Below are 72,089 nucleotides of genomic sequence, written 5' to 3' on the forward strand. Positions count from 1 at the left end.
CACGATGTTTTACCTAGGTTCGGGCCCTCTTGATGGAGGTAAAACCCTACGTCCTGCTTGATTAATATTGATGATATGGGTAGTACAAGAGTAGATCTACCACGAGATCAAGGAGGCTAAACCCTAGAAGCTAGCCTATGGTATGATTGTTGTATATGGAGTTGATTGCCTACGGACTACAACCCTCCGGTTTATATAGACACTGGATAGGGTTAGGGTTACATAGAGTCGGTTACAATGGTAGGAGATCTTGGATATCCGCATCGCCAAGCTTGCCTTCCACGCCAAGGAAAGTCCCATCCGGACACGGGACGAAGTCTTCAATCTTGTATCTTCATAGTCCAGGAGTCCGGCTGAAGGTATAGTCCGGCTACCCGAACACCCCCTAATCCAGGACTCCCTCAGTCTTGTAACAACTTGGTAAGGTGGTCATACCACGCATGTGGGGCTTGTTTATGGCCATAGAGTGCCTTATCGAGTTGATACACATGATCGGGAAAGTAGGGATCCTCGAACCCGAGGGGTTGCTTGACATAAACGAACTCATTAATGGAACCATTAAGAAAAGCACTCTTCACATCCATTCGTTGTAACTTAAAGTTATGATGAGAAGCATATGCAATCAACATGCGAATGGATTCAAGACGAGCAACGGGGGCAAAGGTTTCACCGTAGTCGATACCCTCTACTTGGGAGTATCCTTGTGCAACCAACCGAGTCTTGTTGCGAATGATAATCCCATGAGCATCTTGCTTGTTCTTGAATATCCACTTGGTTCCAATGACATTGTGGTTCTCCGTTGGCCTTGTCACCAATCTCCACATCTTGTTGCGCTCGAAGTTGTTGAGTTCTTCATGCATGGCATTGAGCCAATCCGGATCTTCAAGCGCCTCATAGACCTTTTGGGGTTCAACACAAGAGACAAACGTGTGATGTTCACAATAGTTTGCTAATTGTCTACGAGTGCTTACCCCCTTTCTTAATCTTCCAAGCACATTTTTCATGAGATGATCCTTGGTGGAGAGCTTGGAAGCAATCTTGGCGGCACGACGCTCCAATTCCTCCTCGGGGGTGAGACGAGGAGTGGTCACTTGATCATCTTGAGCACCGTCTTGAGATTGTTCTTGATCTCGAAGAAGCTCTTGATCTTGAACTTGCTCGGAGGAGAGAACTTGACCTTGGGCATCACTTGATGTTACAACACCATCTTGAGATTGACCTTGCCCTTGGTCTTGTTCTTGAGGTTGAGGGCCTTCACTTTGTTTTTCAGAAGCGTGTGGGCCTTGGGTTGGTGATGGCTCCACAAGAGTGGAGCATTGTCCTTCTCCTTCGGCCACAAGGGGTTCCTCAATGGGTAGGATAAAACCAACACCCATTCTTCTTATGGCTTGGGGAGGAATTTCATCACCTACATCACAAGTGCCACTTTGCTCCACTTGGGAGCCGTTATTCTCATCAAACTCCACGTTACATGTCTCCTCAATAAGTCCCGTGGACTTATTGAGGACACGGTAAGCATGGGAGTTTGTAGCATAACCAACAAATATTCCCTCATGAGCTCTAGCCTCAAATTTAGACAAACGAACACATTTCTTGAGAATGAAACACTTACACCCAAACACCCGGAAGTACTTGAGATTGGGCTTGTTCCCGGTGAGTATCTCATATGGAGTCTTGTTCAAGCCTTTGCGGAGGTAGAGCCGATTTGATGCATGACACGCGGTGTTAATGGCTTCGGCCCAAAAGTTGTATGGAGACTTGAACTCCGCCATCATGGTCCTTGCCGCATCCATCAACGTCTGGTTCTTCCTCTCTGCTACACCATTTTGTTGAGGGGTGTATGGTGCGGAATATTGATGCTTGATCCCCTCATCACTAAGAAACTCATCCAAGGTGTAGTTCTTGAACTCGGTGCCGTTGTCACTTCTTATTGTCAAGATCTTTGCATTGTGTTGACGTTGAGCCTCATTTGCAAAGTCGATGACGGTTTGTTGGGTCTCACTCTTCCTCTTGAAGAAGTATACCCAAGTGTATCTTGAATAATCATCCACAATCACCAAGCAATACTTCCTACCCCCAAGACTATCAAAATATGGAGGCCCAAAGAGATCCATGTGAAGGAGCTCCAAAGGCCTCTTCGAGAAAATGATAATCGTGGGAGGGTGAGCCTTTTCATGTAGCTTTCCTTCGATACAAGCACTGCAAGCATGATCTTTGGCAAAACTAACATTTGTTAGTCCACGGACATGGTCCCCCTTGAGAAGACTTTGCAAAGATATCATATTGACATGGGCTAGACGGCGATGCCAAAGCCATACCACGTCAACTTTAGCCATTAGGCATGTCGCGGTCTTAGTGAGTCGCTCCGAAAAGTTGATCACATAGAGACCATTTTCGACATGCCCAACAAAGGCTACTTTAAGAGTCTTGCTCCACAAGAGGGCTACGGTATCAACATAAAAGAAGGTGGCAAAACCCATGAGTGCTAGTTGACGAACGGAAAGTAAATTATATGCAAGGGACTCAACAAGCATGACCTTCTCGATCGTAAGATCGTGAGAAATGACAACCTTGCCGAGTCCCAATACCTTAGAGGATGAGGCGTCACCCCACTCGACGTTGGTGGGCATGGATGGAATCTTTTGCACGTCCACCACCAAGTCCTTGCTTCCGGTCATATGATTAGTAGCTCCACTATCGAGCAACCATGAACTCCCACCGGAAGCAAACACCTACAAGAGATCAATGCTTGGTTTTAGGTACCCATTTTGTAATGGGTCCTTTAATGTTAGTAACAAGGGTCTTAGGAACCCAAATAGACCATTCAATGTACTCATAAGGAGAACCAACAAATTTGGCATAAACATGCCCATCTCTAGCACAGCACAACACATAGGAAGGGTAAAGTCACCGGCTTTGTTGGGAAGGGAAGCGTTGCCCTTCTTGGAATCACTACCCCTCACAGTGTTCTTCTACTTCTCCTTAGTAGCACCCTCTCCCTCCTTCACAAAGGTTTGCTTGAGAGGAGGAGGTCGTTTGGCCTTGTCATTCTTCTTGTTCTTGGACTTGGGCATGTACCCAATTCCTTCCTTGGCCACAACTCCCTTTTGGTTGGTCAAAAGATCGTTGAGGTTCTTCTCGCCTTATATGCAAGACACAAGACCTTTCTCAAGTTGCACCTTTAACTTAGCGTTCTCCTCAACAAGATGCACATGCTCACAACATGGGTTAGTAGCATTTGCATTATCAATTAACATCATACGAGGAAAAGTGGCTTTCTCCTTGGTTAGCTTTACTTGAAGTTGATCATGAGACTCTTTGAGGCTAGCATGAGCACCCTTCAAGACCTTGTGAGCCTTGTCAAGTAGGTCAAACTCCTCTTTGACTCTAGCAAGATCAACCCCAAGCTTGGCCTTCTCGGAGTTTAGCACACGAGAAACAACAAGAGCATGATCAAAATCTTTCTTTAACTTAGCGTGATCAACGTTGTGTGACTCCTCAAGAGCCAAACTAAGACCACGCTCTTCCTCAAGAGCATTGGAAAGATCCGAAATCTCATCCGCATAGTCATGACTATGCCCCTCCATCTTGGAGATAGTATCTTCGTGAGCCTCGATCATGTCATTGGCTTCACCAAGTTGTTCCAAGAAAGCAACGAAATGCTTCTTGGATTTACCCTTGAGTTTACCCATAAAGGACTCAAACTCATTTTTCTCCACACTAGATCCCTCATATTCATCAATGCAATCCGTCAAGGAAGGATTATTAATGACGGTAGTTTTGATGTTGGGGGTTACCTTGTTGGTGGCTTTAGCCATGAGGCACTTGGCGGTGATGTTCTCATTGGGTGAGTCGAAGAGAGACACTCGTAGAGTTGTTGCAATGGCAACGGAGGCCATGTCAACCGACTCACCATCTTCATCATCCTCGTGGTATTCTTCTTGAACCACCAACGCCTTGTGAGGAGTCTTCTTGGTGAAGTTGCTCTTGTTTGGGAAAGACTTGGCTTTGTCCTTTCGGATGAGCTTGCCACCATTGTCTTCCCTCTTCTCATACGGGCACTCCGCAACAAAATGGCTCATATTGCCACAATTATAGCAAGTCCTCACACGTTGCTTGTTCTTCGTGCCACTTGAGATGTTCTTGTTGAAGTTTGGCCTTGAGTTTTTCTTGCTCCAAAATTTCCTCGAAGCAAGTGCCATGTGTTCATGATAGGCATACTTTGTATCTTCGGGGTTGCTTTCCTCTTCTTCCTCTTCTTCTTCTTCTTCTTCTTCTTCTTCTTCTTCTTCAACACAAACCTTGGCCTTCAATGCAAGGTTGGGCTTCTTTGCCCTTTGAGAGTGAAGCACCGCATTGTCAGCAGTCTTGTCCAAGATGCTCATAGCCACAAACTCATCCAACACTTACTTGAGGACAAGGTGTGGAAGTCCGGCCTTTGACGAATGACAGAGGACATAGCCTTGTGGTAAGGCATCATTGCCTTAAGGAATTTGCGCTTGATCCAATTGTCATCCGTGTCCTTGCTCCCATGATCTCGGAGTGAAACCGCGAGTTTGGTTACTCTTCGATAAAGCTCACGAGGTTCTTCATCTTCCTTCATAGCAAACTCATCATCTTCATCTTGCACCACTTCAAGGTTGGAGCGTTGAATGCTTGCGCTTCCCTGGTAGAGAGAAACAACTTGGTGCCATGCATCTTTGGCTATGGCGTAGGGCCGGAGGTGAGGAAGATCTTCGGGTGGAATTGCATCTTGGATGATGAAGAGAGCATTCTCATTGAATTGATTATCCACGGCTTCTCTTGGAGTGAAGTTGCTTCGGTCATGTGGATAGAAACCTTCTTCAATGATTCTCCAAAGATTAGTATTCACATGATTTAAATGACGCTTAAACCGATAGACCCAAGAATCAAAGTCCTCATTTTTCACAATCTTAGGGGGAGGACCGGCATGATTCAAATGAGTGGAAGGAATCGGTCCACCATAAACAAGTAGAGGTTCCACATGGGCAAAGATGTCGGTGCCATTTTTATCACTAGAGGAAGGAGCCTTTTCACTAGTAGCTTCCCCCTTGTCAGAGTTAGCATCTGTCACCTTGTTAGTGGGATCACCCACTTTCAACGGTGCGGTGGATAATTTAAGACCTTCAATGAATTTAGTAAACATGCTTTCAACCTCGGTTGTCATGGAGGTTTTCAATGTCTCCAAGGCCACATTGAATTCCTCATGAGAGACCGAGGTTCCCCATCGCCCGTAGACGAGATCGAATTCACACCGGAGTGCTCCTCCACACCGTATACAGTGCCAACCATACTCTTCGGACGACAAAGTCCTTAGTAAAGAGACGAGGCTATGATACCAATTGAAAGGACCGATATGGTTGACTAGAGGGGGTGAATAGGCAACTAACAATTTTTAACTTTTCTTTACCAAATTAAACTTTGCATCAAAGTGGGTTGTCTAGACATGCAACTATGTGAGCAACCTATCTGATGCAACAACAACAAGCACACAAGCAAGCAAGGGAGATAACACAAATAAGCTTGCACAAGTAAAGGTACGAGATAACCAAGAGTGGAGCCGGTGAGACAAGGATGTGTTACCGAAGTTCCTTCCTTTTGAGGGGAAGTACGTCTCCATTGGAGCGGTGTGGAGGCACAATGCTCCCCAAGAAGCCACTAGGGCCACCGTATTCTCCTCACGCCCTCACATAATGCGAGATGCCGTGATTCCACTATTGGTGCCCTTGAAGGCGGCTTATAAACAAGGTTGGGGCAATCTCCACAACTTAATCGGAGGCTCCCAACAACACCACGAAGCTTCACCACAATGGAATATGGCTCCGCGGTGACCTCAACCGTCTAGGGTGCTCAAACACCCAAGAGTAACAAGATCCGCAAGGGATTAGTGGGGGGAATCGAATTTCTCTTGGTGGAAGTGTAGATCGAGGCCTTCTCAACCAATCCCTAGAAAATCAACAAGTTTGAGTGGCTACGGAGAGAGATCGGGCGAAAATGGAGCTTGGAGCAACAATGGAGCTTAGGGTTGGAAGAGGTGATCAACTCGGAGAAGAAGATACCCCTTACATAGTGGAGAGAGAAATCCAACTGTTATCCACTTAACCAGCCCACGATAAGTGGTACTACCGCAAGGCCTTACAGTACTACCGCACACCCTTGCGGTACTACCGCAAGGCAGGGTTGGACCAGCCTGGGAAGGCCGTGGACAGATAAACGTCCGTGGCTAGTTCCGCTCATTACAAAATAGTGCAAAAATCCGACACGGTACTACCGCTGAAGGCAAGCGGTACTACCGTGCGGGGAGTGGATGTCAAAAATTACATCCGCTCCTACTTCCGCTACTGGTGTTGTGCCGGACCAGGGCTAACGGTACTACGGCTCCCAAAGAGCGGTACTACCGCAAAGGCATGCGGTACTACCGCTCCGAAGAGCAGTACTACCGCAAGCCTCAGAACAGCAACATATAGGAAGACTTTTTTTGCACAGACAAGAAGAAACGAAGGATGCTCCAAGGTGCTAAAGGAAAGGCGGTGCAAAGAGGAGTAAACGTGTACGTGACGATTCCACCCAAACCTTTCCAAAGCGTACCCCCTCTTAATAGTACGGCTTTCCTACGACTCAAATCCACCGAAAAAGGAACGTAGAAAAACGCCGTCTTCAATAATCTTTGAGGGGCTCCTAACCGTCTCGTGCCTAGTCATGAAATATCTGAAATACTCGAGACACACGATTAGTCCGCAAATGCATTGTCATCAATCACCAAAACACCTTAGGGATAAATATGCCCTTACAATCACTCAATCACATTAATTAGAAAGCAAATATTTGATTTTTAGAAAAACTGCTCAATCACATTAACCTTACCTTAACTCACGGATGGTAATCAATCTCCAAACAAAGGAAACAATACATAGAGGGAGCAGTAAATAAACTCCCTTTCTTATGACATATATATGATCTTCCCTTCCCTCTCCGTTGTCGAGCGTTCTTGATTCTCGAGACCGTTGCTTGGGATGCGTCACTGGGCCGCGACGGTGCCGGAGGACGAGGACGGCGAGGCCGGGTGCTGCGGCACCGCGTTGGCCGCGGCCGGTGAAGGGGGCAAAGAAGGGCGGCTTCCCACCTCCCATAGTTTTTTTGGTACCTCCTCCCACCTTCGCTAGTTTTTTCATAGATTTTTTTGTCCCCTCCCTCCACCTCATTGGTTTACTTTCGCGTCACCCTCTCACACAACGAAAAAAAATTGAACAGATCGGAACTTTCCATACTAGCGCAAGTTATTTAGTAATGTAGAATCAATCACGAATAATCTCTAAAATAAAATCTAAATTAATTAACCTTACCTTAAATCACTCAATCACATTAATTAGAAAGCAAATATTTGATTTTCAGAAAAATTGCTCAATCACGTTAACCTTACCTTAACTCACGGATGGTAATCAATCTCCAAACAAAGGAAACAATACATAGAGGGAGCAGTAAATAAACTCCCTTTCTTATGGCATGTATATGATCTTCCCTTCCCTCTTTGTTGTCGAGCGTTCCTGATTCTCGAGACCGATGCTTGGGCTACGTCACTGGGTCGCGACGGTGCCGGAGGACTAGGACGGTGAGGCCGGGTGTCGCGGCACCACGTTGGCCGCGGCCGGTGAAGGGGGCGAAGAAGGGCGGCTTCCCACCTCCCATGGTTTTTTTTGGTACCTCCTCCCACCTTCGCTGGTTTTTTTCGTAGATTTTTTTGTCCCCTTCCTCCACCTCATTGGTTTATTTTTGCGTCACCCTCTCATACAACGAAAGAAATCTGAATAGATCAGAACTTTCCATACTGGCGCAAGTTATTTAGTAATATAGAATCAATCACAAACAATCTCTAAAAATAAAATCTAAATTAATTAACCTTACATTAAATCACTCAATCACATTAATTAGAAAGAAAATATTTGATTTTCAGAAGAAAAAAAATCGCTCAATCACATTAACCTTACCTTAACTCACGGATGGTAATCAATCTCCAAACAAAAGAAACAATACATAGAGGGAGCAGTAAATAAACTCCCTTTCTTATGACATGTATATGATCTTTCCTTTCCTCTCCGTTGTCGAGCGTTCTTGATTCTCGAGACCGATGCTTGGGCTGCGTCACTGGGTCGCAACGGTGCCGGAGGACGAGGACGGCGAGGCCGGGTGCCGCGGCACCGCGTTGGCCGTGGCCGGTGAAGGGGCGGAAGAAGGGCGGCTTCCCTGGACCTGGCTGTGGTCGTGGCCCTGTGAGTTGGTGCGGTGGAAGCGGCACTTGAAGGACCCGGCGTGAGTGGCCGACGTGCAGACGCACTTGGAAGCGGGCCTGTGGCCCGTGCCGGACGGCACCGACGCCGACCAGGGCCACCTCCTCCGCGTATTCTTGGAGCTGTGGCTGGCCGAATTACATGAAATTAATTCCCTCAGTTGTGGTGGCAAATATAATACACATAATCCATATTGTTATGCACTAGCGTGTGTGTGAAATAGATGGATTATGATCCCGTACCCAATAAGATGGATATGTGTGTGTGTGTGTGTTAGAGAGAGAGAGGGAGAGGGGTGAGAGAGTGAGGAAGAAGGAGGGAGAGAGTGTGTGTGTGAGGATTTGATGGTAAAAAAGATCGCCAATGTAACTTGATATGTATGAGAATATTAATATTGAACTCTTTAAGTTAATGTGGCCCCGTTACAACGTACATGTGTTCTTCTAGTTAGAATTAGAAACACAACCGAAGAGAGAGGAGGCACGATGCAGTGCAGCTCAATAATCCTACATCTACGTACAAGTTACTTAATCATATGTAACTTTTCTAACCAATACTCTTCCCCCCCCCCTTGATTTTGAAGGGGGTGGGCCCTTCCTCCCCCATCGATTCAATCCCATGTCTACGCGTTAACTTTTACGTAAAAACTCTATGTAAGTTTAAGTAGGTGTAGCATTACTCCAATGCAGCTTATGTGTGACTCTCATCTATACCTGGCCATTCTTTGGGCCGGGCCGGGCCAACCAAAGCCCGACACAAAAAACCCAGGCCCGAGCCCGGCCTGGTCCGGCCGTCGGGCCTAAAAATCGGGCCCGAGCCCGGCCCATCACACTAAAAGCCCGTCGGGCCTTGGACCACGGGCCGGGCCTCTTCCTTAAATGGTGAAATCAACGGGCTCGGCCCGGCCTGGGCTTCGGGCTCAAAACCTAGGCCCGAGGCCAGCCCATGGACAAGGTTGGGCCAGGCCGGGTCGGGCTTTTTCGGACCGGGTCGGGCTGCCCATGGCCAGGTATACTCCCATCTCTCTTCGTGTGCTCTTACACAAACCCGTCCACAAATTGCTGCCAGACGGAAATGGAGCGGAAGTGCAACCAGACGGAACAGGGGTAGTAACAAGGATGTCAAAAAACCGGAGGGAATCCAGAGTAGTAGTAGAACCACACAAAAATCCATTCAATAAATAATCCACCATCTGGACACCGGTCCACCATTTTACTGGTTGCTAGGCCACCGATCGACTTCAACCGGACCACACCTCCTCCACGGACCTCCAAATCAAACGCGCATCAACAGTAGCGACTAGCAAGCGAGCTACTTCGCCGGGGCCGGCGCCGGCGCTCTGCGCAGGATGCTCCCGGCGTACACGGCGGCCTCGAGGATGGAGGTGATCTCGTCGGCGACGTCCGTGGCGTTGCAGCTGTTCCCCTCGAACGTCGTCAGCACGGCCTCCACGCCGCCGCCCGCCGCCGCGGCCGCCGTCCTCACGGCGGCCACGCAGTCCAGCAGGCTCTGGTTGCACCACATGTTGAGGTAGTCGTCGGTGGCCTGGACGCAGGCGTCGTGGAGCATGCAGCAGGCGTCGAGGGCGTCGCAGGGGGGCTCGCCGGGGCACCCCGTGTAGGACACGCCGCAGTACTTGCCGTACCGCATCAGCGGAGCCTCTGGTACAAGCATGCGTACCCTCCGGTATGAGCGAGAGATACAGAGAGATGGCGGTGCATATCGCAACCGGTCGGCGGCAGGCACGGACGGCGTACGTACCTAAGGTGCCCGTGCAGTACGCGGACTCGCACGTCCGGCTGCACTTCTGGTCGCCGTCGGGGCTGGACGGCGGCGACGCTGCCCCGAAGATGCCGCCACGGGCCAGCGAGCGGCCGGCGGCGGCGAGCAGCAGGAGGAGAGGGAGGAGGCGACCGGTGTGCATTTTTCACCGTGTGTTTATGATTTGGCCGGGCTGCCAGAAGGAGGATGGCGGTGAGCTAAGAGCTACCTCTAAGCCTCCAACTGTTGGCCGTGTATGAGTGTGCCAGTGTGGTGGTGGTTTTGGAGGTTCAGCGAAGTGGTGTTTGTTGGTATGGTAGTAGCTCTGGTGGCAGTTTGGTGGCGCCGTTGGGAAATTGGATGGGTTAGTTTAAGTGTTCAACGGTGACTTTCCCCGCAAAAGGAAAGAAAAAACAGTTACTTCAAAGGGCCAGGGGATAACGAGCTATTGAATAGAAGTGTCTTCTTCTGATTGCCTGCTACAGCCTACAAGCAAAAGGCCAGGGGATTAGGCTCAGGCATCCTCTGAATAAAGATATACCGTTGTTCGGATTGGTTGTTTTGGTAGTTGAACGTACTCAACGGCATGGTTGGTTCGTACTCAACGGCATGGTACTCCCTGGCTCCGTTACGCAAATGAAACCTGCGGTCAGGTCCAAGTAGCAAGTTATTTTCCTTCCTTTGTGGGTAGGTCCAAGCACAAAGTTTAACCACTACAAAGGTTCGGAGATATCTCGGCTAGCTAAGCAACCTACCGTCCTTGCGCATATTTAATAAAGATCTACAATAACATACTCCCTCCGTCCCATAATGTAAGACGTTAACGTCTTACATTATGGGACGGAGGGAGTACCATTTTCTACTATTTCACATATATACTCAGGCAGCTTCTATCTTTCTTCAAATAAGTGGAAGGTACTTTAGTTCTTCGAAACGCATTGGGAGTTTAATAGCAGCAACAAACAATGCACACGTTACATTATGGGAGTTGCGACCGTTATCAGCAGCTGTACTGGCAAACTATCTCCGCTATCGAATAACTCAGAAATTGATTACATTAATCGACTTGCTCAAGGTTTACCAGCAAGTGCAGTCCCAGGTCTAATTAATAACCTAGAGGGGGCAGTAAAGAGATAAAAAAAATGTAAAGAAGAGAAAATCGGAGGGGAACAAAAAAAAGACACTACAGAAAATTACAGTATTATACACAAAATAACCTAGGAGGACCACCCAGCCTTTTTCTGTTGCTTAACGCCTCTACACAAATCTTTAGAATGCATGGTATAATCAAGAACGCCTTCCACCTTCTGGCAAAAAAATGTTGAACACTGCACAAACCAATAAGAACTCCTCTAGACGGGAATCTCTGGTTCGACACGTCTAAGCCTTGCCTTTCCTTTTAGCATCTAATGCCTGCATTGAATTCAGTTTCAGTCAGTCATAATAAAGTAACAATAAGATTTAAGGAGCCATACATCGTACACAGGAAGTCAAAATATCCTACAGAAGAGATACCTTATTCTGGAAAGTTCGCATGACCAATACGATTAGATCGCGTAGCCTGCAGAAGTATCACTCAGTCAGATATATGATTTTTTTCACCCTTTGTAGAAAAAAACATTAAACAAAAGGTTAGAAGTTTGAGAAGGTAAGGTAACAGTTGGCACCTAACGTCGTTATCCTCATTATTGGGCTCCGTTATTCCCTGTGTATTAAATGGTAGATTTACACCACCAGAACTTACTAAAACAAATTGAGTAGTTCGTCCATTGGGAATTTTCGTCTGCAAAGAAAAATCATATAATATCTCTCAGGAGCAAACATAAATACTGAGTGAATAAATGTGCCTGTCAAACAATGTACCTGTAGATTTGGTGAATATTTCTCGTCAATTACAACTTCATCCTTGTGGCTGAAGTTTATTTGATATCCAGTTCGTCTAAGGACCAACGTGGCATGTTCCCATTCTTCAGGAGAATACCCCTGCTGTGAAAGGAACGCAGATGTAAGCCCCCACTAATAGTTTAGGAGCAATTTTGCTATCGAACTAACGAGAGCCTATTTTGAGCACAACCATCTTGGTAAACTAGATGCATCGTCAACAAGCTAACAAACCGAGAATATTCTGAGCTTAATGCTGTCAGTTTTGAACAAATCACATTAACAATCATTTCTGCCAGCCCTACTCGTGACCCTTCTATTGTACAGAATACCCTTAATCAAATCGAGCAACTGTTTTAAGTCTATGGTTCTAATTAAAAAAAATAGCTAGAAAGATGCCATCCATTTCTTCAATTTGAAGTGCTAACTCTGTAGTTTATCAGACACAAAATGTAACAGAAGAATATTGTAAGCATATGGAGGGTCACAAGTTTAAGCTACATCAACAACAACACATAACTTGTAAAATATGATTGATGGCATCATCAAGAAGCCTTCCAAGTGAACATTCTGTTTACTTCAAAGGGTATCGAATTTTACTTCAGGCAGAATAATAAATACTTCGTGGCATACCAGGACATAAACATCAAAGTCGGCTCTCCCCCTTGAAATACATATATTGATGTCATTCTGCATTTCTTGATCTGCATAATATAGAACAGAACTTGGATAATTCTAAGAAAATGAAGTGTAAATCAACTGCAGAGCTATTCTAAGAATAGTCCACAAAACTTGAAAATGTATGTACACTATACCTCATCTTTTTCGAGAAAACGCAAAGAACTAAACCCTATATTATCATGTGTGACAAGGTATGGAAAATTACCAAAAAAAACCTACATTAACCAAAGAACTAAACCCTATATTATCATGTGCGATAAGGTATGGAAAATTACCACAAAACCCTATATTACGCATAGAACCAAATCCCAATCCCTAATACCCTATATTACCACAAAACTTGAAAATGTAAGTTCACTAACTTTGGTGGTCTTCAGGAGTATGTGTAAGTAAGCATTGCCATCCCCTTCAAGTTCTTTCAGATGAGCAAAATAATGACACAAACATACATGTTTCCTATCCATAAGTTGAGTACAAGTCTGTAACTCATTTTCTACAAAATGCACTTTCCCACAAGCATGTACCATCATTACGAGCATTCAGTTTTTGTTTTCAAGAAAAGAAATGCAAAGAATTTTAATTATGTCTAGAGTAATAGTGTTATTCAAAAAATTAGCACTCCCTCCTATTCATATTACTTGCCGCTCAAACGGATGTATCTAGCACTGAAATACATCTAGATACATCCGTTTCAGCGACAACTAATATGGATGGGAGGGAGTATCAGTGTATCACGACCCTGCCATGGAAGATGGTATGTACAGTGGCAAGCACGCAACAGCAGGAAAGGCTAAAATATAGTCTATGGTTAATTTAAATTAAATTAATATTAAGGGGTTGATTTATCAAACATGATAAAACATAGAAAAAGGCATTTCATGTAGATGAACTTCCACTTTACCAACAGGATACAATGGACTACTAATTAATAGTAGTGTCTCGAGATCCCGCAAAAAAAGAGTAGTGTCTCGACATTTTCTATATTCAAAATATGGAAGTGAGAATACATCAATTGCAAACGTTGATCCAATAATATTAGAGCACAGCATGACAATATAACAATACATTCTATCAGGGATGCAAAAGAGGCAACGGTATATACATCATAAACTTACCACAAGTTATCTTGTTCTCATTGTTAGCAAACTCCCTCACCAAATCACCCTACAATCAAGCGGAGCAACTCATCAAACTCAAATCGCAAAAAAGTGCACTGTGAGTAAAACAAATTCAGAACTATCAGCTTAAAGATTCATGTGTCAGTGTTGTACAAAATTTTATTTCAGACCAAAGCATTTAGAAACAATTTGCAACTACATTCTATCACCTACATAATAAATATGATAGTCTGCAAGCTAAAAGAACTACAAATGGAAATTAAGATGGGAACTTCCTGTGCAAACTATCAGTTTTAGAAAAAAGAATCAAGAAACACTCGGATAAACAGGTTTTGTAAAAAAAGCCAGATGGTCATAGGCTTATGCCTATATCAAATCAAGAAATAGCACTTAATTGATAGGGTTGTGCTTTACAGGCTGTTCAGTAGGCAAATAGTTCACACACTGATGCATCAAATGGTGAAACAAAAATAACAAAACAAAATCAGCACATCAGGACACCAAGAGTGTCAAAAATACCAAAACTAGTTTATAACAATGGATGGGGGAGACTTAGCAAGTATATTTATAATAAGAGAAGCCACAAAATGCTTCAAAACCTGAGGGTAGCAAATCAGGTTCAAATCAAATATAGTGGTAAAAAGTTGAACATTTCAAATCGCAAGACCAGCATTTTAGTAAATCAAGGAAGAACTGGTCCTCCATAGTCAGTTTGGTCAATCTTTTAGTAAATCACAATTTACCAAAGTTGCAAAAACTGTGTAGCTTTAGGTTTTTTCAATGTACTGCAAAAAAAAACCCTTTAATAACTTTCCTAGTTTCAACAGAATAGCCAAGTTGCCGCTGGGAGAAATAGCATCTTCCTAAGTGGGTCCTTGGACAAACTTTTTCTATCAAACGTTGTGTCTTTGGTTCCTCCATTTGCAAACAACTGTTGTTCTATAATGTGTCTGGTATCTTCGAGACTTGAGTACTACATCACATGAGCTTGTAGTCTACAATACAAAATTACCCTAAATTAATACTTGTTAACAACCTGGCGGCCACTATCATCCATAGGAGTGCAGTCTACAGCAAGAAGAGTGCCAACATCATCTGCAGTAACCACATAGTCATACATCGTAGCACCTGAATTGCAGAAAATATAGAACTAGTCAGTGTAGCTACTTTTTCTCTGAACATTATCACATGGCTTGTAGGACAAATTTCCTTCTTTACCTTCAATAGAATACCTGGTGCCATCTTCATGACAGCGAACCCACTGAAAACAACATTTCCAAGAGAGAAGTTTTATTGCAGCATTTCGAAATTCCCAGCAAAGATAAAAGAATCAGAATCCAGAGTCAGAACACAACATACCTGGAAATTACAAAGTGTAGTACCATTTGTAGGGAAACCACATGCTCTTAAAGTAGATCCTGGCCTAGGATCGCCGACAATTTGAAATCCCTCAATACCAGGTAATGGATCACCTAGGTTAAAAGTATGTATATATCAAAGGATATGATCTAGAATCTTTTTTGGTTAAAATATTAGCTATTAATTTACCATCAGCTGAGTACTCTTGAGTATCATTCCTATAGAACTGTGAGTCATCATCTAATCTTGCTTCTCTAGGACCAGGATTTTCTTCAAAATAATTAGAGTGAGTAGGAGCTACCATATCCCTGAAAGGCAGTGCCAGAAACAGAGGTCAACATTCTTCCATGTCGATGACATATTTGACTGGATAGTCAGTAACACTATTTCAAAATCTAAACTAAGCATACTGATTAAAAGTGGATCCATTGTACATTTGCTCAGCATGTCGATCATTTGGATCTTGAGCATACTGAGGGAAATTGTTCCTGTTCGCAACCTGTAAATAGGAAACAATTATATGTCAAGCTACAATGTTAAACAAGCTATTTGCAGGTTCATGTTATCATACCATATTGTAAGATGAGGAAGTGTCGTTTCTCAACGGAGTTGCTTGTTGAGGATTGGGATTATATATGTTTCCAGGTTGACTTATATCGCCTAAACTGTCCTGAATCAGTATAATCAATCAACTGAGTGCCTTAAAAAACAAATATTTTAGTAGATACTAAAATTACTATTAATAGGCTTCAGTAACATAGAAGGTAAAAAGGCTCGTAATCAGCAATTAAAGACAACAACAACAAAGCCTTTAGTCCCAAACAAGTTGGGGTAGGCTAGAGGTGAAACCCATAAGATCTCGCAACCAACTCATGGCTCTGGCACATGGATAGCAAGCTTCCACACACCCCTGTCCATAGCTAGTTCTTTGGTGATAATCAGCAATTAAAGACACAACTACATATTCAGTCATGCAGAGTCATACACAAAGCTATTCAGCAAACCAAAATACTTCAATAAGCATTTGTTCAAATGTAAGTAGTATTGACTATAATCTGGTTTTTTTGTGCCAACTTATCCAAACTTGAGAAGTTTTAGCAATCTTGGTGACACACACACACACAATCCATATGTGCCAACACGGGACTTCGAATAGTCAAAATAATTCAGAGTTGAATACTTCACCGGCTTGAAGATGCATAGCTGAGCTGAGGTCACTTACATTTAACGATCTGATCTTCCATTGCATCTGTTGGTACAAGCGCTGAAAATTGTGGTCAAAAGAAAGATGTTACATATCCATGTTAACCACTGGGCACAGAGTTTAAAAAAGACACTGGTAAATGACTCCATCATAAATACTAGACTAGGCATTCTGCATCAAGCAATTGAACAATAACTGAGCAAACCAGAAAAACATGGTAGTATAACAGATATCTTAACTAAGATAGCAAAATAAAACTCCAGTCCCATAGAGCTATTATGATGGCAGTTAAAATCGCATACATATCAAAGATGCAGAATATGTTTCACTTGACGCTTAACAGATAGAACTGAATTCTTCACCAACAAACAGGCCTTTAAAGTCAAACCTTGTAATGAAAATATTTTTTGTAAATAATATAGCACGCAGCCACTAACTACCCTGTTGTGTCTCAAGTCGACAGTACATTATACTCAATAAAAGGGATAAAACTTGGATAAAGTTTATGTAAAGATGTGAAGGTATCTATCAGACAATTTGGGGGAATCTATTGTCGAGCCTTTGATAAGGAGTGGATCCGTTATGTCCATATTAAGTCTGCATTGACATCAATAATATTTCCTACCATGTCCAGTAAACATCATACATTATACTGGGCATTAGCAAAACATAGCTAATACAGCTCTAGCTCATACAAGTAAATCAATCCTTATGAACCAAATCATTATTATTACCATCCAAGTAATAAAGAAACTAATTTGGGCAAATACAAAAGTATGTATGTACTTCCTGGCAAGAACAATTTAAAAGTAACTGACCAAATAAGAGTTACCTTTGTAACCGTTGTAATGGTTGAAGGATATATTTGAGGTGGGCGAACATCGTATTCTGCTAACATACCAAGCAATGAAGAAGTGAACAAGTAAAGCTCTTCTTCCTCACCCTACAAGGTTTCAACCGTATGTTTCTGAATTCTTAGTGACAATAAAAAATCATGTACTACATAATCTAGTTCATATTAAATGGTAGATAACAATGAACTGAAGTTGCCTCATGCAACAAACTAGGACTACCACTGCATATGCCACTGTAAAGTCAGTTGCATAGAATAAATGCCACTCAACAACTCCCTGAAATGCAGGCCAGGGAATCAGGACCCACTTAGCATTTATCTAGATCACAAAATATTTTGGTCGGATGCAATGCAACTAAAGATATGCAATCATGCAACAGCAACAGTAAAGGGGCTACAGCATCTAAAGAAAGTAATGCACGCATTTGTATAATTTTGCCACATTATTTATATGTTTATAATGCTGTATTTAATACAGTAATAAATAGTCAATTACACGCAACACCCAACCCTTTATAAAAAGGGCCACCTGGATGACTAAGCATATTGGTGGTAGTAGTGGCAAAAATGGATATATCATAAAGAGGCTTGAGCATACATTCTTGAAATGTACAATAGCACCATACTTTTAGTTCATTTGCCAATCTCATATTTTCTTCAATGTGGTTTTTTTTCTCATTCAGTTGCTTCAAAGCACCAGATATAGCATCTTCCTGCCTCTCGTCAACAGCCTGTCATAGTAATATACTTTTATTAGCACAAGACTTTACAAATTGGTCGTGCAGCAAATGTAAATCGTATCATTCATATAGACCATCCTCAAGTCTGAAAGCTTCCTCTCCAGAATATGTTTTTCGCTCAGCAGCTGCAGCTCCTACCAACACAGAAAATAATAACTGCAGTTATGGGTTACACAGAGGTGGTAAATCAAAAGGGAAGGACAGGGCACTTTTGCTTACAAATATGGTTAACTGATTCATAACCTTTAACATCATACCTTGAGAGATGCATCAGCAATTTGTTTGCGAAGCAACAGGATCTCTTCTTCCTGTGTCCGTGATCTAATGTAAAGCTCCTGCAAGAAAACATCATCGGGTTGAGAAATTGGAGCAAGTTCAGAAGATGCGGTAAATAGAAGGATCCCACACAGTTACCTTAGTTTCAGGATCCATCAAACGAGTATTAGGATCTTCTGCAATTAAGTCATTGCGGAGGGATGCGCCCTGGAGCGGATGCCTGCCAGCACACGACATAGCCTCATTTCTCAGAAAATGGAATACAATCTAATAATGCACCTAGAATAGTTAACTTTCCCACGAGTGAAGGACCTGACTAGAGTGTCGGAGTTCGGAATGAAGGGTTTAGCATCACCATTTTGCAAGCCATAGTCCCTAACAGACAAGCTGGTAAGCTCATTCCCTGGACGATGACCTGCGCCAATGAAATCAACAGGGGCATCGAATGGATCTCGCATATTCTCCTCCCGTGATCCTCCTATAGAAGATGAGATCACCATGTTAACCTAACGAAACCAAACTGGATGTTCCTTAAGAGTCTAACCTAAAAAAAAAATCACATGCACAGCTACACAGACAACCAAGCAACGTTTGAACTTCTACATGGGTATCAAACAATCAAATAGTCTTTCGCTCCCAATGGACCGGTAAAGCAAGGCATTAAACCTCCCATGATTTCTTCCTCTATTCCCAAGCACCTGTTTCTGGAATACAAATTTTCAAACTCCAAACAGCACTCACTTGATGATCATGAACCAACAATATTGCATACAATCTCAAGTTGACCAGAGAAAAAATTGAGCTCCAAAACTAACATATAATTTCTTCCTCGATTCCCAAGCACCTGTTTCTAGAATCATTTATCCAAACTCCAGACAATGTTCACGCGACTATCACGGCCCAACAAACATCGAGCTCCAAAACCAACATTTCTCAGCCAAGCAATGCATCACAGCACCAGCACGGCCCCATGACTAACCTCCCTACCAAGTACTCGCGCACGAACCAAATCTGTAGGGCAAGCGGAAAGAAAAGCACACAACCCTTCCATGAAGCGGGAAATCAAAGCTGCGCTGGCACCCGTGCAAAGCCGAATCACAGCTACGGCGCACCCAAATCAGGGGAGGCGGCTCCTTTAGAAGATGAGAGCACCAGCCTTGACAATCACACGACACAAACACATGTGGAAATTGCGCGCTTACAAGGTCGCAAAGACATTAACCTGACCAAACCTAACTGGACGATCCCTAAATACTCCAACCTGAACAAAAATCACATGCACAGACTACCAGACAACCAATCGTTTTTTGAACTTCTACATGGGTGTCAAACAACCAAATATCCCTTCGCGTCCAATGACCGGCAAAGCAAGGCATTAAACCTCCCATAATTTCTTCCTCTATTCCCAGGCACCTGCTTATGGAATCCAAAATTTCAAACTCCAAACGAAGTTCACCCTGGACGATCACGGCCCAACGAACATCACATACCATCTAACACAGGCCAGAGATAACATTGAGCCTTACAACCACCATATAATTTCTTCCTCAATTCCCAGGCACCTGTTTCTAGAATCAATTTCGTTTCCAAACCCCAAACGACGTCCACCCGACGATCAAGAGCCAGCAAACATCGCATACCACCTAACACAGGACATAAAAAAAAATCTAGCTCCAAAACTGGCATTTCTCAGCCAAGCAATGCGTCACGGCACCAGCACGGCCCCATGACTAACCTGCCTACCACTTGCGCACGAATCCAATCCGCAGGGCGAGCAGGAATAAAAATATAAAAAGCACAGGGCCCTTCCGCGAAGCGAGGGAATCACGGCGGCAGCGGCGGCGGCGCTGGTGCGAGGCCCGAATCGCGGCTACGGCGCGGCGCCCGAATCGGGGGGAGGAGGGAGGGGGGTTCCGAGCGCGCACCTGCGTCGGGGTAGGGTTGGACGGGGAGGAGACGGGCGCGGCGCAGCGGGGTCCTTCGAGGCGGGTTCCGGGAGGGGACGGGGAGGGAGGCCCCGTCGTCGCCGCCCGCGCTGTCGCGCTCTGCTTCCGCCGAGGAAGCGACGAGGAAGGGACGGGGGGAGGGGCCGGGGGTGGAAGGACGGCCAGCGAGTGAGAGAGAGAGAGGAATGGCAGCGAAGGGGAGAGACGGGTACGTGCGCCGTGGAGAGTACGCGTGGTTTGGGCCGGGTCGACCCGGGTGGCGCGGGTTCCACTGGGCCAGGTTTTATGGCCACGTCCGCCGTAGCTTCGACTCAAGCGAACGTACAGTTGGCCGGCCCAAGTACGTTCGATTTTCCTTCTTTTCCTCTTGTTTTTTTACTTTTGTTTACATTTCGGAAATATTATATATTTCAAAAAATAATTTACTTTAAACGTTCGTCACACGTTTAAGAAACTTTTATAGTGTGGTGTGCAAAAACTTTTGATAGCATTAAAAAATGTATGTCACATTGAAAAAATATGTTCATGGCGTTTAAAAAAAACATTTATACAACCTAAAGAACTGTTTGTGTAGTCTTAGACAATATTTTGAACCATTCAAAGAAAACTTGACATTTAAAAAATCATGCATTTCATAAAACATGTTTGTGATATTTATTATTTTTAAATATAATATAATATATATATATATATGTGTAGTTTAAGACATATTTAATGCCATTCAAAAATGGTCAAACTGTATTTGATAGTTCTTTTAACATGCATTTGAAAAAAAGTGTTTGAAACATGTATTTGGAAAATGTTCAACGTGTATCAAAAAATGCTCCACAAGTATATGAAATTGTACAATGTGTGGTAGACATGTGTTGGAAAGAGAAAAAGAAAGAAAAAACGAAGTAAACCGGTAAAGAGATGCTGAAAAGCCAAAGAAAACTGATGACACAGCCGAAGAAACAAACTGAAAACCAAAAGGAAAAAAACTAGAAAGAAAAAGGGAAGAAAACTAAAAGAAAACTGGAACAAAACCATGAGACTAGGCCGGCCCACTAAAGGAACACCATTGGGCCGACGCTATCTTTCATGTTGTAGTAAGTGATTTATAGCTCCGGCGGTGCGTAACGGAAGAACACCGAGCAAATGCGGCTGCGCTGGCAATTTGGCCTAGCACATTAGCACCCCGTGCGGCTCCTTTGCTCGATTAATAAGAACACTTTGCCCAGTAAGCAAGGAAAATTGGCTCCGCTCGATCATAATTTGGTCGGTTTCCTAGAATAAAAACATTCTTGAATTTTTTTATTTTTTTATGATTTATAAAAATGTTTGTGAATTTCTAAATATTCATGAGTTTCTTTTAAAAAGTTGGTAAATTTTAAATATTGTCTTCAATTTAAAATGTTTTCTAAGTTAAAAATGTGCATGGATTTTATTTACAAATTCCAAAAATATTCATGGCTTTCAAAAAAAATCATGAAATTTAAAAATATTCCTGAATTTTAGAAAAAATACATATGAAATGATGAAAAAATATTCACACATTTAAAAATGAGGAAATGAAACATAAATGGAAAGGAAATGAAAAATAAATGGTAATGAAGTGAAATTTATTTAAAAAGAAAAAACAGAAGAAAACGGGACAAACTAGCAAAGAGGACAAAGAAAAAAAAGGAAAAACGGTTGGGGGAGGTTCTAAAACCTTCCCAAAATCAGTGGGAACAACAGTCGCACTGGGCGACCCTGTAAGTGCATCTAGTGTCACCCCTAGTTGGTTTTGGAGTATTGACGACAAACCTAGTTGAGGGACTAATGTGTTTGTGAGAATTACAGGATAACACAAGTAGAAGTTCTTCATTGATTCGGTTTTCCTATCAGAGATGACACCTAAAAATGTATGAAGACATTGATGTCAAAGGTGGTATGTGAAGATACTCACATTGAAGACTATGACAAGAGAAGACACCGCATGAAGCCTATGGAGCTCGAAGACTTAGATCTTTTGTAGTTCTGTTTCTTCTTTGTTGAGTCATAGGAACCACCGTACTATTAAGTGGGGTCCAGGTGAACCAGTCAGAATGACTGAAGTGATGCTTAACCAAAACCTATGTCTTCGAGTGAAGACTATGAGAGCGAAACTTGTCCAGAGTCGGACAAGTCAGCTTTGCTTGTAGCCCAAGTAAAGCTGCCGCGTGAGTTTGAAATCTGACCATTGAAACACGTGTCAGTTCCTTAATGACACAGGGTCATTTCGGACAAATCAGGTTGGATTGCCTAGTGGCTATAAATAGCCCACCCCCTACAACCATAAATGGTTGGCTGCTCAGAGTTAGAGTACGGCTTTTGTCGTTTGAGAGCAACCCACATTGAAGCCTTTGAGAGAGAATTCCTTACGAGGATAAAGCCCTAACCACCCAGAGCCAAAGAGTGTTAGGCATCACTTATGTCTTCTTGTCTGTGTGATCTGAAAACTTATTACACTTGAGGACTGTGAATCCTCCAGCCGGTTAGGCGTCGCGTTCTGAGCATCCAAGAGACATTGTGGATTGCCGATGAACGAAGTCTGTGAAGGTTTGGGAGTCTACCTTGAAGACTTACCAGAGTGATTGGGTGAGGTCTGTGTGACCTTAGCTCAAGGGGAGTACGGTGAGGACTGGGTGTCCTGAGCTGCGTGTTCAGGACTGGGTGTCCGGGACTGTGTGTCCTCAGGTTTAAATACCTAGCCGCCCTAACCAGACATACAGTTGTCACAGCAACTGGAACTGGTCCAACAAATCATTGTCTTCAATGAGTCACTGGCTTCATCCTTCCCTTCCCTTTACTTACTGTTGGTCCTTATGAAGTCATTGTATGATTGCACTATCTTTTGTCTTCACTGAGTGACTGCGTGTTCTGTTTGGTTTCATAATATCTTCCTACCTGATCCTTACTACATTGCTGCTATTAGTTATTGTGCTTTCACTCCATTGAATACTTGACTATGGTTTGCTTAGTGTAGTCTACCTTCCGCTGCATGGTAATAGGTTTATTTCTATTGTTTGTCTTCATAACTTCCACGTTTTGAAGACTTTCATAAAAATCGCCTATTCACCCCCCTCTAGTCGATATAACGCATTTTCAGACCCATCTAACTACGCTAGGGGGGCATGATTTCTCGACTCCCATCGTGCTGCCCGACAACTAGTAGCCCATAACAGATGAGTTTATTGGGCATGGCTTCAGCTCTCTGATTCCAATTCGGCATCATGTACATTCTTTGAACACAAATTGTACATAACCAATGAGCAAGTACTAATGCTTATATACACACTAAACACAAATAAAACACAAGAATGTAATTGGATAACCCAAATAACCACTAACGAGCATCTATCTTATCTCGTATATACACATATTGTTATTTGATACTTAAAATTTCACCCATAATTTGGATAACCACAAAAGGTCGAAATATCATGCTAGAAAAAAAGTAGATTATCATATATACTCATATATAGCAATATTGTATCCTATAAACCGGATTTGGATTTGAACTGGATAGTGTTTGAATGTCAAAAGTCTCTTATCATATCTTATAATTTCTAATTCAGAAATGGTCCAAGTAAAAAAATCTTAATTCATCCTTACTTGTAAATTTATCAAAACTAACTAATTGCCCATGTGTTGCAACGAGGCATACATATTCTACCGGTTCAACACCAATTGTGCCCGACATATACCTTACACTTGCCATATTATAGATTCTTATAAGATTTGATTTGATTTGTGTATGGGTATGGCAAGACAAGTAAAGTTTTGTTTTAGTCGAGGTTTCGATAAGATATGATTTGATTGAATTAATGCAGGATGTAGTTTTGGGAGGAGGGATGACGGACAAGCGCACAAACACCAAACCTATCATCACAACTGCAGACTCCCTTGTAATAGTAAAGACTATTTTTGAACATTCTGGGAAAGAAGGCAATGTAGTTGCACCCACATTAGCTAGCTTGGCTTGGGGTTTTGACCCTAGGCCCCGGTTGAAGGGTAAATATTAGGTGATACCACATCTCACATGCTCCAATGCTCAAAATTTTAGAAAGCCACAATTAAATATTCTGAAAAAATTATGAATTTTTGTGAATTTTCACAAGACATGTATCTATAACCCCTAATAAATTCAGATCTGAATTAAAAGATACACACTGAGAAATAAAAAAGACAAATCTATCATGAATAGTGTCAAAAGAAGACAAATATGAGTAGTATAAAAAATGACACTATTCACATCTGGATTCGTCTTTTTACTTCTCAATGTGTATTTTGAATTTGGATCTAGACTTTTTTGGAGTTTGTAAGCACATGTCTTATAGAACACTCATCATCACACCCCATCAACACAAAGCCAGAGCCACCTATAAATTAGGCTTTTCATAGAAATGTAAACATAATAATGCATGTGTATATCCCTAAAATATTTAAAATAGTATTGGTTTTTTTGTGAAACACGATATAGACACTCGCTTACCACTGAAAGAATAAAGGCGTGAAATCCTAAAATATATCTAGGAAAATGCGAGCGTCTATGCAAAGTCTAGAACATGAAATCACGTATGTAGGTTCCACCACAAGAAACGTGACCAGCCGAGCTAGGCTCAATTGACATAACAATAATCCAAAGAAGAAAAATATTATTGTTTGTATTTTTAGGCCGGCCTCAGGTTTGGGACTTTAGGGTTGGGATTTTCCAATCCTGAACCGAGGGGTGCGGGTGTAAACATGGCAATTAATCATGGCTAATTTGGTCAGTTAGCATATCTGATTTGATATTTGCATATAACATGGAAAGGAGTACCATATCACAAATATCTTTACACTGCCCTCTTCTATGACTCCACCATTGCCTCCATTGGTGGCTCACCTGAAAGACATGATCTCCGCATCAAGATGTTCATCTTTAGCGCTCTCCAGAACTTGATGTTGGACAGTTGACCACTTCGATCGTCATGGTTACTCCCTACTAATTGATGCCTCTTCTGCGACATGCTCCTTTTATGGACAAACCCGACACAAGATATTGTCATGGTGTTGATCCACCACCTTGTTGTTGCAACCATATCAGTCATTTCGGTTCCTCGTGACACGGAAATGTTTGTCTTCTCTCACCATTTTGATTGCATGGTGGCTTTGGCGGCACAAAAATGGCTGTGTGTCCGATGGGCAGTGGCCCTCTATGCCCCTCCTTGTCCAGATCATCAAGGTATTGAAATATGAGATGGGCCTAGAGCCCATATGACAATTTCAGATTTGATCTCTAAGGGCCCATGTAGGTGGCATGACAAGGTGGTGGGAAGTTTAGTCCCACCCCGGAAGTGGAAGGAGAGTTGGAGTGGTTTATAAGGGATTCTCTTCCTCATGCTATTGGAGCTTGAGAAGAGATGAGGCCCTCGCGCACTCCTCCTTCTCCGCTCGCCTCACCGCGCCTCGCCGCGCCGCGCTGCGCCGCGGGTTGCGGGGTTGAGCCGAGCCGAGCTCACTCCTATGCGCTGGTTGACGCATATTTGCATGTGCGGTCTGCCAAGGACTTGTGGGAGGCGCTCGAATCTAAGTTCGGGGCTGCCGATGTAGGGAGCGAGATGTATATTATAGAGCAGTTCCATGATTACAAGATGGTTGAAAACCGTCCTGTATTGGAGCAGGCTCATGAGATAATATGCATTGTTAAGGAGCTTGAGCTTCTTAAGTGCGAGTTACCGGGCAAGTTTGTCGCGGGCTGCATAATCGCTAAGCTTCCCAATTCCCGGAGGAACTTTGCCACCACTCTGAAACATCAGAGGCGTGAATTCTCTGTGGAGGATGTCATTGGCCATCTGAGTGTTGAGCAGAATTCAAGGGCAAAGGACTCGCACGGAAAAGGGGTCGAAGGAACTTCTGTGGCCAACATGGTGCATCAGAAGAACTCCAATTCCCACAAGCCCAAGGGAAAGAACGGTGTCCAACAGAGTGCCGACTTTAAGAAGAAGGGTAAGAAGACCTTCAAGAAGAACAAGAAGGATGAGGGCTGCTTTACTTGTGGTTCGCTTGAACATTGCCCAAACAAGTATAAGAAGCAAGGGCAGGACTCCAAGTCTGTCAATATGATTGTGAGCAACAATGAGGGTGGTGCATCTGGGTACGGTAATTTATTTGTTGTATTTTCAGTTTGGCCGTCCACCGATTGGTGGGTCGACACAGGTGCAGGTGTTCATGTGTGTGCTGACATTTCATTGTTTTCTTCTTACCAGGCCACAGGTCACGGGTCCGTACTGATGGGGAATGGCGCGAGTGCTTCTGTTCTTGGTGTTGGCACGGTCGATCTGAAGTTTACTTCGGGAAGGATCGTGCAGCTGAAGAACGTGCAGCATGTCCCCGCCATCAAGAAGAACCTCGTTAGTGGCTCCCTTCTATGTAGAGAAGGGTTTAAGTTGGTATTCGAGTCTAATAAATTAGTTGTTACGAAATATGGACTATTTGTTGGAAAGGGTTATGAATGCGGAGGCATGTTCCGCCTTTCTCTTGCAGATCTATGTAATAAAGTCGTGAACAATATTCATTTGAGTGTTAATGAATCTGAAGTATGGCATTCACGTCTTTGTCACATTAGTTTTGGTGTTATGACACGGCTAGCAAAATCGAATTTAATCCCGAGTTTCACTTTAGCCAAAGGTTCTAAGTGCCGTTCGTGTGTGCAATCTAAGCAACCTCGCAAGCCTCACAAGGCAGCAGAGGAGAGACACTTGGCGCCACTGGAACTCATACATTCTAATCTTTGTGAGATGAATGGTGTGTTGACTAAAGGTGGAAAGAAATATTTCATGACTTTGATAGATGATTCCACTAGATATTGCTATGTGTATCTGTTAAATACTAAAGATGAGGCTCTACACTACTTCAAAATCTATAAGGCAGAAGTTGAGAATCAACTTGAAAAGAAAATTAAACGAGTCCGGTCAGATCATGGTGGAGAGTACTTCTCGAAAGAGTTTGATGCCTTTTGTGCGGAACACGGCATTATTCACGAGAGGATGCCTCCTTACTCACCCCAGTCAAACGGGGTTGCCGAGCAGAAAAACCGTACTCTAATTGATTTGGTTAACGCCATGTTAGATACGTCGGGTTTATCCAAGGCATGGTGAGGGGAGGCTATAATGACATCCTGTCATGTCCTGAATAAAGTTCCGACAAAGGATAACAAGATCACTCCTTACGAGAAGTGGACCAAGAGAAGGACAACACTCTCGTACTTGCGTACCTGGGGCTGCTTGGCGAAAGTTAATGTGCCGATCCCCAAAAAGCGTAAGCTTGGACCAAAGACTGTGGACTGTGTTAATTTGGGCTACGCTATGAATAGTGTTGGCTATAGATTTCTAGTAGTGAAATCTGAGGTACCTGACATGAAAGTCGGTACAATTATGGAGTCTAAAGATGCTACATTTTTTGAGGACATTTTTCCCATGAGAGATGTACAAAGCACTTCTAGACAGGAATCTGAGGAGACTCCTGAACCTGCCATTCCGATGGAATATTATAATCAAACACATGATGAAAATCCTGAGGAGGATAATGAGGAATCCCTTGGTAGGGGCAAGAGACAAAGGACTGTAAAGACCTTTGGTGATGATTTCTTCATATACCTCGTGGAGGATAATCCCACTTCTATTTCAGAAGCGTATGCATCTCCAGAAGCTGACTACTGGAAGGATGCGGTCCGTAGCGAGATGGATTCCATCATGGCTAACGGGACTTGGGAGCTTACTGAACGTCCTTATGGTTGCAAACCATTGGGATGCAAGTGGGTGTTCAAGAAGAAGCTTAGGCCCGATGGTACGATAGAAAAGTACAAGGCTAGGCTTGTGGCCAAGGGCTACGCCCAGAAAGAAGAAGAAGATTTCTTCGACACTTATTCACCTGTGGCCAGACTAACCACCATTCGAGTATTACTCTCGTTGGCGGTCTCGCATGGTCTTCTCATTCATCAGATGTATGTTAAGACGGCTTTCCTGAACGGAGAGCTAAAGGAGGAAATCTATATGCAACAGCCTGATGGCTTTGTGATGGATGGTCAGGAAGGAAAGGTGTGTAAGTTGGTGAAATCTTTGTATGGCCTGAGACAAGCGCCTAAGCAATGGCATGACAAGTTTAATGAAACATTGACATCTGTTGGCTTTGTTGTTAATGAGGCTGACAAATGTGTATACTATCGCTATGGTGGGGGCGAAGGAGTTATACTGTGTTTGTATGTTGATGACATACTGATATTTGGGACTAATCTCAAGTTGATCGAGGAGGTTAAGTCTTTCCTATCTCAGAACTTTGAGATGAAGGACCTTGGAGTGGCTGATGTTATCTTGAACATCAAGCTATTGAGAGATGATGAGGGTGGGATTACACTTTTGCAATCCCATTATGTTGAGAAGGTGTTGAGTCGTTTTGGATATTCAGACTGCAAACCATCTCAAACACCATATGATTCTAGTGTGCTGATTCGAAAGTCTAAAGGCACAGCTATAGATCAATTGAGATACTCTCAGATTGTTGGTTCAGTACAGTATCTAGCGAGCGCAACGAGGCCTGACATCGCATTTGCTATTAGCAAACTGAGCCGATTTGTTTCCAAACCGGGTGATGTACATTGGCGTGCTCTTGAGAGAGTTATGCGCTATCTGAAAGGTACTATGAACTATGGACTTCACTATATCGGATACCCGTCGGTACTTTAAGGGTATAGTGATGCGAATTGGATCTCTGATGCTGATGAGATGAAGGCCACAACTGGGTATATATTTACTCTTGGAGGTGGTGCTGTTTCCTGGAAGTCTTGCAAGCAAACGATCTTAACAAGATCGACAATGGAAGCAGAATTAACAGCATTAGACACATCGGGTGGCGAAGCAGAATGGCTTCGAGATCTGTTGATGAACTTGCCGGTGGTTGAGAAGCCAGTTCTGTCCATCCTTATGAACTGTGACAATCAAACATTTATTGTCAAGGTGAAGAGTTCAAAGGACAACATGAAGTCCAACAAACACATAAGAATGAGATTAAAAGCTGTCAGAAAATTGAGGAACTCCGGAGTGATAGCGTTGGATTATATTCAAACGGCTAAGAATCTGGCAGATCCCTTTACTAAAGGGCTATCACGTGTTGTGATAGATAACGCATCAAGGGAGATGGGTATGAGACCCACGTGAGTTGCCATGGTAGTAACCCAACCTATGTGATCGGAGATCCCGTAAGTAGGACCTGGGAAAACAAGCCAGTGGTGAACTGAGGAGAGTAACTTTACTAACCCACTCCGTTGGAGATGCAATACTCTCGGAAACTGTATGGAAGGATGACTACTGTCTTAATGTGTTCCAAGTCTTATATGCATAAGCAAGATGCTATCCTATAGAGAGATCTTTGGAGGAACACACCTATATGAGCCCGACTGCTGGTCACAGTCTATGAGATTGGGATGATCTCTAGCAAGCTCATGAACAGGCCAGGAATGTGACTAATATGCTCCACCCGAGGGGTCGGCCTTCGGCAGCCTCGTATCAGTGAGACTTGTGGTGAAACTTCTTGACGCCAAACTGACAATTCAAGGCATAGTCCATTGTTCAGTTGTGAAGGAGTGTAACTACTTGGTCTAGGTGGAGCTCAACCTTAATCGGTCTCCACTGAGATGCTGGTATATCAAAACAGCGTTTGGAACAAAGGACAAACTGGGCCCCTGAGATCTGGTGGGGGATTGTTGAAATATGAGATGGGCCTAGAGCCCATATGATAATTTTAGATTTGATCTCTAAGGGCCCATGTAGGTGGCATGACAAGGTGGTGGGAAGTTTAGTCCCACCCCGGAAGTGGAAGGAGAGTTGGAGTGTTTTATAAGGGATTCTCTTCCTCGTTCTATTGGAGCTTGAGAAGAGATGAGGCCCTCGCGCACTCCTCCTCCTCCGCTCACCTCGCCACGCCACGCCTCGTCACGACGCGCCGCGCCGCGCCGCGCCGCGGGTTGCGGGATTGAGCCGAGCCAAGCTCACTCCTATGCGCTTCTTTTTGCCGGTCAGGAACGAAGAGTCTTTGGCAAGTGGGGCCACGATCTGAGACGTCGGATCGTGGGCTACTGACTTGGACGTGGGTTCAGCCCACGTCTCTCCACGCGCAGCCGCACATATATATGTGGGGCGCTGCCAACCCTAGCCGCCACGAAACAGAATGCATCTCCGCCTCCACGCCCGCGTCGTTCCTTTGCTGCTGCTGCCGCCGGCGACTCCGTCCCGTTCACCACGTACACGGTTGACGGGAGAGCAGGCCTCCGAACCCCCGCCTCTCCGGATCCTATACGGGAGAGGGCGATTAGGTTTTTGGGTAGCGACTACGCGACTGCTCGCTTCTGTTCATCTACGTCCACATCACCTTCGTCATCACCATGTCGACTGACGCCGACCGTGCCGCCGCTGAGAAGGCCGAGGCCGACAAGAAGGCCGCCGAGGATGCCGCGGCTACTGCCGCCGCCACCGCCGCTGCATGGCCGATTGGAGGGTATACATCGTTTATCCCTCTCATGTTTCTTTCTGTTGTAGCAGTACTAGCGATATGCGTAGATGTTTCTACTATATGCGTAGTACATGCTCTGTTAGATCGTAACCAGTGTGTTATCAATACTGTCAATGTCATGCTCATGATTTATTCATGGATTAATTTAATCGGAAAACTGCCTATTTTCTTATCACAAGGAGGAGTCACACCTATGGCCTCGTGCTGGTGTCAAGGGTGTCATGATGCTATCACTTAAGACTTTTTTTTTGCGAAAGAACTTTCCAATCTACTCATTATCAATCATGGCAATACAAAGAAGACTAGAGGTAATAAAAATTACAACCAGGTTCATGGACCACCTAGCGACAACTACAAGCACTGGAGCGAGGCGAAGGCGCGCCGACGTCAGCACCCCTCCCTCTTCGAAGCCGGGCAAACCTGATTGTAGCACAGTCGGGAAGTCATCGTGCTAAGGCCACAAAGGACCAGCGCACCAGAGCAACAACCATCTTCGGTGAAGAGTCATAGATGATCAAACTATAGCCACACGAACAAATATGAACGAAAATTGGATCCAAATATATCCATCGAAGACTAGCACCAATCAAATCCCATGAGATCCAACGAAGACACACCTCCACACACCCTCCGACGACGCCAGACGCACTACCGGGGCGGGGATCGGGCGTGGGAGACATTATTTTTACTGAGAGAGATCGCCACCCATCGCCACACAACCTCAAACAAGACGTTGAACCTAACAAAATGACCCCGCCAGTGGGGAGCCGAGATCCTCTGCACCTTCATGGCCCAAAGGCCATCGGAGGCGGGGTGGACCGCTCGAGGCGCCAACGGAAGAAGACTTTCTTTTTTATAAAAGCATCAACTTTATTAATTGGAAATAACAGCTTCATCATTAATAAGAAAAGGTACAATATCATTCATAGGCTCCTCAAACCAATCCGGCGGAAGAAGACTTTTCTGAAGGAGGAGGAAAGAAGCCTTAGATCTATCAAGTTGACTATCACTTGAGAGTTAATCACATGTGATGAGGGCTAAGCATCCTTCTTGTTCTGCTCGTGCATTATGAACCCTCGCTGGCCCACGTACGTGGTCATGTTTGTCATGTCATTCTTATGACTGTTACTAGGTAATTGCTCGTGCGTTGCAACGGGAGCATAAACATTTCACCTGTTCAACACAAATCCAGTGAAAAATATATGTTCAAATATACGATTAGTATCCTCATGCACATCAAGAAGAATTGTTGGCCTATTATTGGTTTATTACCTGTATAAATCACTCTTCTTATTCTTTTGCTTCTTTTTCTTGGTCGACCGATTATCTTCGTCTCACTGAAACATGCTCCACGTGCCCGTTAATGGTACATCCAAGCTCACAATCGACCAACCTAAGTGTCAAATTAACATGTAAATTACTATACCAAATTATGCATCCGATCGATATTCTGAAATTTTGGCATCAAAAAAAATTGTAGATAAATTCGTTGGTGCATAGCTAGTGTAATAGTAGAAAAAATAGACCTTTGAAAATGTGTGATCTACAAATCAATGGTTCAGTGCCATGTCAAACAATAATGTTTAGTATAAGTATGACCCTAACATGAAAATATCCACAAAATATAGATGATAATTCTTGGAAGGCTTTATTTCATTCAACTAACCATGAATATTGTTCAGTGCCATGTCAAACAATAATGTTCAGTGCCTGTTTTATTCATAGAATCTGAATGATTTCTTCACAAAGCACATTTTTCAAGTGCAGTTTTGGTACATCTGCATGGCACCACTTCTATTCAGTTTTTCATTTCATTCAGCTAACCATGAATATGTTTGATCGAAATTGATGTCTACAATTAGAAATAAAGAGCATATAGGGTTTTACCGTTGTGTTTAGAGCTAAATATAGATAGTGCCATCTCTTTTTTTTGTAAGCAGTGTGTTGTTAGGCCAACTCCAGCGCACGACCACAAACAGACGTCCGTTTTGTCCGGATTCTGTCTGTTTGGGTAGGGCAATGGGGTCGTGTCCGGACCTATCCTGGGATGCGGTGGCCATGCACCCAACGTGCAGACTCATCCTTTGGCCCCATCCTCTCCGCCTCCATTTTCAAACAACAAGTTTCGAAATACCATGCCCTAGTTCAGGTCAGCGGCCCTAGTTCACCCTGGCAACAGAGCCAACGGCTTACACGTCCTCGCCGGCAACACAACCAGTCTCCAAAATGAATAGTTTTGATCGCCGGCAACACAGCAACGGCCGGCAACACAACCAACCTCCAAAATGAATGCGTTTCTCGCCGGCACACAGCCAGTGGCCGACACCCATGCCAGCCTCCAAAAAAGAACGGCCACGGCCAATCAGACGACCTAATTCAGGCCGTCGGCGTCGAACAGCTCCTTCTGCCTGGCCTCGAACCAGCTCCTCGTCTTATAGCTCATCTTGGTCAAGTCCACGCTCATGATCGCAAGGGGCACCTCCTTTGCTTTGGTTGGGGCATTGGTGGCCTCGATGTCAAGCTGCCTCTGCCTGGCCGTGACATTGGCGGCCTCGACGTCGAGCTGCCTTTGCCGAGACGCCTCCTCCAGGTCGATCTTCCTCTTCTTGGCCGCCTCCTCCATCTCAAGTTTCTTCCTTTGAAGCTCTAGATATCGCTTCATTTGCTCATCATTGCTTTGTCGCTTCTTCTCGTCCCTTACATCCTTTTGAGACATCATGCCATGCAAAGTCTCATGCAAGGCCATGTATGAGGCATCACGTATGTCGTCCACCTTGGAGTTGGTCTTGCCCCTCAGCCTCTTCAACGCCTCGTCATCTCCACCTCCGGCCAACACAACCATCTTCTTGCCTCTCTTCCTTTAAAGTTCATGTATTGATCCTTGAACTGAGGGCATTTGTTGATGATCGTCCCACAATGCGTAAGAGTGAATGGCTTGTAATTGTATCGGGCCTTGAATGCTTCCAAAGATTGAAATTACCTACACCACATGATCAACAACAATTGAGCATGCAAACATATACAAGGCCGAAGTCTCATGGCCGTAGCAACGAAAGAACTAGGATGAGGAGAGCATACCATGTCCCCAATGCCGAGACCACTCACGGTCCGTGCTTCAACGCTCTCAAGTGCGGCACAATACTTGTTGCACTCTTGTTGGATGAACAACCACCTCTTTTGAATTGAGGTGATGCCACGGTCGCTTGTAATTTGGTAGGGCTCAAACATCTTCCTTTCATGGAATGTTTTGTGGAATCTCATCCAAAAAACAAGGCCCTTTTGTTGCGCGCCGGTCCTCGGAGCTTGGCCAATCTCCATCCAACATTGGCAAATCAACTTGTCCTTGTCTTGTGAATATGAACCCGTGCGAATGCTCTTCCTCCTCTTTTGTGCTTCCGCTCTTTGGGTGAGCTTGCCGATGAACAATGACTTGCCCCCAATATCAATGGCATTGCCTTCTTCTTCATCACCATCACCTTCGCAATAGATGTCATCGTATTCATGCCACGAGTCACCATGGTCATAGTCAGCATGGTCGTGGCCTCTTCATCAGCAACGTACTGGGCGCGGCCATCCTGACTTTGGGTCCCCTCGGGATCGTAGGCACCGCCATGCCGACCCTCGTAGATCACATCCTCCATGAACTGGTTGTAGAAGGGGTCGTCGACCGTTGGCGTTGGTGTTGACATTCCGTCGAACAGGACGCGGGGGGACGGCATGGTGCCCGTAAACGGTGGCCGTGCTTGCTTTCTTTGCAACTTGAAGGCCGACCGGCCGCCGCTGCTGTACCCCGGCGTGACGTTGAGGTCGATGACGGCCGAGGGGCGCGGGGTGGACGGCGCGATCACGCCAACGTCCGGTGACGACCCCGAAAAACGGGTCTGGCCGTCATGCCTTGGCGGGGGAAAGCTGGGCGACATAGGCGTGGTCCGCGACTGGCAGTGCGGAGGCCTGGCGACCGACGAGCATGTGCTCGCCGGGCCGACGGCCGCTTCAAAGAAACCCGTTGGACGACAAATGCCAAGTATGAGGAGGGTGTACGCTTTGTTGACGATGGCCTCCTTCTCCTCGACCTCGGCCTTGCGCCACGCGGCCTCCATCGCATATCGCTCAGCGGCGAACTTGGTCGCGACGGTCTTGCCCTTGACGGCCGCCCTTCGGTTCCTCCTCTTCGCCGATTCTGCGTCCAACTTGGCGAGCTCCTTCGACGTGCATTTCGACCGCGCCTTCCTTGCACCCTTGGCCGCCTTCTTCTTCACCTTTCCGGGCGGGTCGACGGCCAGGCCGCCGGAATTCGGCTAGGCGTCGGCCATGGACGGTGGAGGGTGGGGACGGGACATGGGAGGGTTTGGGGAAAAATGGCGCCAAATGGGACGCGGGGGTTTTTTTGCTTTGTGCCACCGACGGGCGGGCCAGGGGAGGACAAACGCGCGCGTCCCGCCCATCTGCACGCTGTCCGTTTCACCCCAAAAGCGACGCAAATTTGAGCTGATGATGGTTCAAAAGCGGACAGAAAACGGACAAAAGTCCGTTTGCGTCCGCGCGCTGGGCCGTCTGGTTTATCCATTTTGCCCCAAACGGACACACCCGGACAGGACGGGTCGCGCGCTAGAGTTGGCATTAGGCTAGCCATAGTGGGGGTAACTTAGATAGTAACTTAACACATTTCAAGACATTTTTGCTTATGTGGCAAGTATTTAATAAGGAGAGAGGTGTTTGGAGTAACATAATATGTTACTGTAACATAGCGCTTTCCGAGGTAAAATGAGTCTTTAAGGCAATAAATGAAATAATCTATGACACTACTACTAACATACTTTACACTATGAAGATAGTAACTTAGACTAGTGTCATATGCATGACACTAGTCTAAATTACTTCCCACTATGATCACTAGTATAAATTACTCTCCACTATGACCAGCTTTTATAGGAGTGATAGATGCAGCATAGCATGTCATGTGCGTATTGGACTGATACATGCAGCACAACCTGGGCCAACCAGTCTGTTTGTTGCATCGGGGAAAAAGACTAACCCGGCAGGATCACCCACTTCTTTCGCTGACTATTCGGGCTCACACGCCACTGCCGTGATGACCGCCCTTTTGTTCCTACCACTGCTCCTTCGCGGGGCGGCGGGCCACGCACCATTGGCTCGCGCTGCGCCTTCTTCCTCAAGACGCCCCGCCACGCAAGCGCTGCCGTCGTGAGGCTCTTGTGGTCTATTTTGTGGTTCAGTGCCTGGTAGTGAGGCTATTTTGTGGTCTATTGTCCTTCTAAGAGGTCATTTTGTAGGCTCAACAAACAATTCGCTGAAGCCATTCAAGACCGCTAGCAGGGCAGACAGACCATTCACTTGTTTATACGCCTTTCACCTCGCCGTTTGGACCGGGCTTTCGGGAGGCCAGGCGGCGACGCGGCCATGACGGCGGTCAGGCTGAAACGGGTTCGAGACATCCAGTGGAGCCGCTCGGCATATTATATTTATTTGATATTGTAAAGATAGATATTTTCCTCTATAAACTTCGTCAAGATTTATGAAGGGTTTTTTGCTTGCGAAAAAAATAAATTCTATGCGCACTATGAAACGGAGCCAGCAATACAAGCACACTCGACATGACAGATACTCCTGTACACGCACTGTGGCTGCAGCCATGACCACACTACGGCTATTCTCCAGTCAGCGTCGCTAGTCGATCCATCACTGTGGCTATTCTCCGGTCGGTGTGATTCAATCCATCGGTTCCAAGGCAGGCGGCGTGCCTGCAACTGCAACCACGCCAGGGGGCAGCACCGCTGCCGCGGCCGGGGTGGTGCCAGTGGCGGCGGCGCGGCACATGGGGCAGGTGGAGTGCGCTTGCAGCCAGGCGTGGACGCAGTCGGCGTGGAACAGATGCGCGCACTTGGGGAGCCGACGCAGCTTCTCGCCGGCCTCCACCTGCCCGAGGCACACCGCGCAGTCCATGGGCGCCGCCAGGGTGTCGGCCTGCTCGTACACGATCGCCGCGTCGCCCATGCCGGCCTCCTGGTCGTCCGCACCAGCACCGCTGTCGCGCTGACGGCGGCAACGGCGGCGGCGGCGGCTGCAGGCGTAGGAGACGGCGAGGTAGAGGAGGAGGGTGACGATGCCAATGGCGAAGGAGAGCCCCGTGAGCAGTAGCCGCGAGCGGGTGCTGTACCTGGAGCTGTCCGCGACGGCGAGGTCGGCGAACACCCATGATGTGTCCGGCGCGCCCATGCTGAAAGGTGAGAATGGCGTCCGAAGCTGTGGATCTGTGTTTGTTTACGTCGTGGTGCTGGTGCGGAGGCAAAGTGGCGCCGATGCAGTATTTAAAGTGTCGGCCTTACTAGTGATGATCAGGGAGCTCCACTCGCGTCGCTCACGTGCCTCTCGATCGAGATATTTGTGGGGGACAAGGACACGTGCCTTCCTCACGAGACGATTTGCATTGTGGTGGTGAGACCAGTGCATGCATCGTACCTATTCTCGATGGGTGGTCGACATGATCAAAGTGTTACTCCTACACCCTAGAAAACAGTGTTACTCCTACTTTGATATTTATGCTGTTGCTGGAGTAGTACTTACTGTTTGGGCCGACTAGAAATTCTACTGTTATGATCAAGTGTTAATTGATATTTGTGCTGTTGCTAGAGTACCTCTCACCTCAATGCAAATAGCTTTGCTTGTATACTCCGCTACTACTATTATTGTGCGCATTTCTCTTCTTTTCGAAGGCACAAGAGGGACCTGACCTGATCATGCATTTCAACTCGGGCTCCTCCAGATTCGGAATGCAGCAGCGGTGGTCGGCAGGCTGGATGGCCTCCCACGGGCCTGGTTGTGTGTTCTTTTTATAGTTGCGGGCTTCTTGATATTTGTGCAGGAGTCAATTGCAAGAAACCATCACATTTGTGGCTAGGTTTGTAGAAAACTACCAACTCGTTAATCTGTTGCAAAAAACACCATAAAATCTCTTAACCCGTTGCAAAAAGCACTGAACAGCCGTTTAGCCTCGTTTGATCTCTTTTCCGACAGGTGGGCCTCGAAAACGCTGACGTGGCATGACGGACAGGCAAACGGCGCCGTTAGGAACAAAACGGTCAAGACGCCGCGTCGGTCGGTCCTGTCAGTGCTCGCCAGACAGCCCCCCCCCCCCGCTCTCTCTCTCTCTCGCCCCTCTCCTCTGTCCCCCCCCTCTCTCTGGCTCTGGTCGCCGTCGGTGAGAAGCTAGCTCGCCGTCGTCCGCCATGGTTTCGTGGAGCGACGACAGCGAGGAATCGGGCTAGGAGTACTCTTCAGGCGGTCCCCCCTATCAAGGTCAGTGATGTGTACTCGTAGCTAGGGTTCTTTGAGCTAGGGTTTCGATTTGGGGATTTTGTTTTTCCTACTCGATTTGAACCCGTGAGATGGATTTTGTGCGTTTCTTTTGTTGATGTAGATCCCGGCTACAATCAAGGACCCGAACTACTCTGGTGTTGACGATGAGGTGATGGTGATGTGTGAGCATGGCCAGCCGGTGAAGAGGCATGTTTGCTTCGAAGGGATTAGCACTGGGAGGAGGTTCATTGCCTGTGGACTTGATGTGAGTGCTAGCAAAAATTTGTAGTTTGCTTATTTTGTGAAGAAACTATCAATTGTTCATATGCACTGTTCATTGTTCATGTTCACTGTTTATTGTTCATGTTCACTGTTCACCTAGTAGTTTAGTTAAAGGTACTGTCATGTACCATACCATAGTGACTGAGTGAAGTAAATGAATTGTTCATACATATAAATGAACAACACCATAGTGATATAAATGAAGTAAATGAATTAAACTGTGCTGTTAAAAATTAAGTACATAGATATAAAATTAAGGTATCCATAGTGACTGAGTGAAGTAAATTGTGCTGTTAAAAAGTATCATAGTGCATTGTTCATAGATATAAATGAAGTAAATAAATTGAACTGAATTGTATTTAGCTGTTAAAAATTAAGGTATAAATGAAGTAAAATCAGTGTAGTATGTTGTTAAAAATTCAGATATAAATTCAGAATTGAGCTGAATTGTGCATGTGCAGTATACTATAGTTGTTTTGAATTGGACTGAATAGAAGTGAAGTGAAAAAGGAAGTAAATGCATTTGTACTTGTTGTTTTGCAGGAAGCAAGTAGTTGTGGTGTTGTTCAATGGGTAGATGAGGAGTGGCCAGAGCATTTGCAGAATGCTCTTCACAAACTATGGCTTTTGTATGAGGATTGCCAGCGTGCTAATAGGATGGCATGTCTGGAACATTCATCACTTGTACACAATCTCACATCACAGAAGAACAAGCTACAGGAGACTTATGAGAAGCTTGTTGAGGATGTGAACAACCTACTTGATACCCATGACAATATTCCCAAGGAAAATGAAGTCCAACAAGGTGAACATGAGGACATCACTCCTCCTTTGGACAACAATATTTCAGCTTTGAAGGAACAACTGGGTGTAATGGATGCTGAGAACAAAGAACTGAAGCAAAAGGTTGACCAGTTGAAGAGCATTCAGGTTGCCCCAGGTAATGTGATTAGGAATCTGAAGTTTGCTCATTTGAAGGAGAAGGAAAAGTTGAGCACTGAGAGGAGGAATTTGGAGTTTCACATTGCTGATCTTGTCAAAGCTAGTGACAAGAACAAGAGAAAGCTGAAGTACATCAAGGATATTTGTGATGAAGAGTGATTTGTAATCTGACCATGTGGGTCATTATCTTAAATTTTAAGCATTGAACTATGGCTTGTAATGTGTGAACTAGTGGCAGTTTGTAGTATTTGAAGTAGGGTGTAGCCTTGAACTATGTCTTGTAAGCTTTGAACTATGGTGTCATGATGTTAACTATGTTGTTAAGTATGATGTTAACTATGGTGTCATGATGTTAACTATGTTGTTGAATAGAGTTGTTAAGTATGATGTTAACTATGGTGTCATGATGTTAACTATGTTAGTGACTAGAGTTGTTAAGTATGATGTTAACTATGTTAGTGACTAGAGTTGTTAAGTATGATGTTAACTATGTCATTGATGTTAACTATGGCACCCTAAATGATGGAATGAGGATATGTTGGATACCGTCGACGTCGAAGCACCCTAGATGATCAAATTAGGTTATCTTGGATACCATCGACGCCGAGGCACCCTAGATGACCAAATTAGGTTATCTTGGATGTCGTCGACGCCAAGGCACCCTAGATGATCAAATTAGGTTATCTTGGATACCGTCGATGCCGAGGCACCCTAGATGATCAAATTAGGTTATCTTGGATACCGTCGACGCCGAGGCACCCTAGATGATCAAATTAGGTTATCTTGGATGCCGTTGACGCCGAGGCACCCTAGATGATCAAATTAGGTTATCTTGGATACCATCGACGCCGAGGCACCCTAGATGATCAAATTAGGTTATCTTGGATGCCGTCGACGCCGAGGCAGCCTAGATGATTAAATTAGGTTATTTTGGATACCGTCGACGCCGAGGCACCCTAGATGATCAAATTAGGTTATCTTGGATACTGTCGACGCCGAGGCACCCTAGATGATCAAATTAGGTTATCTTGGATCACAGTAGTAGCCACATTCATCACACTTATTAGCAAACAATAAGAAAATTAGGAGCCACAACTAACCAGAAAGTACTCAACCAAAATAAAGATGTTTTGAACATGAACAACTAACCATAAGCAACACCAAGTTTTCATCACAGCCCAACAAGTCCACTAGGTACCTTACATGAAAGTACTCATGACAACCAGAATAAAGATGTTTAGAACATCAACAGCTAACCAGAAGCAACACAAGTTTTCATCATAGCCCAACAAGTCCACTAGGTACCTTACATGAAAGGTGTCATCACAACCAAAATGCAGATGTTTTGAACATCATCAGCTCACCACAAATTAACACAACTTCACCCGCTCCCTTGAGAACAGTTGAACCACTCAGACATCTTAAAGGATGGCTTCCTCACTCTTCCACTACCTGCAACTCTTGGGGGATGAACTTGTTTCTTCCTCTTGGCCCAGCAGCAGCAGAGGAACTTGGACCAACACTAGCAATAGAAGTTGCAGTCCTTGTAGTTTTAGCTTTCTTTGTTGCCCTTTTTGACGCCCTCGATTCAATCGTACACTAATCATACACGCAAATGTGTACGATCAAGATCAAGGACTCATGGGAAGATATCACAACACAACTCTAGAGACAAAATAAAATAATACAAGCTTTTATATTACAAGCCAGGGGCCTCGAGGGCTCGAATACATAAGCTCGAATACACAAGAGTCAGTGGAAGCAACAATATCTGAGTACAGACATGAGTTAAACAAGTTTGCCTTAAGAAGGCTAGCACAAAAGCAACATCGATCGAAAAGGCAAGACCTCCTGCTTGGGAGCCTCCTAACTACTCCAGGTCGTCAGTGGTCGTCACGTAGTAGTAGGCACCCTTGGGGTAGTAGTAATCATCAGTGGTGTCGTCTGGCTCCTGGGATCTGTCATCTGGTCGCAACAGTCGGGTATGGGGGAAAAAGAGGTAGCAAAGAAACCGTGAGTACTCATCCAAAGTACTCACAAGACTTACATCCGATCTAACTAAGTATGCATGTGTATCAAACGAATGGGTTGTATCTGTGGACTAAACTGCAGAATGCCAGAAGGGAAGGGGAAAGCCTAGCCTATCGAAGACTAGCATCTTCAAGCATCTTGCAACATATAGAAGAGTACAGATCAACATAATGTAAAGTAGTAGTAGTGTTATCAACCTCGGCCAGAGATCCTTTCTTGACTCCCTGCGAGAAAGCAATCCCAGAGCCATACTATCCATTTCTCATTCACAATCCATTTCTCATCACAAGTATCCAGTTCTAGTTGTATCGACCGGGATACAACTCCAAGTGTCCGTTACCGTAGGACAGGCTATCGATAGATGTTTTCTTCCCTGCAGGGGTGCACCAACTTACCCACCACGCTCGATTAACTCCGGCCGGACACACTTTCCTGGGTCATGCCCGGCCTCGGCTAAACAATACGTCGCAACCCGACCTAGGCTTAATAGAGAGGCCAGCACGCCGGACTAAACCTATGCCCCAGGGGTCATGGGCATCGCCCCGGGAATTCCTACACGTTGCATGGGCGGCCGATGAGCAGACCTAGCTACCTCCTTCAAAAAGGCAGGTGCTTACGCAGTCCAACCCGGCGCGCGCCGCTCAGTCGCTGACGTCTATTAAGCTTCGGCTGATGCATACGACGCAGAACGCCCATACAATGCCCACGTGATGGTTAGTGCTATCAGGCTAGAGGCCCCTCGGATCAAATATCCAAATCGTAGTGGATTAGGAGCACGTGATAACGAGCAGAGACTCACGATCGACGTGACACCGTCGCCCCGTCTCGAGTACTTGCGGCAAGGGCTAAGAATGCCCGGCCACGCCTCGTAAGTATCTCGTGGGCACCTTCTAGGTCAACCCGACTCCACATCACTCGCTATTAAGCTCGCGCGGGTACCCCTCAGGGCCGACCCGTCTTTAGTAACATGGCTCAGGGTAAAGTCATAGTAACCATAGTAACTATGCGTCTAACACCAAGGGGGGGAACCCGAGGAATCACCCCTGGTGAATTCCACTCGATGTTATCATCAAGGTGAACGTAAGAGGATCCACCCTCGAGGTTCACACTTGAGGGGTTGCACGATAGAGCCGTAACGGGAGTGGTTAAGGAGGAAATCACCCTCGATGACCTCGACCGTATAGCTACACTACAAAGATCTCATCAGGAGTGATGTAAGAGGTTCCACCCTCGGCACTCGATGGTAACTCTGCAGAGTCGTACAACTAGGGGGGTGATGTGCGGTGTCGGGGCCTGGACGTCGATCACGTTGATCGAGTCATCGAACATAAAGCGGGGCAACTGGGACAAGGTGGGGGTCACTGATGGATCACTAACCAACCTATACTAAGCAGTTTAGGATAAGCAGGTAAGGTATGAAAACAGGTAACAACAACATGCTATGCATCAGAGTAGGATCATACAGAAAGCAGTAGCAGTTCTAATGCAAGCATGAGAGAGAAAGAAATGGGCGATATCAGAATGCTCAAGGAGGGTTTGCTTGCCTGGTTGCTCTGGCAAGAAGGAGGGGTCATCGACACCGTAGTCGAACTGGGGTCGCTGGCAGTCTCGGGGTCTACCGGAAAGAAGTAATAGAGGGGGAATACAATAAATAAAAGAGCAATCAAAGTATCACAAAGCATAAGAAGACAATACGCGGTGCTAGAGGTGACCTAACGTGGTACTAAGTGATACCGGCAAAGGGGAGAAACATCCGGGAAAGTATCCCCGGTGTTTCGCGTTTTTAGGCTGATGAACCGGAAGGGGAAAGTTGTGTGTTCGCTATGCTAGGGATGCGTGGCGGACGAACGGGCCGCATATTCGGATTCATCTCATCGTTCTGAGCAACTTTCATGTTGAAAATATTTTAATCCGAGTTACGGTTTAAAAGATATGATTTTTTAAAGTTTCAATGATTTTTTGGAATTTATCTATTTAATTAAATTCGAATTATCCTAAACAGTGTACGATGACATCAGCATGACGAAGCGTTGACGTCAGTAGTCAACAGGGGCTGACCAAAGTCAAACCCGATCAGTGGGTCCCACTGGTCAGTGAGAGAGTAGCCTAATTAGGATAACTAAACTAATTACAGATTAGTTAGAGCGCGGGCCCCACTAGTCAGTGTCTAATTTGGGATTAATTAACTAACTAATTAATTACCTTTTTAATTAACAGTTTACTTATTTGTTAAATGTTTAATTGGGATGGGGCCTGTGTGTCATTGACTGGGGGTAGCCCAGTCAGCACAGTTGACCAGGTCAACTGGTCAACTGGGGCCAGGGGGCCCACTGGCAAGTGACCCAAGGTGGAGCCCGCGGCGGTCACGTCGGCGCCGGCCGCCGGACGCGGCCGAGAGCTCCGGCGAGCTCGGGATTTGCCCACAGGGCATCAATTCGGGCGTTTCCTGCGGCATTCGAACGAGCACTCCGAGCCGCATCGAGTGGTGGCGATGGTGTGGCCGGAAGCGACGTCGGTGATGAGCGGGGCGTACGCCGGAGCTCGTGTATGGGGGGCGCGTGGCTACGGGGCACGGCGAGGCACGCCAGAGGCGGCGTTGGGCTCGCGCGGACGCACTGAGCGTGTCTACGGGCTCGGACGACCATGATGTCGACCACATCGACGACGGCGAGCTATGCGGCAGAGGAGGGCACGGGCACGCGATGGCAGTGGCGGGTACGGCACGGAGAAGAGCATGGGGAGAGAGGGGAAATGGGCGCAAGCTCACCGGGAGCCGGTAAGTGAGCAAAATGGGCGCGGGGACGGCTTGACGGCGACGAAATCGATGACGAGGTCGCGGTGGCCGTAGGTTGAAGAAGAGCTCGTCGAGGACAATGCAGCGGCTCCGAACTCCAACAGAGGGTCGTAGGCGACGTAGTCGAGGGCGGCGACTTGCTCGGGCATGGAGACGAGGCGAGGCGAGGACGGTGGCCACGCGATCTACGGGGGCGCCGCCATGGCCGAGTCGGGAGAGGTGGGAGGAGCGAGGGAGAGAGCGAGGGGGGGACAGGAGGGCGCGGGGAAACCCTAGGGTGAGGAGGACGGCCTTATCCTCGCCATGGAGGCACGGATGGCCGGCGTGTGGCATTCCTCGCCATGGACATGCTGCGGTCGTCCACGGCACTGTGGTGAACAGAGGTAGGAGACAGGGGGGCTAGTCGGCTGGCCTGGGACGGCTGGGGTAGGAGTGGGCCGAGGCCCAGGGAGAGCCAGGGGGTTTGGCCCTTTTTTGTTTAGGCCCTTGTTTTATTTATTTATTTTCTTTACTGTTTTAAAACCTTTTAATGTATCTAGGCATTTTATAAAAAGGTGATTTCTACCACATAAATACATGTGCAATATTTGGCATCTCCCCAACATTTTTGTTTTAGTTTTTGAAAACTTTTATTGCCGACATTAATTCAAATTTTATATCGAACGATGTTTTCGATTAACGTGAGGTTAACAACAATAATTGCGGTGATGTGGCATCATTAGCATGGGATTACTGTAGCTTAATTATCCGGGCATTACACCCTTGTAGCAAGAGGAGCAGCAGCTGCAGCAGGAGCAGAAGGAGCTCTCCTTGGTGCACTGGGAGCTGAAGCAGGAGCAGAAGGAGCTCTCCTTGCTACCCTTGGAGCCCTTGGAGCTGGTGGAGGTGGAGCTGCAGTTTGAGCAGTAGCAGGAGCAGAAGGAGCACTTCTCCTTGGTGGCATGGGAGCAGGAGCAGATACAGTTCTGGGTGTATCATCTCTCCTGTTTTCCTGAAATTACAGCATACAAATGTTAGAAACTGGTATGTGAAATTGTACAAAAACCTACAACAATAGTTACCTAGTGCTGGTTCATTCTCATAGCTAGGGCTGGTTTAAGAGCCTGCTTGCAACTAGTGTATCTATGCCCACTCCTATTGCAATTGCTACAAGTGTTAGTTGCCATCCTAGATGTATCCTTTGGAGCTGGCTTTTCAAACTTGCTCTTTCTCCTCTTTATCTCTTTATTTCCTGGCTTTTCTTTGAACACTGGTGGTTCAATGTCAGGGGTTCTAGTCTTTGGCCACAAATCAGGCCCATGCACAGGGAAAACTATTGGACTATAAGCTGCCTTATACATTGGTTTCTTGAAGAAATCATGAACAAAATCTTCTGGCTGTAGTTTTGCCTTGTTGATTGCAGAAACACCATGATTGCAAGGTACTCCACACATGTCCCACTTCCTACAACCACATGTATGTAGCAAAAAGTTAACTGCATATGTGCTTTCTCCACTTGTCACCTGGAAGAGATCAGGTCCAGCTTTGATATACTGACAAAACCTAGAATGATGTTTTGCTTCTTCTACCTTCTCAACATATGTTGGGCATATCTGCCACTTAGCACTCTCAGTCTTTGTCCTATTTGCATTGAACTTCTCTAACAGCTTTGTCCTGATCCCATCTACCATAGTTCTAATGGGTTTGGTTCTGACATCAAGTATCATCTTGTTAAAAACTTCACTTATATTGTTAACTACCAAGTCAGTTTTGCAATTGTTGTCCATGGCATGCCTAGCCCATGTATGTTTTGGTATCCTAGATAGCCATTTCCAAGCTGGCTCACACTCCTTTTTCATGCCTTCCATTGCTATTACATAACCATGCTCAGTATAGGAATAACTTGCCTGATACATGTATTTCTTCAACTCTTCCCCTCTAAAACCAGCTGTTTAAAAGTTCTGATAAATGTGTCTAAGGAAGAATCTTTGTTTGCAATTGGGGAATACATTGTTTATGGCTGTAAGAAGGCCTTGTTTGAATGAACTACAGTTTGAGAATACTACAACAATGCCATGTATGAAATTAATAAACAAAGACAATTAATAAGCAATGCAAGCAATGATTGGAGTAGAGAGAGTAGTACCTTTTGCCTGTCAGATATAATAGTGTAGTAGCCAAACTTGCCTGACTCACCACCAATGGCATATTTCAATTGAGTAAGAAACCAAGACCAGCTTGCTGTGTTTTGCTTGTCTACTATTGCAAAAGCAATGGGAAATATGTTATTGTTTCCATCTCTTCCAGTGGCAGCCAAGATTTCCTGCCCTGTTGTCAACTTTATGAAGCAACCATCAACACATATCATACAAGATCACAAGTAGATTACCAACAAATTAGTGGGTGTGCACATACAAATTTAGAGTCACTAGTTAATCAGTAGGTGTGCACATACCTATGAATGGTCTGCAACCATTAAGGAAACCCTCTTTGCAAGCACTGAGGCAGATGAACAAGCCATGGAATCTTGGGTTTTTGCTTGGATGTAGTTTCAGATGCTTTGTTGTGACAATGCATCTACTTCCTGGATTGGTTTCTAGCACAACTTCTAGGTAATCCCTTATCCTATGATATTGTGCCTTCTGATCTCCTAGGACTACATTTTTAGCTAGCTTTCTTGCCCTATAGGCCATATGTATAGATACCTCTATTCCATGCGTTTGCTTCAAGTTTGAAATTATAGTCTGGACAGGTGTGTTGGGGTCTGTCCTCAACTGTTGCTCACATTCATGTGCCAACCACTTACCAGTAACTTTTGTGCTCTCTCCTACTACTGGGCAGCTGTGGTGCAAGTTCAGTTTCTTTATACAGAATGTCTTCTCATGTGCTATCTAAGAAGATGCAATGAAAAATGGACAATTCTCAAATTTGCAGACAACTATAATCCTGTCTGGACAGTTTCTGTGGAAGGCATGGTTCCTATTTTGTGAGATGTGAAAATTAAGAAGTGCCCTCCTGAACTGGGTCACATCTAGGAAACAAAGCTTCTTCATAAATTGCTCTTCTGGGTTCTCCCTTTGCTCATCATACCAAAATCTGGGCTTCTTCTTTTTAGCCCTGCTCTTCCTATCAGCTGGAAGCTTCACACATGGTATTTGAGCCCCATCATTGTCCTCCTGACTTAGGTCACCAGGGTTGCTCTCCTCATCAGATGAAGGAAACCAATCTTCCTCAATAATCTCATCCAAACTAGCATGAGATCTTGTAGTTGGCCCCTTTCTTTTACTTCCTCTACTACTTCCTCCTATGCTGCTCCCTTCCTCCTCCTCCTCCTCCTCCTCCTCCTCCTCTGGTGCCTTCTCCTCCTCCTCCTCCTCCTCCTCCTCATCTGCTTCATATGGCTCATCCACATCAGTGTCCCCTTCAATATGATGAAGTGGATCATCTCTATGCTTCTTCATAGCTTCAAGCCTAGCAATTATATCCTCATCTGCTAGTAAATCTGTGTCACTGTCACTATCAGTGAAATCTTCAACCATTAGCTTTGGAAGTTTTCTTTTAGCTGCCTTGTATTTCTCTTTTTCTTCCCCCTTTTTCCTGAACTTCTCAATCTCTTCATTCCTCTTCTGCTCCAGCAGTTGCTCAATTTGCTCTTGATCTTGGTCTTGCTCCATGAAATACTCATGTCTCTCTTCACCAATCTCCATTGCAAATTCTGGTACTGCTGCACACTTTTGCTTCAGAAATAAACTCTCATGTGTGTTAATGACCTGCACTGGCACTGGTTGTGGCTTTGTTGGGCTAGGAAATAGTACTCCTGCTGTATCTATCTCATACACCACTGGCACACATATTTCAGATAATGGAACCTGCTCCTCACAAACTGGTCCAATGTTCAAATCACTAGGTCTTGGAGCATCACTTCTGATGACTGTTATGTTCACCACCTTCTGACCTTTGATAACTAGGTCATCCAACATTTCCTCCACCTTATCATCATCTGTCAGTTCTTCCATACCTGAAACCCCAACACCTGGATCTCTGACATAATACATAAAGTCTGTCATCCCATATCCTTCAAGCTCTATTAGTGCAATCAGATTGTAAAATGTGATATCATCCACGTTTAGGCTTCTTTCAAGATTATCTCTGTCATGGAAATGGAATCTGACTTCCCACACTTCATCATTCAATCTACACTTTCAAAATTCAGTTAAAAGTTAAAGATTCAGTTAGTAGAAACAATTCAATTAATGTTTCACTTAAAGATTGAACTAAAGTTTCAGTTAAAAATACAGTTTAAGTTAAAATTACAGTTTCAGTTAAAAGTTAAAGATTCATTTATATATTTAGGTAGTACAAACAATTCAGTTAATGTTTCACTTAAAGATTTAACTAAAGTTTTAGTTAAAAATACAGTTTAAGTTAAAAATACAGTTTAAGTTAAAAATACAGTTTCAGTTGAAAATTCAGTTAGAGTAAACTATTCAGTTAAAGTTTCGGTTAAAGTTTCAGTTAAAAATTCAGTTAGAGTAATTTGTTCACTTAACAATTCAATACATGATTCAGTTATAAATTCAGTAACATTTTCATTTAAATATTCAGTTGTAATTCAGTAATTGAGTAGGTTGAAATTGTGTTTAACATTCAGTAATTTTAGTTAATGTTTAGGTGCCTATTACATACACTTAGAACCCTAGAACTACATAAACACTTCACTTACATGTCTGACCACATAAACAACCTACAACAATAATCCTATAACACTAGAATCACAAACACTTAGAACCCTAACCCTAGAAACCAAATCGGGGTACGGAAAGAGAAAACTTACGAGACACCGCCGAAGGAGGATGCGTAGTGATGGCTCCCCTCTGGATCTTCCTTCACGGCCTTGGCGAATGCCCTCGCCGCCGCGTAATCAACACAATAAGACGGCGACGGCGGCTGTGGAAGAGGCGGAGCCTGAGATGGGTTTGAACTGCTGCAAACCTCTGTTGGATCTATAGGAGCACCACTGCCACCAGATGCATCGCTAGTACCACCGCCACCGCCATCATCACTGCCACGCGAGGTGGCCATCACCGGCAGCAAGCAGGGGCGAGAGAGGAGAGGGGAGCGGGGCAAGAGAGAGGATAGGGGCGCGGGGGGGACTGTCTGACAAGGACCGATCGGCGCAGCGTCTTGACCATTTTGTTCCTAACGGCGCTGTTTACCTGTCCGTCATGCCACGTCAGCGTTTTTGGGGCCCACCTGTCGGAAAAGATATCAAACGAGGCTAAACAGCTGTTCAGTGCTTTTTGCAACGGGTTAAGAGATTTTACAGTGTTTTTTGCAACAGATTAACGAGTTGGTTGTTTCCTGCAAACCTAGCCACAAATGTGGTGGTTTCTTGCAATTGACTCTTTGTGCAGTGACACCTGTGCTCTCGTAGGCTAGCTCTCCTACACGCGGGAGAAGAATGAGACCGTCGCCATGCAGTGCAGCTAGGCTAGCTTTCACGTGGTATCTCCATACTTTTGATGGGCCAAAAATTTCAAAATTTTGAAAGCTCAAAGTTTTAGAATTGGAAAATCCAAGAGTTCAAATTTCTGAAAGTGACATGGAGACAAATAAGCCACACCACGGCGGTAGCGGTTAGAGCATGCCGGGCCTTTGTCAAAAAGTCATTTTCCTTTGGCAGGTAGTTTATTCTAGTCGAATGTTCTTTTCCCCGCCCATAGTTATCCATGAAATATCACTGTTTTGTCTTACACTATTTTGCCCCTGGGAGCACTGAAGTGGTAACAAATGTGATGTTGGCCCGTCCACACCTCACTCGTTTACTCTTGTTTCTGTTTTTCTTAAAACAAGAAAGAGAACGGCACCCACCCCATAGGAAAACATGCTAGTGCGCTGACCAATCTCTACTCATACCGACTGACTGCTAAAAAGGTATACCAACGGGAAACCCTACAAAAAATATACCCTTGGCTGACTGACATGCGGGGACACCCATGCAAAAGTAAAGTTGAAACGCCGACGGTCCCTCATTTCCAGCGGGCACAGTAAAAGTAGAGCTGCTGGTAGGTCAAAATTCTGTTTCAAAAATCAAACCGTTTCGTTGCCTGCTTCAGGACGAATGACTGAACCAACAGTTGACATTACCGTGCACCAGTTGATGTACTGTATGTGTATGGTATACTAGTGGTGTGGTGTGGTGCACCATGCACGCGATGCGAAGTTGTGTGTGTGTGGGGGGGGGGAAGGGGGATGATTGATACACACAATAACCAAAGGCACTCGTTGTCGATGATGATCGCGTGATATCTACTCCCTTGGGCCCTTTTATCTATAAAAAATTGATATCTTCTCCCCACGCATGAGAGGTCCTTTTGTCGATAATTATGTTGTTGTTAGGTTAGGGCATCTCTAACATTAACCTGCAAATTCCCCCATGCATGAGAGGTCCTTCCATAATGCGCGCCGGATTACACCAGCGCCGGGTCACATGTCTGATCACATCCAAAAAGAGCATATATGATTTGAATGAAACTAGCCTGGACTGATGCTGTTTTGAGCAAAACTACCATGGTGTTGTTTTTCTACAGAAATAAAAGCTCTCGGAACTGTACGAATTTTTAGAGATTTTTTATGGAATATATGCCAAGATCCACAGAGGACCCACTAGTGGCCCACGAGTCACTAGGACGCGACCACCCCCTGGGCGCGCCCTAGTGCCTCGTGGGGCCCATGTGGCTCCGCTGACCCTAAAGTCAAGCCTATAAATTCCTATTTTCGAAGAAACAAAATAAGAGAATAAGTTTCATCGCGTTTTACGATACGGAGCCGCCGTCACCTCATGTTTTTCATCGGGAGGCCATCATCATCACCAACCCTTCTTTATCACCAATTCCATAATCCTCATCACCAGGAGTGAGTAATTTTTTCGTAGGCTTGTTGAACGGTTATGGGTTGAATGAGATTTATCATGTAATTGAGTCAATTTGATAGGGCTTGATGCCTAGTATCCACTATGTTCTAAGATTAATGCTGCTATGACTTTGCTATGCTTAATGCTTGTCATTAGGGTCATATCTGAACCCTTTATTTTTTCATGAATATATTTGAATTCTTAATCTTATCTTGCAAGTTATACGTATCTCCAAGGTGGCAATTAATTGAGATTCTTTTCGGTGATTACCGTAGTTTGAGGAGTTCATGTACCCAACTATGTGTTAATGCTTTGTTCCGGTTCTCTATTTAAATGAGGCCTTACCATCCCTTAGTTTCCTTATGGACCCCGCTGCCACGCCCGTGTATTCCATCATATTCTGGACCCGTATATCGGACTGAATAATGCCTGACACAAATCCCATAGATCAAATGGGTGGCTCAGGTACCAGGATCACCTAGACCCGGGAGCCAAAATGCCTCACCCGAAAAGAAGCACATTTTTCTTGTACTCCCTCCGTCCCAAATTAAGTGACTCAACTTTGGACGGAGAGAGTAGAAATTATACCAAGACATTGGTATGATTGGTCACTTTGTAGAATAGCAGCCCAGGATGTTTGCTTTCTCTCTTGTGGGACTTAAATTCTTCGAATTTTGTGCTGACTCCTCTTCCTTCTTCTCCTTCTCCGTTGTTGGTTTTCCTGGAAAAACAATTACGGCGTGTAGATAGGAATATGAAAGAACACACGTTGTTTGACTCCGATTCTTCTTTTACTCGAGACCAGCGATGTGTGTGGGGATGTTGAAGATCACTGGAGTTTCTTGGTGTTGTTCGTCGCCTGAGGCCGCCGGGTCGCCCAGGCGCGAGCGCCGCGCGTGAGGGTTGTCTCGCCGGGCGCAACCGTGGCGCTGAGGGCTGATACGTCTCCAACGTATCTATAATTTTTTATTGCTCCATGCTATATTATCTACTGTTTTGGACATTATTGGGCTTTATTATCCACTTTTATATTATTTTTGGGACTAACCTATTAACCGGAGGCCCAACCCAGAATTGCTGTTTTTACCTATTTTAGGGTTTCGAAGAAAAGGAATATCAAACGGAGTCCAAACGGAATGAAACCTTCGGGAACGTGATTTTCTCACCGAACATGATCCATGAGACTTGGATCATACGTCAAGAAACAAAGGAGGAGGCCACAAGGTAGGGGGCGTGCCTACCCCCCGAGGCGCGCCCTCCACCCTCGTGGGCCCCTTGTTGCTCCACCGACGTACTCCTTCCTCCTATATATACCTACATACCCCCAAACGATCGGATACGGAGCCAAAACCACAATTCCACCACTGTAACTTCCTGTATCCACGAGATCCCATCTTGGGGCCTGTTCCGGAGCTCTACCGGAGGGGGTATCCATCACGGAGGGCTTCTACATCAACACCATAGCCTCTCCGATGAAGTGTGAGTAGTTACCTCAGACCTTCGGGTCCATAGTTATTAGCTAGATGGCTTCTTCTCTCTTTTTGGATCTCAATACAATGTTCTCCCCCTCTCTTGTGGAGAACTATTTGATGTAATCTTCTTTTTGCGGTGTGTTTGTTGAGATCGATGAATTGTGGGTTTATGATCAAGTCTATCTATGAATAGTATTTGAATCTTCTCTAAATTCTTTTATGTATGATTGGTTATCTTTGCAAGTCTTTTCGAATTATCAGTTTGGTTTGGCTTACTAGATTGATCTTTCTTGCAATGGGAGAAGTGCTTAGCTTTGGGTTCAATCTTGCGGTGTCCTTTCCCAATGATAGTAGGGGCAGCAAGGCACGTATTGTATTGTTGCCATCGAGGATAACAAGATGGTTTTTTATCATATTGCATGAATTTATCCCTCTACATCATGTCATCTTGCTTAAGGCGTTACTCTGTTTTCATTAACTTAATACTCTAGATGCATGCTGGATAGCGGTCGATGAGTGGAGTAATAGTAGTAGATGCAGGCAGGAGTCGGTCTACTTGTCTCAGACATGATGCCTATATACATGATCATACCTGGATATTCTCATAACTATGCTCAATTCTATCAATTGCTCAACAGTAATTCGTTCACCCACCATAGAATACTTATGCTCTTGAGAGAAGCCACTAGTGAAACGTATGGCCCCCGGGTCTATCTTCATCATATTAATCTTCCAATACTTAGTTATTTCCTTTGCTTTTTTACTTTGCCTTTATTTTACTTTGCATCTTTATCATAAAAATACCAAAAATATTATCTTATCATATCTATCAGATCTCACTCTCGTAAGTGACCGTGAAGGGATTGACAACCCCTTATCGCGTTGGTTGCGAGGAGTTATTTGCTTTGTGCAGGTACTAGGGGACGTGCGTGCAACCTCCTACTAGATTGATACCTTGGTTCTAAAAAACTGAGGGAAATACTTACGCTACTTTGCTGCATCATCCTTTCCTCTTCGGGGAAATCCAACGCAGTGCTCAAGAGGTAGCAAGAAGAATTTCTGGTGCCGTTGCCGGGGAGGTTCGTGCAAGTCAAGATTTGACTTCCAACAACGAGCCATTTTTGGCGTCTACGCAAAAGTCAACATACCAAGTACCCATCACAATCCTTATCTCCCGCATTACATTATTTGCCATTTGCCTCTCGTTTTCCTCTCCCCCACTTCACCCTTGCCGTTTTATTCGCCCTCTCTCTCTATGCTCCCTCTCTTTCTCTATTTGCCTCCTTTTGCCTTTCGCACCTTCTGCCGTCATGTATGAAATTGGGGAAATTATTATCGATATGGACAATAATAATATCATGAAAAATTCTGATGCTCCTGCTAAAGAACCCCCTATCTTACATACAAAAAATTCCGTGTTGGTAGTGGTAATATTATTGGAAAAGGAGTTATTCAAGATTTCTTTACTTGTGCCGGTGCTTTGCCTTCTATGGGTAGTTCTATCCTTCATAGAACTAGTAGTCTTGCGGACGCTATTTCCATGCTTGTGGTTGGACTTGAAAGACAATTCATGCACATGCACCCTTGCATACAAAGGATTTTCCTAGAATTTTCTAATATTGAGCATTCCTCTGTTAAGCGTGCCACTACTATCTTTTTGGCTCATGAGTTTAGATTCATAATAAAAGAGGCCAAAGAAATCTTTGCACATTATAGGGTGGACTCTTGCCGTCCTCCCATAGAGGCTATCCTTTTTGATCAAGAAGAAATAATGCGTTTTCAATCTTTAGACTATGTTGCTTTCAATGAAAATCTTAGAAAAAGGGTTCCTACCAATGTTTTAGTTGATAGAATTTCTGAACTTAATGATGATTTGGCCATTCGAAATAATGAACTAGGATATTCTCTTGAATATAGGCTCACAAAGTTCTGTCAAAAGAATGCTTATAATGATGAATTGGTTGTGCAATACGAAGGGCCGAAGGAGGAACCTATACCTCCTAAAGTTGATCTTGGGGACTTTTGTCCCATTAAATTTAGCCCTTTTGATTATTTTTGCTTGCCTCAAAGAAAACTTGCTGCCGAACATAGAGAATATGAAATGAGTTTTAATGATCTATCTTACTATTATGGCAATACCTAGATCTATCATTGCTTTTTATGCCTAGCTAGGGGCGTTAAACGATAGCACTTGTTGGGAGGCAACCCAATTTTATTTTTATTCCTTGCTTTTTGCTCATGTTTAATAATAAATAATTTATCTAGCCTCTGTTTTGGTTGTGTTTTTTGTGTTTAATTATTGTTTGTGCCAAGTAGAACCGTTGGGAAGACTTGGGGAAAGTCTTGATATCTTGCTGTAAAAAAACAGAAACGTTAGCGGTCACGAGAACTGCTGCCATTTTTATTTGGAAAGTGCTATTTAGTTAATTCTTTTTGAAGATGATTAACAGATAAATTCCTCACGTCCATAAATTTATTTTAGAATTTTTGGGGTTCCAGATCTTGCGCTAGCTACAGATTACTACAGACTGTTCTGTTTTTGACAGATTCTGTTTTTCGTGTGTTGTTTGCTTATTTTGATGAATCTATGGCTAGTAAAATAGTTTATAAACCATAGAGAAGTTGGAATACAGTAGGTTTAACACCAATATAAATAAATAATGAGTTCATTACAGTACCTTGAAGTGGTCTTTTGTTTTGTTTCGCTAACGGAGCTCACGAGATTTTCTACTTTAAGTTTTGTGTTGTGAAGTTTTCAAGTTTTGAGTAAAGATTTGATGGATTATGGAACAAGGAGTTGCAAGAGCCTAAGCTTGGGGATGCCCATGGCACCCCCAACATAATCTAAGGACACCTAAAAGCCAAATCTTGGGGATGCCCCGGAAGGCATCCCCTCTTTCGTCTACTTCTATCGGTAACTTTACTTGGAGCTATATTTTTATTCACCACATGATATGTGTTTTGCTTGGAGCGTCTTGTATTATTTGAGTCTTTATTTTTTAGTTTAGCACAATCATCCTTGCTGTACACACCTTTTAAGAGAGCCATACATGATTTAGAATTTGTTAGAAAACTCTATGTGCTTCACTTATATCTTTTGAGTTATATAGTTTTGCTCTAGTACTTCACTTATATCTTTTAGAGTACGGTGGTGGATTTGTTTTATAGAAACTATTGATCTCTCATGCTTCACTTAGATTAATTTTTGAGAGTCTTAAATAGCATGGTATTTTGCCTAAATAATCCTAATATGCTTGGTATTCAAGAATAATAAAATTCTCTTATGAGTGTGTTGAATACTATGAGAAGTTTGATGCTTGATAATTTTTTTGAGATATGAAGATGGTGATATTAAAGTTGTGCTAGTTGAGTAGTTGTGAATTTGAGAAATACTTGTGTTAAAGTTTGTAATTCCCGTAGCATGCACGTATGGTGAACCGTTATGTGATGAAGTCGGAGCATGATTTATTTATTGATTGTCTTCCTGATGAGTGGCGGCCGGGGACGAGCGATGGTCTTTTCCTACCAATCTATCCCCCTAGGAGCATGTGCGTAATACTTTGCTTTGATAACTTGTAGATTTTTGCAATAAGTATATGAGTTCTTTATGACTAATGTTGAGTCCATGGATTATACGCACTCTCACCCTTCCACCATTGCTAGCCTCTCTAATACTGCGCACCTTTCGCCGGTATCATACACCCACCATATACCTTCCTCAAAGCAGCCACCATACCTACCTATTATGGCATTTCCATAGCCATTCCGAGATATATTGCCATGCAACTTTTCACCGTTCCGTTTATTATGACACACTCCATCATTGTCATATTGCTTAGCATGATCATGTAGTTGACATCGTATTTGTGGCAAAGCCACCGTTCATAATTCTTTCATACATGTCACTCATGAGTCATTGCATATCCCGGTACACCGCCGGAGGCATTCATATAGAGTCATATTTTGTTCTAAGTATCGAGTTGTAATTGTTGAGTTGTTAGAAAATAAAAGTGTGATGATCATCATTATTAGAGCATTGTCCCAAGTGAGGAAAGTATGATGGAGACTATGATTCCCCCACAAGTCGGGATGAGACTCCGGACGAAAAAAAGAAAAGAAAAGAGGCCATAAAAAAGATAAAAGGACCAAATAAAAAAATGAGAGAAAAAGAGAGAAGGGACAATCCTACTATCCTTTTACCACACTTGTGCTTCTAAGTAGCACCCTGATCTTCATAGTAGAGAGTCTCTCATTTCGTCACTTTCATATACTAGTGGGAATTTTTCATTATAGAACTTGGCTTGTATATTCCAATGATGGGCTTCCTCAAAATTGCCCTAGGTCTTCGTGAGCAAGCGAGTTGGATGCACACCCACTTAGTTTCTTTTTGAGCTTTCATATACTTATAGCTCTAGTGCATCCATTGCATGGCAATCCCTACTCACTCACATTGATATCTATCAATGGGCATCTCCATAGCCCGTTGATACACCTAGTTGATGTGAGACTATCTTCTCCCTTTCTGTCTTCTCCACAACCACCATTCTATCCCACCTATAGTGCTATATCCATGGCTCATGCTCATGTATTGCGTGAAGATTGAAAAAGTTTTGAGAATGTCAAAAGTATGAAACAATTGCTTGGCTTGTCATCGGGGTTGTGAATGATTTAAATACTTTGTGTGGTGAAGATAGAGCATAGCCAGACTATATGATTTTGTAGGGATAACTTTCTTTGCCCATGTTATTTTGAGAAGACATGATTGCTTTGTTAGTATGCTTGAAGTACTATTATTTTTATGTCAATATGAAATTTTTATCTTGAATCTTTCGGATCTGAATATTCATACCACAATTAAGAAGAATTACATTAAAATTATGCCAAGTAGAATTCCACATCAAAAATTCTGTTTTTATCATTTACCTACTCGAGGATGAGCAGGAATTAAGCTTGGGGATGCTTGATACGTCTCCAACGTATCTATAATTTTTGATTGCTCCATGCTATATTATCTACTATTTTGGACATTATTGGGCTTTATTATCCACTTTTATATTATTTTTGGGACTAACCTATTAACCGGAGGCCCAACCCAGAATTGCTGTTTTTTTGCCTATTTTAGGGTTTCGAAGAAAAGGAATATCAAACGGAGTCCAAACGGAATGAAACCTTCGGGAACGTGATTTTCTCACCGAACATGATCCATGAGACTTGGACCCTATGTCAAGAAACAAAGGAGGAGGCCATGAGGTAGGGGGGCACGCCTACCCCCCCAGGCGCGCCCTCCACCCTCGTGGGCCCCCTGTTGCTCCACCAACGTACTCCTTCCTCCTATATATACCCACGTACCCCCCAAACGATCAGATACGGAGCCAAACCCTAATTCCACCGCCCTAACTTACTGTATCCACAAGATCCCATCTTGGGGCCTGTTCCGGAGCTCCGCCGGAGGGGGTATCCATCACGGAGGGCTTCTACATCAACACCATAGCCTCTCCGATGAAGTGTGAGTAGTTTACCTCAGACCTTCGGGTCCATAGTTATTAGCTAGATGGCTTCTCTCTTTTTGGATTTCAATACAATGTTCTCCCCCTCTCTTGTGGAGAACTATTCGATGTAATCTTCTTTTTGCGGTGTGTTTGTTGAGACCGATGAATTGTGGATTTATGATCAAGTCTATCTATGAACAATATTTGAATCTTCTCTGAATTCTTTTATGTATGATTGGTTATCTTTGCAAGTATCTTCGAATTATCAGTTTGGTTTGGCCTACTAGATTAATCTTTCTTGCAATGGGAGAAGTGCTTAGCTTTGGGTTCAATCTTGCGGTGTCCTTTCCCAGTGATAGTAGGGGCAGCAAGGCACGTATTGTATTGTTGCCATCAATAACAAGATGGTTTTTTATCATATTGCATGAATTTATCCCTCTACATCATGTCATCTTGCTTAAGGCGTTACTTTGTTTTCATTAACTTAATACTCTAGATGCATGCTGGATAGCGGTCGATGAGTGGAGTAATAGTAGTAGATGCAGGCAGGAGTCGGTCTACTTGTCTCGGACGTGATGCCTATATACATGATCATACCTGGATATTCTCATAACTATGCTCAATTCTATCAATTGCTCAACAGTAATTCGTTCACCCACCGTAGAATACTTATGCTCTTGAGAGAAGCCACTAGTGAACCCTATGGCCCCCGGGTCTATCTTCATCATATTAATCTTCCAATACTTAGTTATTTCCTTTGCTTTTTTACTTTGCCTTTATTTTACTTTGCATCTTTATCATAAAAATACAAAAAATATCATCTTATCATATCTATCAGATCTCACTCTCGTAAGTGACCGTGAAGGGATTGACAACCCCTTATCGCGTTGGTTGCGAGGAGTTATTTGCTTTGTGCAGGTACTAGGGGACGCGCGCGCAACCTCCTACTGGATTGATACCTTGGTTCTCAAAAACCGAGGGAAATACTTACGCTACTTTTCTGCATCATCCTTTCCTCTTCGGGGAAATCCAATGCAGTGCTCAAGAGGTAGCAAGGGCCGTCGAGAGAAGAGGCCTTCGGCGCCTCGCAACCGCCTCCCGTTGCTTTCTTCTTGTTCTGGCCAAATCGCTCTCGATTACGAGCATGCTGCTAATGTGTGAAAGTAAAAGGAGAGAGAGAGGGGAGCAAATGATGGAACAATTATCTCATTGATTGAGGATTTGGATATACATACCCGAGTACAAAGGGGGTTTACAAGGAGTAGTTGCCAAACTAAAGCAACCGAGTGAACCAACCTGTGATTGGATGGTTAGAGGGACTGTGGTATCCCCAACCCATCAGGGTTCAAATCCTAGTGGTCACATTTATTCCTGGATTTATTTCAGGATTTCCGGCGATGTGGGTTTAGTGGGAGGAGACGTTCCCATCGATGACGAGACGCCTACGGTGACTTCGTAAATCTAAGATGATATGCCGGCTCAGTCTTTCAGAGGTGCTCGTAGGGGTAGGGTGTGCGTGTGTGCGTTCATAGGGGTGAGTGTATGCGCGTGTATATGAGCGCTTGTGTCTGTACTGATGTTAAAAAAACTAAAGCAACCGACATAGCAAGGATTATCCCTAATTAATCTAATTAATTAATTCCTAACAACTTTAACCAAGGCCGTCGTCTCTTCGTTACAGGTTTACTTGCTGACGGTGATCAAGGCACCAAAAGAGATTAGACAAGTTGCTGATCGATGAGATTCCTCTGGGCTGGGGATCAACGCCTAATGGGGGGCAAGTGCAAGGTACATTGGCAGACTGTGGGCCGCCCGAGAAATCTGGGTAGGCTGGGAGTCATCGAACTTAACTTGTTTGCAAGGGCGCTGCCGATTAGGTGGCTGTGGCGAGTTGCGGGGAGGAACGATTTACCCTCTCGATTAGGGTTTAGGCGACTCCTCCGCCGGCGGGAGATCTCCGTCTTGGAAATTGAATACCGAATCGGGGGATCCCGAGGGTGTAGGGAGAGGGCTCAAGTTGGGAAGGACCGTCGGTTTCTTTCGCCATGGCGGCTTCGAGCTCTGCAACAGTGCCTGGGGCGGAAGAAGAGATAGATCTGGAGGAGATGCTCAAGAACATGGAACTGATGGATGAGGAACTTGACGACGTCGTGATCGGGGCAGAGGACGCGAAGTCTTTCAATGAGAAGGCAGGGTGGATGGCAATTGCTAGGGTTAACACCAATTGGACCTTCAGTCCGACAGCCTTCTCAGATAATATGAACTTCATATGGGGCTTGGCTCAGACTCCGGAATTCAGAGAAGCTGGAGAAAACTTATTCATCTTCAAGTTCTTCTGCCTAGGGGATTGGAAGAAGGTAGTTCATAGAGGGCCATGGTTGTTCAGAGGATTGGCGGTGGTGATCGAGGACTATGATGGGAAGGCGGATCCAGAATCAGTGGTGCTAGATGGATTGTATGTCTGGGCACAGATCTATAAGATCCCAGAAGTTTACCGCCATGAACCGGTGGTGGATCAGCTTGCCCGAAGAATAGGGAAAGTCAAGGAGGTTCAGATGAGACCAACGCTCTACTACGAGGGGGACTATGTGAGGGTTAGAGCTAGGGTTCTTACTGCAAAACCCTTGACTCGTTTTACCCCATTGTGGCAGGAGAAGGAATCCGGATGCTTGTGGTGAAGTACGAGAAGATTCCGTTTTTCTGCAAGGTGTGTGGAATCATGGGGCACAGTCATGAGGAATGTAGCAGGGGGGTTCGGAAAGAAGAGGACAAGAAGTGGGGCTCTTGGATGGTCGCAAAGCACAGGACCGTCACGTACTCGCAGCCTTCTGGGAGAGGTTTTTTCAGAGGGGGGAGAGGGAATAGTAATGGTGGTACATCAGGTCAATCAAGAGGTGGGGGTAGAGGAGGAGCTGCGTGATACGTGTCCAACATATCTATAATTTTTTATTGTTCCATGCTATTATATTATCAACCTTGGATGTTTTATATGCACTTATATGCTATTTTATATGATTTTTGGGACTAACCTATTAACCCAGAGCCCAATGCCAGTTTCTGTTTTTTCCTTGTTTTAGAGTATCGCAGAAAAGGAAAATCAAACGGAGTCCAATTGACCTGAAACTTCACGGAACTTATTTTTGGACCAGAAGAAGCCCACGGAGTATCAGAGTTGGACCAGGAGAGTTCCGGGCTGCCCACGAGGGTGGGGGGCGCGCCCACCCCCCCCGAGCGCGCCCCCTGCCTCGTGGACAGCCCGGAGGTCCACCGACGTACTTCTTCCTCCCATATATACCCATATACCCTAAAAACTTTGGAGAGCACAATAGATCGGGAGTTTCGTCGCCAGAAGCCTCCGTAGCCACGGAAAGCCAATCTAGACCCGTTCCGGCACCCTGGCGGAGGGGGAATCCTTCTCCGGTGGCCATCTTCATCATCCCAGTGCTCTCCATGACGAGGAGGGAGTAGTTCTCCCTCGGGGCTGAGGGTATGTACCAGTAGCTATGTGTTTGATCTCTCTCGTGTTCTTGAGGTGGTACAATCTTGATGTATCGCGAGCTTTGCTATTATAGTTGGATCTTATGATGTTTCTCCCCCTCTACTCTCTTGTAATGGATTGAGTTTTCCCTTTGAAGTTATCTTATCGGATTGAGTCTTTAAGGATTTGAGAACACTTGATGTATGTCTTGCATGGGACAACCGTGGTGATAATGGGTTATTCTATTGATTCACTTGATGTATGTTTTGGTGATCAACTTGCGGGTTCCGCCCATGAACCTATGCATAGGGGTTGGCACACGTTTTCATCTTGACTCTCCGGTAGAAACTTTGGGGCACTCTTTGAAGTTCTTTGTGTTGGTTTGAATAGATGAATCTGAGATTGTGTGATGCATATCGTATAATCATACCCACGGATACTTGAGGTGACATTGGAGTATCTAGGTGACATTAGGGTTTTGGTTTATTTGTGTCTTAAGGTGTTATTCTAGTACGAACTCTAGGGCGGTTTGTGACACTTATAGGAATAGCCCAACGGATTGATCGGAAAGAATAACTTTGAGGTGGTTTCGTACCATAATCTCTTCGTTTGTTCTCCGCTATTAGTGACTTTGGAGTGACTCTTTGTTGCATGTTGAGGGATAGTTATATGATTCGATTATGTTATTATTGTTGAGGGAACTTGCACTAGTGAAAGTATGAACCCTAGGCCTTGTTTCAACGCATTGCAATACCGTTTGTGCTCACTTTTATCATTAGTTACCTTGCTGTTTTTATATTTTCAGATTACAAAAACCTTTATCTACCATCCATATACCACTTGTATCACCATCTCTTCGCCGAACTAGTGCACCTATACAATTTACCATTGTATTGGGTGTGTTGGGGACACAAGAGACTCTCTGTTGCAGGGTTGTTTGAGAGAGACCATCTTCATCCTACGCCTCCCACGGATTGATAAACCTTAGGTCATCCACTCGAGGGAAATTTGCTACTGTCCTACAAACCTCTGCACTTGGAGGCCCAACAACGTCTACAAGAAGAAGGTTGTGTAGTAGACATCATTGCGGCAGAGTTTCAGCAGGACAAGGAGGGAGAGGGTGTAGACCCAAAGCAGCAACCTGACCCTACTGGAGTAAAATCAAACTTCAAGAGATCATCACAGGATAACACTTTGTTGGTGGCTGCGGCGTCCTCTGCCGAGCAGCGTCCCATGGAAGGCGGAGAAAACAATGCTATGGTGGCGCTCCCGAATCCATCGGGGTCCCTCCGTTGCCCCCTGTTTATGTGTCACCCAGGAAAGGAAACAAGAGGTTGAAGAACTCGCTGACTGAGCTGGGAGAAGGTACTAACGCAGGAGGGACAGAGAACACAGTTTCACCATCGGTGGGCTCCCCCGAGGAGTACCGCCGGGCACAATGAATATCATATGTTGGGAACTGTCGGGGTGCGGGTAAAGCCTCGACAGTTCGCGAACTTCATGAGTTAGCGAAGAAATTTACCCCTACTGTGCTTTGTATTGTTGAAACTCAATTGGGGAAAGCAAGAGTAGAAGGTTTAGCTAGCTCCATAGGTTATGATAAAGCCTATGAAATAAGTAGTAGTGGTAGGAGTGGAGGTATTGGAATTTTTTGGAATAATTCAATAAATGTGGAGATTTTGGGCTACTCTGTGTATCATGTTGATTGCAAGGTGGATGGTGGGTGGAGGCTAACAGTAGTATATGGGGAGGCGCAGACTCATCTTCGCCACCAAACTTGGGACAAGATCAAAGAAATATGTGGTTTATATGACCTCCCATGGCTCTGTATGGGAGATTTTAATGAGGTGTTGAGGCCTGATGAGCATGAGGGGGTTGGGCAGCGGATCAATGCACAAATGAAAGGATTCAGAGACATGGTGGATAGCTGCAACCTGATGGATATTGGCTTCAAAGGCAGGTTTTGGACTTTCGAAAAGAAAGTTACAGGAGGTACATACACTAGAGTCAGACTTGATCGAGCTCTAGGGTCGGCTGAGTGGGGCGCCCAGTTTCCATTGGCTCGTCTCAGTCATTTGACTGCTGCGACCTTGGATCATGGGCCTATCTTATTACAGCTCGAGGGGGAGAGTAACAGGTTCAGAGCTCCTCCTGTCTTCCGATATGAGACAGCCTGGGAATCTCATGGAAATCTGAAAGAAACTATAGTGGAAGAGTGGGCTGCAAACCAATACAGTGGTAGGGTGGAAGATATAAAGCAGAAGCTCTCCTCTCTCGCGACCAGACTTTAGAGCTGGAACGTCGACACCTTTGGGTCAGTCCGCAAGGAGATCAAAGGCCTAAAGAAAGAGCTTGAAAAACTCAGAAATGCGCCGCAAAGGGTGGGACCGAGTCAGGAGGAGATACAGATAAATGAAAGACTAGTTGAGTTACACCATAGAGAGGAGATGCTATGGAGGCAACGATCGAGAATCAATTGTCTAGCGGAGGGGGACAGAAACACAATTTTTTTCATATCCGAGCCAGTATGAGGAGAAGGAAAAATATGATAAAAGCACTGTCTAACTCCCTTGGAGTTGTGGTTGATGATCCGGCAGAATTAAAGATTCTGGTCTCAAATTTCTATAAGGATTTATACACTTCAGAGGGAGTTACAAACATGGAGGGAGTACTCGAGCATGTTCCAAGGAAAGTCACGGATCATATGAATGATATCCTATGTGCTACATACACGGGTGAGGAGGTAAAAACAGCTTTATTTCAAATGTTTTCGACAAAATCACCAGGTCCGGATGGATTCCCAGCACACTTTTACCAGCGGCATTGGGATGTCTGTGGGGAAGAGGTAACGAAGGTAGTGTTGAGAATAGTAAGAGGGGAAGAGAGTCCCGAATGCATTAATGATACTTCTTTTGGTTTTGATCCCAAAGGTAATGAATCAAACTCTCCTGACTCAATTCAAACCAATAAGTTTATGCAATGTGTTATACAAGATAGCTTCGAAGGTGGTCTCAAATAGACTCAAGCAAATCCTTCCAGACATCATATCAGAGGAGCAGTCAGCCTTTGTCTCAGGGAGACTCATTACTGATAACATCATATCTGCTTATGAATGTTTACATTTTATGAAAAGAAGCAGGTCAAAGGTTAATAGCCATTGTGCCCTAAAGTTGGACATGATGAAGGCTTATGATAGGATGGAATGGACATATTTGGAAGCAATAATGGGCAAACTGGGATTTGCCCCAGAATGGATAAAGTTGGTGATGGGAATGGTGAAATCAGTTTCTTTTGCAGTGTTGTTCAATGGTGAAAAACTTGATCAGTTTAAACCTTCTAGAGGGATTCGACAGGGAGACCCAATTTCTCCTTATCTTTTCTTGATCGCAGCGGAGGGCCTCTCGTGCCTTTTGAAATTCAGTTCTCAGTCATCTAGTTTTGTGGGAGTTAAGGTGGCGCCGACAGCCCCGGTTGTCAACCACCTTCCCTTTGATGATGATAGCCTGCTGCTATTCAGGGCAAGTAATGATGGAGCTGTTGCAGTGTCAAACTTGTTGGATATCTATTGTAATGCGTCTGGCCAAAGGGTGAACAATGACAAATCTTCTATTTTTTTCAGTAAGGGATGCCCTCAAACAGTGCGGGATGGCATAAAGGGAACGCTCAACGTTCACAATGAAGAACTTAGCGAGAGGTATTTGGGTATGCCCACTGATGTGGGACACTCAAAAAATGGCACTTTCAAATATTTGAAAGATAGAGTTTGGGAGAAAATTAAAGGGTGGATGGAAAAGTTTTATCTTATGTTGGCAAAGAGGTTCTGATTAAGGCAATTGCACAAGCTATCCCGATCTACTCGATGGCCTGTTTCAGATTATCAAGAGGAGTTTGTTAAAGCATAACATCTCTAATCAGACAGTTTTGGTGGGGCAGTAAGAGAGGAAGGAGAAAGCCATGCTGGGTCTCTTGGGACGTGTGCACAAAACAGAAACATCTGGGAGGCCTAGGTTTCCGTGACATGGAGCTGTTCAACCCGTCTCTCTTGGCAAGGCAGGCATGGCGGTGAAGGAAATATGCCCTAGAGGCAATAATAATGTTATTATTTATTTCCTTATAATAGGATACATGTTTATTATTCATGCTAGAATTGTATTAACCGGAAACATAATACATGTGTGAATACATAGACAAACAGAGTGTCACTAGTATGCCTCTACTTGACTAGCTCGTTGATCAAAGATGGTTATGTTTCCTAACCATAGACATGAGTTGTCATTTGATTAACGGGATCACATCATTAGGAGAATGATGTGATTGACTTGACCCATTCTGTTAGCATAGCACTTGATCGTTTAGTTTGTTGCTATTGCTTTCTTCATGACTTATACATGTTCCTATGACTATGAGATTATGCAACTCCCGTTTACCGGAGGAACACTTTGTGTGCCACCAAACGTCACAACGTAACTGGGTGATTATAAAGGTGCTCTACAGGTGTCTCCAGAGGTACTTGTTGGGTTGGCGTATTTCGAGATTAGGATTTGTCACTCCGATTATCGGAGAGGTATCTCTGGGCCCTCTCGGTAATGTACATCACTTAAGCCTTGCAAGCATTGCAACTAATGAGTTAGTTGCAGGATGATGTATTACGGAACGAGTAAAGAGACTTGCCGGTAACGAGATTGAACTAGGTATTGAGATACCGACGATCGAATCTCGGGCAAGTAACATACCGATGACAAAGGGAACAACATATGTTGTTATGCGGTCTGACCGATAAAGATCTTCGTAGAATATGTGGGAGACAATATGAGCATCCAGGTTCCGCTATTGGTTATTGACCGGAGACGTGTCTCGGTCATGTCTACATTGTTCTCGAACCCGTAGGGTCCGCACGCTTAAGGTTTCGATGACAGTTATGATATGAGTTTATGAGTTTTGATGTATCGAAGGAGTTCGGAGTCCCGGATGAGATCGGGGATATGACGAGGAGTCTCGAAATGGTCGAGACATAAAGATCGATATATTGGACGACTATATTCAGACATCGGAAAGGTTCCGAGTGATTCGGGTATTTTTTTGGAGTACCGGAGAGTTACGGGAATATGTATTGGGCCTTATTGGGCCATACGGGAAAGAAGGAAAAGGGCCTCAAGGGTGGCCGCACCCCTCCCCTTGGTCTGGTCCGAATTGGACTAGGGAAGGGGGGCGCCCCCTTCCTTCCTTCTCCTTTTCCCTTCCTCTTTTTCTATTCCACATGGGAGGTGGAATCCTACTAGGACTAGGGAGTCCTAGTAGGACTCCACACTTGGCGCGCCCCCTCCTAGGGCCGGCCTCCTCCTCCCTTGCTCCTTTATATACGGGTGCAGGGGGCACCCCAAAGACACAAGAATTGATCATTGATCTCTTAGCCGTGTGCGGTGCCCCCTTCCACCATAATCCTCGATAATATTGTAGCGGTGCTTAGGCGAAGCCCTGCGACAGTAGAACATCAAGATCGTCACCACGCCGTCGTGCAGACAGAACTCTTCCCCGACATTCTGCTGGATCGGAGTCCGGGGATTGTCATCGAGCTGAACGTGTGCTAGAACTCGGAGGTGCCGTAGTTTCGGTGCTTGATCGGTCGGGCCGTGAAGACGTACGACTACATCAACCGCGTTGTGCTAACGCTTCCGCTTTCGGTCTATGAGGGTACGTAGACAACACTCTCCTCTCTCGTTTCTATGCATCACCATGATCTTGCGTGTGCGTAGGAAAATTTTGATATTACTACGTTCCCCAACAGTGGCATCAGAGCCTAGGTTTTATGCGTTGATGTTATGCACGAGTAGAACACAAGTGAGTTGTGGGCGATATAAGTCATACTGCTTACCAGCATGTCATACTTTGGTTCGACGGTATTGTTGGATGAAGCGGCCCGGACCGACATTACGCGTACGCTTACGCGAGACTGGTTCTACCGACGTGCTTTCCACAGAGTTGGCTGGCGGGTGTCAGTTTCTCCAACTTTAGTTGAACCGAGTGTGGCTACGCCCGGTCCTTGCGAAGGTTAAAACATCACCAACTTGACAAACTATCGTTGTGGTTTTGATGCGTAGGTAAGAACGGTTCTTGCTAAGCCCGTAGCAGCCACGTAAAACTTGCAACAACAAAGTAGAGGACGTCTAACTTGTTCTTGCAGGGCATGTTGTGATGTGATATGGTCAAGACATGATGCTAAATTTTATTGTATGAGATGATCATGTTTTGTAACCGAGTTATCGGCAACTGGCAGGAGCCATATGGTTGTCGCTTTATTGTATGAAATGCAATCGCGCTGTAATGCTTTACTTTATCACTAAGCGGTAGCGATAGTCGTGGAAGCATAAGATTGGCGAGACGACAACGATGCTACGATGGAGATCAAGGTGTCACGCCGGTGACGATGGTGATCATGACGGTACTTCGGAGATGGAGATCACAAGTACAAGATGATGATGGCCATATCATATCACTTATATTGATTGCATGTGATGTTTATCTTTTATGCATCTTATCTTGCTTTGATTGACGGTAGCATTATAAGATGATCCCTCACTAAAATTATCAAAGTATAAGTGTTCTCCCTGAGTATGCACCTTGCGAAAGTTCTTCGTGCTGAGACACCACGTGATGATCGGGTGTGATAGGCTCTACGTTCAAATACAACAGGTGCAAAGCAGTTACACACGCGGAATACTCAGGTTAAACTTGACGAGCCTAGCATATAACAGATATGGCCTCGGAAGACGGAGACCGAAAGGTCGAGCGTGAATCATATAGTAGATATGATCAACATAGTGATGTTCACCATTGAAACTACTCCATCTCACGTGATGATCGGACATGGTTTAGTTGATTTGGATCACGTGATCACTTAGAGGATTAGAGGGATGTCTATCTAAGTGGGAGTTCTTAAGTAATATGACTAATTGAACTTTAATTTATCATGAACTTAGTCCTGGTAGTATTAGCATATCTATGTTGTAGATCAATAGCTCGCGTTTAGCTCCCCTGTTTTATTTTTGATATGTTCCTACAGAAAACTAAGTTGAAAGATGTTAGTAGCAATGATGTGGATTGGATTCGTGATCTGAGGTTTATCCTCATTGCTGCATAGAAGAATTATGTCTTTGATGCACCGCTAGGTGACAAACCTATTGCAGGAGCAGATGCAGATGTTATGAACATTTGGCTAGCTCAATATGATGACTACTTGATAGTTTAGTGCACCATGCTTAAACGGCTTAGAATTGGGACTTCAAAGACGTTTTGAACATCATGGACCATATGAGATGTTCCAGGAGTTGAAGTTAATATTTCAAGCAAATACCCAAGTTGAGAGATATGAAGTCTCCAACAAGTTCTATAGCTAAAAGATGGAGGAGAATAGCTCAAGCAGTGAGCATGTGCTCAGATTGTCTGGGTACTACAAATCGCTTGAATCAAGTGGGAGTTAATCTTCCAGATAAAATAGTGATTGACAGAATTCTCTAGTCACCATCACCAAGTTAGTAGAACTTCGTGATGAACTATAATATGCAAGGGATAACGGAAACGATTCCCAAGCTCTTCGTGATGCTAAAATCGACGAAGGTAGAAATCAGGAAAAACATCAAGTGTTGATGGTAGACAAGACCACTAGTTTCAAGAAAAGGGCAAAAGAAAGAAGGGGAACTTCAAGAAGAACGGCAAGCAAGTTGCTGCTCAAGTGAAGAAGCCCAAGTCTGGACCTAAGCCTGAGACTAAGTGCTTCTACTGCAAAGGGACTGGTCACTGGAAGCGGAACTACCCCAAGTATTTGGCGTATAAGAAGGATGGCAAAGTGAACAAAGGTATATTTGATATACAGATTATTGATGTGTATTTTACTAGTGTTCGTAGCAACCCCTCGGTATTTGATACTGGTTCAGTTGCTAAGAGTAGTAACTCGAAACGGGAGTTGCAGAATGAACATAGACTAGTTAAGGGTGAAGTGACGATGTGTGTTGGAAGTGGTTCCAAGATTGATATGATCATCATCGCACACTCCCTATACTTTCGGAATTAGTGTTGAACCTAAATAAGTGTTATTTGGTGTTTGCGTTGAGCATGAATATGATTTGATCATGTTTATTGCAATACGGTTATTCATTTAAGTTAGAGAATAACCGTTGTTCTGTTTACATGAATAAAACCTTATATGGTTACACACCCAATGAAAATGGTTCGTTGGATCTCGATCGTAGTGATACACATATTCATAATATTGAATCCAAAAGATGCAAAGTTAATAATGATAGTGCAACTTATTTGTGGCACTGCCGTTTAGGTCATGTTGGTGTAAAGCGCATGAAGAAAATCCATGCTGATGGGCTTTTGGAATCACTTGATTATGAATCAGTTGATGCTTGCGAACCATGCCTCACGGGCAAGATGACTAAGACTCCGTTCTCCGGAACAATGGAGCGAGCAACAGATTTGTTGGAAATCATACATACTGATGTATGTGGTCCGATGAATATTGAGGCTCGTGGCAGGTATCATTATTTTCTGATCTTCACAGATGATTTGAGCAGATATGAGTATATCTACTTGATGAAACACAAGTCTGAAACATTTGAAAAGTTCAAAGAATTTTAGAGTGAAGTGGAGAATCATCGTAACAAAAATAAAAGTTTCTACGATATGATCGCAGAAGTAAAATATTTGAGTTACGAGTTTGGCCTTCAGTTAAAAACAATATGAAATAGTTTCACTACTCATGCCACCTGGAACACCACAACATAATGGTGTGTCCGAACGTCATAACCGTACTTTATTAGATATGGTGCGATCTATGATGTCTCTTACCGATCTACTGAAGGAAATATGCCCTAGAGGCAATAATAAAGTTATTATTTATTTCCTTATATCATGATAAATGTTTATTATTCATGCTAGCATTGTATTGACCGGAAACATGATACATGTGTGAATACATAGACAAACAGAGTGTCACTAGTATGCCTCTACTTGACTAGCTCGTTGATCAAAGATGGTTATGTTTCCTAGCCATAGACAAAGAGTTGTCATTTGATTAACGGGATCACATCATTAGGAGAATGATGTGATTGACTTGACCCATTCCGTTAGCATAGCACTTGATCGTTTAGTTTATTGCTATTGCTTTCTTCATGACTTATACATGTTCCTATGACTATGAGATTATGCAACTCACGTTTACCGGAGGAACACTTTGTGTGCTACCAAACGTCACAACATAACTGGGTGATTATAAAGGTGCTCTACAGGTGTCTCCGAAGGTACTTGTTGGGTTGGCATATTTCGAGATTAGGATTTGTCACTTCGATTGTCGGAGAGGTATCTCTGGGCCCACTCGGTAATGCACATCACTATAAGCCTTGCAAGCATTGCAACTAATGAGTTAGTTGCGGGATGATGTATTACAGAACGAGTAAAGAGACTTGCCGGTAACGAGATTGAACTAGGTATTGAGATACCGACGATTGAATCTTGGGCAAGTAACATACCGATGACAAAGGGAACAACGTATGTTGTTATGCGGTTTGACCGATAAAGATCTTCGTAGAATATGTAGGAACCAATATGAGCATCTAGGTTCTGCTATTGGTTATTGACCGGAGACGTGTCTCGATCATGTCTACATAGTTCTCGAACCCGTAGGGTCCGCACACTTAAAGTTTGATGACAGCTATATTATGAGTTTATGTGTTTTGATGTACCGAAGGAGTTCGGAGTCCCGTATGAGATCGGGGACATGACGAGGAGTTTCGAAATGGTCGAGACGTTAAGATCGATATATTGGACGACTATATTCGGACATCGTAAAGGTTCCGAGTGATTCGGGTATTTTCGGGAGTACCGGGGAGTTACGGGAATTCGTATTGGGCCTTAATTGGGCCATACGGGAAAGGAGAGAAAGGCCTCAAAGGGTGGCCGCACCCCTCCCCATGGCTGTCCGAATTGGACTAGGGAGGGGGCCCCCTTCCTTCCTTCTCCTTTTCCCTTCCCTTTCCTTCCCCTACTCCTACTACTTGGAAGGGCTCCTAGTTCTACTAGGAAAGGGGAATCCTACTCCCGGTGGGAGTAGGACTCCCCTAGGGCGCGCCATAGAGACCGGCCCTCCCCTCCTCCACTCCTTTATATACGGGGGCAGGGGGCACCCCATAGACACAACAATTGATCTCTGATCTCTTAGCCGTGTGCGGTGCCCCCTCCACCATAATCCACCTCGATCATATCGTAGTGCTTAGGCGAAGCCCTGCGTCGGTAGAACATCATCATCGTCACCACGCCGTGCTGACGAACTCTCCCTCAAAGCTCGGCTGGATCGGAGTTCGAGGGACGTCATCGAGTTGAACGTGTGCAGAACTCGGAGGTGCCGTGCGTTTGGTACTTGATCGGTCGGATCGTGAAGACGTACGACTACATCAACCGCGTTGTGCTAACGCTTCCGCTTTCGGTCTACGAGGTACGTGGACAACACTCTCCCCTCTCGTTGCTATGCATCACCATGATCTTGCGTGTGCGTAGGAAATTTTTTAAATTACTACGTTCCCCAACACATTACCAACTATCGTTGGGTTATGCATTAGAGACAGCTGCATTCACAGTTAAAAAGGGCACCATCTAAATCCGTTGAGATGACACCGTATGAACTGTGGTTTAGCAAGAAACCTAAGCTGTCGTTTCTTA

At 44.5% G+C, this 72,089-nt stretch overlaps 3 protein-coding genes and 1 pseudogene across 8 annotated transcripts; 1 reads left to right on the forward strand and 3 right to left on the reverse strand.

Annotated features, from left to right (window-relative positions):
* Window positions 1-9,458: 9,458 nt before the first annotated feature.
* Window positions 9,459-10,763, reverse strand: LOC125524969 (probable phospholipase A2 homolog 2). The gene is made up of 2 exons (XM_048689995.1): window positions 10,068-10,763; window positions 9,459-9,967 (listed from the first exon to the last, which is right to left on the reverse strand). Exons 1-2 carry the CDS (start codon window positions 10,228-10,230, stop codon window positions 9,618-9,620), a joined length of 513 nt encoding a protein of 170 aa, XP_048545952.1. The 5' UTR covers window positions 10,231-10,763; the 3' UTR covers window positions 9,459-9,617.
* A 312-nt stretch (window positions 10,764-11,075) lies between these two features.
* On the reverse strand, window positions 11,076-20,330 carry LOC125524968. 6 transcript variants are annotated; one of them, XM_048689992.1, is made up of 20 exons: window positions 20,105-20,330; window positions 18,492-18,657; window positions 18,318-18,399; window positions 18,161-18,238; window positions 17,978-18,037; window positions 17,790-17,894; window positions 17,143-17,253; window positions 16,329-16,370; window positions 15,678-15,776; window positions 15,517-15,605; window positions 15,296-15,414; window positions 15,107-15,219; window positions 14,966-15,008; window positions 14,784-14,875; window positions 13,745-13,793; window positions 12,582-12,652; window positions 11,931-12,053; window positions 11,735-11,850; window positions 11,583-11,628; window positions 11,076-11,480 (listed from the first exon to the last, which is right to left on the reverse strand). In XM_048689992.1, exons 2-20 carry the CDS (start codon window positions 18,635-18,637, stop codon window positions 11,448-11,450), a joined length of 1,617 nt encoding a protein of 538 aa, XP_048545949.1. In that variant the 5' UTR covers window positions 18,638-18,657; window positions 20,105-20,330; the 3' UTR covers window positions 11,076-11,447. The 6 variants fall into 6 exon arrangements, with proteins under 6 accessions (XP_048545949.1, XP_048545950.1, XP_048545947.1 ...); XM_048689993.1 differs by lacking the exon at window positions 20,105-20,330 and adding an exon at window positions 19,915-20,083; XM_048689990.1 differs by lacking the exon at window positions 20,105-20,330 and adding an exon at window positions 19,742-19,893 and having other exon boundaries at window positions 11,931-12,050.
* A 16,040-nt stretch (window positions 20,331-36,370) lies between these two features.
* On the reverse strand, window positions 36,371-36,947 carry LOC125518943 (RING-H2 finger protein ATL39-like). The gene has a single exon (XM_048683827.1). The coding sequence runs from the start codon at window positions 36,911-36,913 to the stop codon at window positions 36,407-36,409; it is 507 nt and encodes a 168-aa protein (XP_048539784.1). The 5' UTR covers window positions 36,914-36,947; the 3' UTR covers window positions 36,371-36,406.
* A 976-nt stretch (window positions 36,948-37,923) lies between these two features.
* LOC125519264 lies at window positions 37,924-39,376 on the forward strand (annotated as a pseudogene).
* Window positions 39,377-72,089: the final 32,713 nt, after the last annotated feature.

This window comes from Triticum urartu, chromosome 7 (genome assembly GCF_003073215.2).
Source record: "Triticum urartu cultivar G1812 chromosome 7, Tu2.1, whole genome shotgun sequence".
Classification (NCBI taxonomy): domain Eukaryota; kingdom Viridiplantae; phylum Streptophyta; class Magnoliopsida; order Poales; family Poaceae; genus Triticum; species Triticum urartu.

Coding starts and splice junctions, on each gene's coding strand:
- LOC125524968 (XM_048689989.1), bottom strand. CDS start 19,865: ATGCCAGTTTTGGAGCTAGATTTTTTTTTATGTCCTGTGTTAGGTGGT. Junction 15,606..15,677: donor CTTCCTCATCTTACAATATG/GTATGATAACAT, acceptor TCCTATTTACAG/GTTGCGAACAGGAACAATTT. Junction 11,851..11,930: donor AATATTCACCAAATCTACAG/GTACATTGTTTG, acceptor TTTTCTTTGCAG/ACGAAAATTCCCAATGGACG.
- LOC125518943 (XM_048683827.1), bottom strand. CDS start 36,913: ATGGGCGCGCCGGACACATCATGGGTGTTCGCCGACCTCGCCGTCGCG.
- LOC125524969 (XM_048689995.1), bottom strand. CDS start 10,230: ATGCACACCGGTCGCCTCCTCCCTCTCCTCCTGCTGCTCGCCGCCGCC. Junction 9,968..10,067: donor GTACTGCACGGGCACCTTAG/GTACGTACGCCG, acceptor TGCTTGTACCAG/AGGCTCCGCTGATGCGGTAC.